The following is a 72,089-nucleotide window of genomic DNA, read 5'->3' on the forward strand; positions in this document are numbered from 1 at the left end:
ATGGGAGGATTATATTTAAACCACTTCTCCTTAGGGAGATCAACATGAGTAGCGAAGGATTCATAGAAAGAAGCTACTATCTCAGAGTCAAGTCCATATTTAGTGCTAAATTCATGGAAAGAATCGGTATCCATAAAAGATTTAACATAATCAAACTTAGGTGTTATACCTGACTCCTTACCTTCGTCGAGGTCCCAATCTTCATAGTTGCGTTTAATTCTTTTCAATAAATCCCATTTGAATTCAATAGTCTTCATCATAAAAGATCCGGTACAAGAAGTATCGAGCATGGAGCGATTACTAAGAGAAAGCCGAGCATAAATTTTTTGAATAATCATTTCTTTTGAGAGCTCATGATTGGGGCATGAATATAACATTGACTTAAGCCTCCCCCAAGCTTGAGCGATGCTTTCTCCTTTACGAGGCCAAAAATTATATATATATATAATTATGATCATGATGAACCAGATGCATAGTATAAAACTTCTGATGAAATTCCAATTTCAATTGTTGGTAGTTCCATGATCCAATATCATCACATAGCCTAAACCATGTCAATGCATCTCCCTTCAAAGATAAAGGGAAGACCTTCTTCTTGATAACATCCTCGGGCATACCTGCAAGCTTAAATAATCCACAAACGTCATCCACATAGATTAGGTGCAAATCGGGATGTAATGTTCCATCACCTGTGAAAGGATTAGCTAGCAATTTCTCTATCATACTCGAAGGAATTTCAAATTAAACTTTTTCAGTAGGTTTAGTAGGTTGAGGAGCAACTCTTTGGTCTACTGGTCGGAGTGAAGATACCCCGGACAAGCCCCTCAAAGGATTATGTTCCATAGTAACAAGTGACAGTAAATTTCAGCACACTATATAAAATTTTCCTTACCAAATTCCACCTACCAAAGGCGCTTCACTCCTCGGCAACGGCGCTAGAAAAGAGTCTTGATCACAAATAAGTGGAGGAGATCTATCGTAGCCTTTTTGATGAGTAAGAGTGTCGAACCCAACGAGGAGCAGAAGGAAATGATAAGCGGTTTTCGTCAAGGTATTCTCTGCAAGCACTGAAATTATCGGTAACAGATAGTTTTGTAATAAGGTAATTTGTAATGGGTAACAAGTAATAAAAGTAAATAAGGTGCATCAATATGTCCCAATCCTTTTTGCAGCAAAGGACAATCCTGGACAAACTCATATATAAAGGAAAGCGCTCTCGAGGACACATGGGAATTATCGTCAAGCTAGTTTTCATCACGTTCATATGATTCACGTTCGGTACTTTGATAATTTGATATGTGGGTGGACAGGTGCTTGGGTACTGCCCTTACTTGGGCAAGCATCCCACTTATGATTAACCCCTATTGCAAGCATCCGCAACTACAATAGAAGTATTAAGGTAAACCTAACCATAGCATGAAACATATGGATCCAAACCAGCCCCTTACGAAGCAGCGCATAAACTAGGGTTTAAGCTTCTGTTACTCTAGCAACCCATAATCTACTTATTACTTCCCAATGCCTCCCTATAGGCCCAAACAATGGTTAAGTGTCATGTAGTTGACGTTCACATGACACCACTAGAGGGACAACATACATCTCATCAAAATATCGAACGAATACCAAATTCACATGACTACTTATAACAAGACTTCTCCCATGTCCTCAGGAACAAACGTAACTACCCACAAATCATATTCATGTTCATAATCAGAGGGGTATTAATATGCATAATGGATCTGAACATATGGTCTTCCACCAAGTAAACCAACTAGCATCAACTACAAGGAGTAATCTACACTACTAGCAACCCACAGGTACCAATCCGAGATTTGGATACAAAGATTGGATACAAGAGATGAACTAGGGTTTGAGATGAGATGGTGTTGGTGAAGATGTCGATGGAGATTGACCCCCTCCAGATGAGAGGATCATTGGTGATGACGATGGTGATGATTTCCCCCTCCCGGACAGAAGTTTCCCCAGCAGAACAGCTCTGCCGGAGCCCTAGATTGGTTGCACCAAGGTTCCGCTTCGTGGCGGCGGAGTTTCGTCCTGTGAGCTTGCCTATGTTTTTTCCTCGATGAAAGACTCCATCTAGCCAAAGATGGGCATGAGAGGGCCACCAAAGGCCCCACGAGGCAGGGGGCGCACCCAGGGGGTAGGGTGCGCCCCCACCCTCGTGGACGGTGGGTGGCCCCCTCTGGTACTTCTTCCACCCAATATTGTTTATATATTCTGAAAATAATTCCCGTGGAGTTTCAGGACTTTTGATATGTGCAGAATAGGTCTCTAATATTTGCTCCTTTTCTAGCCCAGAATTCCGGCTGCCGGCATTCCCCCTCTTCATGTAAACCTTGTAAAATAAGATAGAATAGGCATAAGTATTGTGACATAATGTGTAATAACAACCCATAATGCAATATATATATATATATATATATATATATATATAAAAGCATGATGCAAAATGGACGTACAAATGTCTTATCGTAGTCAACTCCTTGAACTTGTTGAAAACCTTTTGCAACAAGTCGAGCTTTGTAGACAGTAATATTACCGTCAGCATCAGTCTTCTTCTTGAAGATCAATTTATTCTCTATGGCTTGCCGATCATCGGGCAAGTCAACCAAAGTCCACACTTTGTTCTCATACATGGATCCCATCTCAGATTTCATGGCCTCAAGCCATTTTGCGGAATCTGGGCTCATCATTGCTTCCTCATAGTTCGTAGGTTCGTCATGGCCAAGTAACATGACTTCTAGAACAGGATTACCGTACCACTCTGGTGCGGATCTTACTCTAGTTGACCTACGAGGTTTGGTAGTAACTTGATCAGAAGTTTCATGATCATCATCATTAGCTTCCTCACGTACTGGTGTAGGAATCACTCGAACTGATTGTTGTGATAAACTACTTTCCAATAAGGGAGCAGGTGCAGTTACCTCATCAAGTTCTACTTTCGTCCCACTCACTTCTTTCGAGAGAAACTCCTTCTCTAGAAAGGATCCATTCTTAGCAACAAATATCTTGCCTTCGGATCTGTTATAGAAGGTGTACCCAACAGTCTCTTTTGGGTATCCTATGAAGACACATTTCTCCGATTTGGGTTCGAGCTTATCAGGTTGAAGCTTTTTCACATAAGCATCACAGCCCCAAACTTTAAGAAACGACAACTTGGGTTTCTTGCCAAACCATAGTTCATAAGGTGTCGTCTCAACAGATTTTGATGGTGCCCTATTTAACGTGAATGTAGCCGTCTCTAAAGCATAACCCCAAAATGATAGCAGTAAATTAGTAAGAGACATCATAGATCGCACCATATCTAATAAACCGCGGCTACGACGTTCGGACACACCATTACGCTGTGGTGTTCCAGGTGGCATGAGTTGCGAAACTATTCCACATTGTTTCAAATGAGGACCAAACGTGTAACTCAAATATTCTCCTCCATGATCAGATCGTAGAAACTTAATTTTCTTGTTACGATGATTTTTCACTTCACTCTGAAATTCTTTGAACTTTTCAAATGTTTCAGACTTATGTTTCATCAAGTAGATATACCCATATCTGCTCAAATCATTTGTGAAGGTCAGAAAATAACGATACCCGCCACGAGCATCAATACTCATCGGACTGCATACATTAGTATGTATAATTTCCAATAAGTCTGTTGCTCGTTCCATTGTTCCGGAGAATGGAGTTTTAGTCATCTTGCCCATGAGGCATGGTTCGCAAGCATCAAGTGATTCATAATCAAGTGATTCCAAAATCCCATCAGAATGGAGTTTCTTCATGCGCTTTACACCAATATGACCTAAACGGTAGTGCCACAAATAAGTTGCACTATCATTATTAAACTTATATATTTTGGCTTCAATACTATGAATATGTGTATTACTACTATCAAGATTTAGTAAAAATAGACCACTCATCAAGGGGGCATGACCATAAAAGATATTACTCATATAAATAGAACAACCATTATTCTCCGATTTAAATGAATAATTGTCTCGCATCAAACAAGATCCAGCTATAATGTTCATGCTTAACGATGGCACCAAATAACAATTATTCAGGTCTAAAATGAATCCCGAAGGTAGATGTAGAGGCAGCATGCCGACGGCGATCACATCGACTTTGGAACCATTTCCCACGCGCATCGTCACCTCGTCCTTAGCCAATCTTCACTTAATCCGTAGCCCCTATTTCGAGTTGCAAATATTAGCAACAGAACCAGTATCAAATACCCAGGCGCTACTGCGAGCATTAGTAAGGTACACATCAATAACATGTATATCAAATATACCTTTCACTTTGCCATCCTTCTTATCCACCAAATACTTGGGGCAGTTCCGCTTCCAGTGACCAGTCCCTTTGCAATAGAAGCACTCAGTCTCAGGCTTAGGTCCAGACTTGGGCTTCTTCACTTGAGCAACAACCTGCTTGATGTTCTTCTTGAAGTTCCCCCTTCCCTTTGCCCTTCTTCTTCAAACTGGTGGTCTTGTTGACCATCAACACTTGATGCTCCTTCTTGATTTCTACCTCCGCAGCCTTTAACATTGCGAAGAGCTCGGGAATTGTCTTATCCATTCCTTGCATATTATAGTTCATCACAAAGCTATTGTAGCTTGGTGGCAGTGATTGAAGAACTCTGTCAATGACACTATCATCAGGAAGATTAACTCCCAGCTGAGTCAAGTGGTTGTGGTACCCAGACATTCCGAGTATATGTTCACTGACAGAACTATTCTCCTCCATTTTGTAGCTGTAGAACTTATTGGAGACTTCATATCTCTCAATCCGGGCATTTGCTTGAAATATTAACTTCAACTCCTGGAACATGTCATATGCTCCATGACATTCAAAACGTCGTTGAAGTCCCAGTTCTAAGCCGTAAAGCATGGCACACTGGACTATCGATTAGTCATCAGCTTTGCTCTGCCAGACGTTCTTAATGTTGTCAGCAGCATCTGCAGCAGGCTTGTCACCCAGCGGTGCTTCCATGACGTAATTCTTCTATGCAGCAATGAGGATAATCCTCAAGTTACGGACCCAGTCCGTGTAGTTGCTACCATCATCTTTCAACTTAGATTTCTCTAGGAACACAATAAAATTCAATGGAACAACATGACAGGCCTATTTATCTACAACAACATAGACATGCAAAATACTATCAGGTACTAAGTTCATGATAAATTAAAGTTCAATTAATCATATTACTTAAGAACTCCCACTTAGATAGACATCCCTCTAATCATCTAAGTGATCACGTGATCCATATCAACTAAACCATGTCCGATCATCACGTGAGATGGATTAGTTTTCAATTGTGAACATCACTATGTTGATCATATCTACTATATGATTCACGCTCGACCTTCCGGTCTTAGTGTTCCGAGGCCATATCTCATATGCTAGGCTCGTCAAGTTTAACCCAAGTATTCTGCGTGTGCAAAATTGGCTTCCACCTGTTGTATGTGAACGTAGAGCTTATCACACCCGATAATCACGTGGTGTCTCGGGACGAAGAACTGTAGCAACAGTGCATACTCAGGGAGAACACTTATACCTTGAAATTTAGTGAGAGATCATATTATAATGCTACCACCGTACTAAGCAAAATAAGATGCATAAAGGATAAACATCACATGCAATCAATATAAGTGATATGATATGGCCACCATCATCTTGTGCCTTTGATCTCCATCTCCAAAGCACCGTCATGATCACCATCGTCATCGGCTTGACACCTTGATCCCCATCGTAGCATCGTTGTCATCTCGCCAACTATTGCTTCTACGACTATCGCTACCGCTTAGTGATAAAGTAAAGCAATTACTTGGCGATTGCATTTCATACAGTAAAGCGACAACCATATGGCTCCTGCCAGTTGCCGATAACTGTGTTACAAAACATGATCATCTCATACAACAATTTATGTAATCACGTCTTGACCATATCACATCACAACATGCCCTGCAAAAACAAGTTAGACGTCCTCTAGTTTGTTGTTGCAAGTTTTACGTGGCTGCTACGGGCTTAGCAAGAACCGTTCTTACCTACGCATCAAAAACCACAACACAGTATAGTGATTGCTTTTTGATCTTCAGAAAGAACCCTGTTCATTGAATCCGATTCAACTAAAGTTGGAAAAACAGACACCCACTAGCCACCTGTGTGCAAAGCACGTCGGTAGAACCAGTCTCGCATAAGCGTACGCGTAATGTCGGTTTGAGACACTTCATCCAACAATACCGCTGAATCAAGAATCAACTAGTGACGGCAAGCAATATGTATATACCCACGCCCACAACTCCTTTGTGTTCTACTCATGCATATAACTTCTACGCATAGACCTGGCTCGGATGCCACTGTTGGGGAACGTAGTATTTAAAAAAATTTCCTATGATCACGCAAGATCTATCTACGAGATGCATAGCAACGAGAAGGGGAGAGTATGTCTACGTACCCTCATAGACGAAAGCGGAAGCATTATGAAATGCGGTTGATGTAGTCGAACGTCTTCGCGATCCAACCGATCAAGTACCGAATGCACGACACCTCCGTGATCTGCACACGTTCAGCTCGGTGTAGTCCCTCGTACTCTTGATCTAGCTGAGGCCGAGGGAGAGTTTCGTCAGCACGGCGGCATGATGACGGTGATGATGAAGTTACCAACGCAGGGCTTCACCTAAGCACTACAACAATATGACCGAAGTGAAATTCTGTGGAGGGGGGCACCACACACGGCTAAACAATCAACTTGTGTGTCTGTGGGGCGCCCCCCTCCCCCGTATATAAAGGAGTGGAGGAGGGGAGAGCCGGCCCTCATACGGCGCGCCCAGAGGGGGAGTGCTACTCCCAGTAGGAGTAGGTTTCCACCTTTCCTAGTAGGAGTAGGAGAAGAAGGAAGAGGGAGAGACAGGGAAGGAAAGGGGGGCCGGCCCCCACCCAATTCGGATTGGGCTTGGGGGGGGGGGCCCTCCTCCTGGCCGCCTGCTCCTCTCTCCCACTAAGGCCCATTGACTCCCGGGGGGTTCCGGTAACCCCCCCGGTACTCCCGTAAATGCCCGCACTCATCCGGAACCATCCCGATGTCCAAACATAGTCTTCTAATATACCGATATTTATGTCTCGACCATTTCGAGACTCCTCGTATGTACGTGATCACATCCGGGACTCCGAACTACCTTCGTTACATCAAAACACATAAACTCATAATACCGATCGTCATCGAACGTTAAGCGTGCAGACCCTACGGGTTCGAGAACTATGTAGACATGACCGAGACTCATCTCCGGTCAATAACCAATAGCAGAACCTAGATGCTCATATTGGTTCCTACATATTCTACGAAGATCTTTATCGGTCAAACCACATAACAACATACGTTGTTCCCTTTGTCATCGGTATGTTACTTGCCCGAGATTCGATCGTCGGTATCTCAATACGTAGTTCAATCTCATTACCAGCAAGTCTCTTTAATCGTTCTGTAATGCATCATCCCGCAACTAACTCATTAGTCATATTGCTTGCAAGGCTTATAGTGATGTACATTACCGAGAGGGCCCAGAGATACCTCTCCGATACAAGGAGTGACATATCCTAATCTTGATCTATGCCAACTCAACAAAACATTATCGGAGACACTTGTAGATCATCTTTATAGTAACCTAGTTACGTTGTGATGTTTGATAGCACACTAAGTGGTCCTCGGTATTCGGGGGTTGCATAATCTCATAGTCATAGGAACATGTATAAGTTATGGAGAAAGCAATAGCAATAAACTAAACGATCATAGTGCTAAGATAATGGATGGGTCAGGTCAATCACATCATTCTCTAATGATGTGATCCTGTTCATCAAATGACAACTCATGTCTATGGTTAGGAAACTTAACCATCTTTGATTAACGAGCTAGTCAAGTAGAGGCATACTAGTGACACTCTGTTTGTCTATGTATTCACACATGTACTAAGTTTTCGGTTAATACAATTCTAGCAAGAATAATAAACATTTATCATGGTATAAGGAAATATAAATAACAACTTTATTATGGCCTCTAGGGCATATTTCCTTCAGTTTACATGTTGCTCAACCATGTGTTTGTTTCAAGTGTTAGGCTTTATTTCCTATATGCTCACTTGCACTTGTTGTAAGTTTCTATTGATTTTGGGGGAGTTATGATCCTATTTTGTGCACTTTGTATACAAATACAAAAATTATTATTTGTGCACAAAACATGGGGAGCTTATCTAGTTTCTTTAGAACACTCCTTTGCCCATATCTTAATATTCTTTATTCATGTGGCTCATAGGATCTTTGGTCTAGTTGGTTCAATTGATATCCTCTGATTGCTTGCTTCAATCAGTATCTTTTGATTGCTTGATTACTTGTGTCTCTCTTTGTTATGTCAATCTTCATGCCTCAATATAGTTTGTTTTCCTCCAAGTATTTACCTTTGGATATGTGTATTGCATTCCACTCTCTTGTTGAGAAATGCACAATTTATGGAGGACCACAATTTATATTGGCCTTCTAAGCTTTTCGCCCATTTTGGTGATCGATGCCAATGGGGGAGAAGTTTCAGAGAGTTTTGTGGAGAAGTTTAGAGAGTTATTTCTTCTTGCTTTGATTTTGTCCCTAAGAATTTGCATATCATACGCATGCGTTATTGGTTGTTGCATGGTGATGCATAATTCCTTATATAAACTGTCTTGAAAGTGATTGTCATCAATTACCAAAACGGGGGGGGGGGGATTGAAAGGACATGCGGTGCCCCCATGTGTGGTTTTGGTAATTGATGACATTCTCTATGGACTAATGGTTGCATTGAGTTATATTTGAAGGATTTGTCCATAGGCATTTCTTGAAGTCCATGTGCTAGTTTCAAGGAGTTTATGAGTTGACCAAGGTGCTATTAAGGAATTATCCAAAGATTGATCTGTGAGTATTGAGCTTATTGCAAGCATGTCTTGAAGAAGAAGATTGTGTGATCATTAATGTTTCACTTCAAGACATCATCCAAATGAAGAGAGTTGGAAAGAGTCAAGGTTGATCAAGACTAACTACAGTGAGCGATTCAAGTTGATCATCACACAAAGAGTAGAAGATACACCGAGTGGGATCAAGTGATCTCAGGGTTTGGTAAGCATTGTCCATTGCACTTTGTGTACTAACCCAAGGTCTTTGTGAGAGTCCTATGTGGGGTTAGGTTTGCTTCCATGGGCTTGTGTCAAGAGGAAGATCACATACAACCCATGGAGGATGACATCAAATCAAGGTTGTGTTGTGCAAGTTCAAGTGGAGCATCACGAAGATATCATGCTTGTATCTTGCCGTCTATTGTGCTGATAATTGAAAGTGCGTTATATCGACTAGAGGGGGGTGAATAGGTGATTTTTGGAAATTCGTCACTAAGGAAATTCAACTTGAGGAATTTACTAAGCAACGAACTACAAGCAGCGGAATAAGTACTCAGGTGCATGCATAACGAAGAGTAGTATAGTCATGATGATGAAATGAAACATAGACAGAGCACAAGTAGCATGTAAATAGGATAAGTAGGCTGAAGACAAAGTGACTGAAGAATTAGGATTGAGGAAATTGAGAAAGTCTTCAGTAAAAGCCTTCAAACAGTAACGATCAATTTCATCAACACATGAATGAGGAAATGAAATGGTTGAGGAAATAGAACCAGTAGCTTGGTGAAGACGGTGATTTGGTAGACCAGTTCCAACCACTGTGATAGTCGTACGTCTGGTTGGAGCGGCTAGGTATTTAAACCCGAGGACACACAGTCCTCATCGTACTCTCCTTGAGCTAAGATCACACAGACCTCGCCTAATCACTCGTGGTAAGTCTTCAGGTGACTTCCAAACCTTCACAGACTTGGTCACTCGGTGATCCACAATTCCTCTTGGATGCTCTAGACCATGACGCCTAACCGACTGGAGGATGCACAGTCCTCAAAGGTAACAAGCGTCGGTTCCACACATGAACAATCTCTTCGGTGATGCTCAATCACTTTCGGTTTGTAGGTGTTTGGGTTTTTCCTCACTCATGATTTTCGCTCAAAATCCTTGGAGGATGGGATGATCTCAATGACAAGTGTCAGTTTCTCTCAGAGCAGCCAACCAGCCAGTGGTGGTAGGGGCGGCTATTTATAGCCTAGGGAGCAGCATGACATGATAAGACATAAATGCCCTTCAATGATATGACCGTTAGGTGGATAAGATATTTTGGGACAGCTGGAGCATAGCACAACAACGGTCGGAAATTTGAGCTCTCAAATTCCTCAGGGCAATCATGTTCCTCACTTGTAGGTAATCCGCACTAGTGAATTCCTAACTCCTCAGTCAGAACTAATTCCTCAAAGGCCAGAAGAAGTTCGTCTCTGTCACTGAAGAAATTGACCGAGCTGTATGAGATTCAAATGGCTTCACTCGAAAGGATTGGGTAGGTGTAGGATTTTGAGATGACCATCACTTGGAAAGTGTTTCCTTAGTTTTACCTCGACCCCCTTTAACAGTACGGTGTTTCCTACGACTCAAGAAAGAGAAAGTGAAACTACAAAAACAAAATTCTTCACGCTTCATAGTCCTCGCATCAATATTGAAGTCTTCAAGGTCACACCAATTTCCTCATTTTCAAAGTCTTAAAAAAACCAAAGTCTTCAACTGAAGACATTCATTTTTAGGGGTCGACTTTCATCATAAATATCAAACTCCTCATAGACTTATAGAACCTGTGTACACTCTCAAACACATTAGTCCCTTAACTTATAAGTCTTCAATACACCAAAATCACTAAAGGGCACTAGATGCACTTACAATCTCCCCCTTTTTGGTGATTGATGACAAATAGGTTAAGTTTTCAACGGGGATAAACATATGAAGTGTAAATACTGATGTTGAGGAATTTGATTGCAAGATATAGAAGAACTCCCCTGAAGATGTGCATATTTGAGGAATTTGCTTTGGATAGCAAATGCACATTGTACAGTAATATCATGGAGATCTCCCCCTATATCTTGTAATTCATACACGCATTTAACATATGATATGAAGATTTTGAAATGCATGATGAAATATGGTGTCTGACAAAATTCAGCATGCGTGCATTAAGGTACTTGAGGAAATAAGCATGCGAAAAGTAGTTCAAAAGTATCAGAGCACCATCGGACTTAAGTTTACAACTCATTAGAGCAAACACCTCAAAAGAGCAAGAGTTGTAAGTTAATGGAAAAAATGCCCATATATAAGACCCGCTTGAAGACTAACTCAAATTTCTCCCCCTTTGTCATTGAATGACCAAAAGGGACGAAAAATGAGGACCAACGCCCCTGAAGAATATCATCATGATGTCGATGGAGGAGCGCCAGCGTTGTTGGCGTCATCTGTTGAGGTAGGGCCTACCGCAGTGTCGTTCGAATCTACAACTTCATCCGTCTCGCGCGATGAAGAATATGAACTAGTGACGAGCTGAGGAACTTTGACCTTCTTGAATTTCTTCGAAGGTGGCTAAGACCAGTCAATGTCCTGTTGGAAGCCTATCTGCTTGAGATCTTCATCACCGTAGAGGTGAGACAATATGGCGCAAGTGCGATCCAAGACTTCATGCAAGTAGTAGTGATTCTTCTTCATAGTGTTTTGCGTGATAGTAATGGAATTGAGCCAAATTGACGCTTGAACCACATGTGATTGCGATCGACCTTCTGATGAAGACTTAAGAGAAGCTCTCAATCAGTCATCACTCATGGAGCAGTGGATTGAGGATTTTGCTTTGAAGCTTTTGCGGCAGAATCATGAGTTGCAGAGTCATCATTGGTGGAATAAGATGCAACTTTGCGAAACTGACCATCCAATGGACGAGTGCCTTCATCAATAACAGCAGTTTTGCCCTTCTCATCAGCTAAGGAAATAGTCCTTTTGAGGACTTCAATATGAGGCAAATTGCTGAGATGATTTTGATAATCTGCCTTGTAATGAATTGAAGACCTTGATATGATGAATTTCATGATCCAGTGAGCATAAGGCTTCAACTCAAAAGGTGACAGAGCAACATTATCCAAAGTCCTCATGAAGAAATCATGGTAGTTGATAGGAATGCCATGCATGATGTTGAACGACAGATTCTTCATGATGCATACAACCTCTTCTTCATCAGAGTTGTGGCCCTTGATTGGATCGAGGGTTTTGGTTAGAATGCGGTATACTGTCCTTGGCACATATAGCAATTCCTTCACTAGGAATGTGGTCCTTGGAGCTTGGCCAGCCTTCAAGGGTTTCATCGACACTTGCATCAGATGATTTGAAAGTTCAGGTTCCTCATATATGAGCCTTGCACCTTCAGCAGGAGGACTGACTAGACTGGCATGAAGTAATTCAGAGGCCGGGGCTTTGTAATGCGTATTCTCAGTCATCCAATTAAGCACCCATGAATTCACATCATCCACATTTCCAGTGAGGTGCAGTGTAGCATAGAATTGAAGAATGAGTTCTTCATTCCAGTCGCAGATGCCAGCACAGAATTTCAAAAGCCCAACATCATGAAGAACACTCAGGACAGGTTGGAAGCACGAGAGAGACTCCATATCCACATGAGGAATTCGACAGTGCTCAAACACCTTGTCCTTATCAAATAAGAGTGAAGAGTAGAAGTTCATTTGACTGCAGTACAGAACCGCTTGCCTCGAAGTCTTGCTGAGTCATAGGGATTGAAATCCGTGAACAAATGGTGCTCAGCAAAGAAATCATTAGCCTTGAATTTCTACTTCTTTCTATGAGGATTTAGTGGCTTTGGCTGAAGATTAACAGTTGAAGGCTTCACAGCCTCTTGGGGGACAACCTCTGGAGCCACAGACTGAGGAATTTCAGCAGCAGTTTTAGTAGCAGCAACCTTGGTTTCCATTTCTTCAGTTGCAGTAATTGGAACTTCTTCTGGAATGGAGAGAAGTGATGTCTGACGTCCTTCAGATCTCGTTTGAATTTCTTCAGTTTGAACAGGGGACTGAGGAATTTGATGCAGAGGAGTGGTAAATGGGAATTGGGATGAAGTCTTTCCCAATAGTCATCATTCAGAACTGGTGTTGTAGACCCAATGTCCACATCCTCATCTTCTTCCATTTCTTCAACGTTTGCCTCTTCAGCTGTGAACTGAGGCTTGGGCGATGATACCAGAGGGGTTGAAGGGATCTCATCCATTTCAATTTCTTCATCCAACTACTCTAAAGAAGCAGCAGAAGGATTCTCTTCATCTGTGTCATCTGGTATGACATATTCCTCACCAAAAGGAACAATTTCCTTTGACGACACAATAGATATAGGAACAACATCAATGGGGTTAGTGAAGGAACATTTCAAAGTCTTCACTTTCTTGTGAGATGAAGACTTCGCAGTCGTTGATGCTTTCCTTTTCTTCACAGCTGCCTTCTCCACAACTTTAGTTTTCTTCACTTCTGATGCAGAAGGAAGGTTGATATTCTTCATCTGTGATGACTTTGCAGGAGGAGCAGATGAAGTGGGTTCATTTTCTTCAGGCACAACTGATGTAGTTGCCTTGGCTGGTTTAGTTTCTTCAAGCGCAGCAGTAATGCCGGTTTCTTCAGGAGTTGGAATTTCTTCAGCAGCCCTGGTACTCTTAGTATCATCAACAGCCTGATTGTCATTAGCTGTGCTAGCATTTTTTTAGTAGGCTGAGCAGATGCTTCAGCCTGAGGAATTTCTTGTTGCAATGAAGTTGCAACATTGAGCTTGAGGGAGTTGGAGAGTTTGACGAATCTGACTTTGGCACCTAGCCAATCTGCATGGTATCTGTTAAATTCATCACTGAGATCTTTGATCTCCTTTTGCAGAGCCACAAGTTCTTCAGGAGACATGTTTACAACATTTTTCTTCAGAAAACGCTCCTTGTACTGAGCCTTCTTGACTTGTCTGGCCTTTTCAAATTTCCATTTTTCTTCATTTATGAAGGCCGTCAACATGTGACTTTGGCCAGGCGATAGGTTTAAGTCAGGTAGAGGAGTGTTGGGATCCTTGTGCCATAGATCAATGAAATCAAGGATCTTCTTTGGATCCAATAAGAGGGGCACAACACTGCCTTTGGCTCTAGTGGCCCTTTCTTGCCTGTCTCTGATGATCTCAGCAAGTTCTTCATCATCAGCTTCATCGTCATTAGATAGGACTTGAAAAGCAACTTGCTTCTTGTGAGGACTTGGCCTCGAGCCACGTCCAGCAGTGGCCTTTTTCTTCAACAGAGTTGGACCCGTTGAGGACTATGGTGCAACTGAGGAACTTGTAGAGGCTCCTGAAGCAATAGAGACTCCTGCAGTCCGTTGGCACGTGGCAAGATGCACAAGTGTTGAGGACTTAGCAGCAGCAGTTGAGGATTTCATGGCAACCGAGGGAATTGGAGCTGCCCTTGAAGAGGTTGTATGAGGAGTTAGCCGTGAGGGCTTTGTACATGTCCGTGAGGGCATTGCAGTTGAGGAACTCGGTTTCACAACTGATTTCTTCGGCAAAGCCTTCTTAGGCCTGCTAGCAGATGCCTCAACAGTAGCAACAACAGAATCTTCATTGAATTTCTTCACTACTTCCTTTGCTAATTTAGCCAACTTGGCTTGGCGCTTGACTCATTCCTTGGGAAATTCATCACATTGCCTAATGCTTGAGGGATCAGCCACTTGGCCTAGAGCCAATGGAGGTCTTGGACATGGAGGGTTAACTGCAAATTTCTTCATGTACTTGGGAGTAACATAACGATATTCTCTCCATTCCTTAGCCCATGTTCTTTCAATCCTCTCTATGCGCACTTTGCGCTGATTCTTGTTTTCCTTGCCATGTGTGGCTTCATCAGGTGTGCAATACTCAGCATAAATGTCATCAGGGATTTCAAAAGCAGTGTTTGTCTCTGGTCTCTTTCCTCCCATCTGAGGTCTTTAACCATCAGCCATTTTCTTCACTTGAGGATTTTGAACGATTGATGTTTCTAAAGAAGTATGCAATTTATCTTCGAGGAACGCTGCAAATGAGTTAAGTTGATGAGAACCTAGTGATTCAATTCAACAACAGACATTTTGTACCTGTGAATAGAGTATAGGTGCGAAGAATTTGGAGAGGTCATATGCGTTCTCATAATTTTCTCAAAAGAAACAAGTTTAAGGAATTTGACCATGGGTGTCTTGAGGAATTTCACTAAGCTTTCTTGACTTAGGTTCCGAAGTTGTATAGATTTGAAAATCTACACAATTGAGGAATCTTGAAGAAAACATAGCTTAGAGAAACAAATCAAGAACAGATGTAACTGGGTGTTTAAGGATACAAAAGTTGAAGAATAAACACCTTTTGAAGATTTTGTGAAAATCATCAGAATCAAAGTAGGGCAATAAAAACGGATTTTTATTACCCTGGACGAAGAACACGATGAACTAGGAGTGGAGTTGGAGAAGTTCGTTAGTTCAGATCTCCCACGCCCTAACTTGGCAGCGGGAGACAACTACGGCGGCGGCGGAGTGAAGATTTCTGCGGCTGGCGTGAGTACGACGACGACGAGGTCGAGGCAGTGAAGCTCTTCCTCACCAGCGACGATGGAGTGTAGCGGTGGCGCTAGGTCTGAGATCTCAAGCGAGGAGAGGTCGAGCAGAGTAAATGAGGTCTGAGGAAGGGAGGGGGTATTTATAGCCACAGTGAAAAATTGCCCATCCGAAGAAATTGGATGAATGTGCCCCCGACCCTTGCCATCCTAGCGACATGTGTCACCCACGTACAGAGAGGTGGAGATCATGGGTGAGTAGTTTAATCTTATCGTGGGATGCGGAATGGATTGAGCGGCAAAAGCCGAAAATTCAGATATGAAAATTTTAACGTTTTGTTCGCAAATTCTTCCACTGACAAGGACACACTGAAGATTTAGAACGGGTTTCAAATAGAACGCACATGAAGAATTTGTGAACAGACTTGGTTGAGTTTAGCATAGAGGGGGAACAGGTCCAATCACATTCACTTAGAAGAGAACCAACTTGAAGAATTAGCAATAAGTGAATGCTGTCGAGGACATGAAAACTCAAACATATATATAGACAATGAAGAACACCAGTCGAAAAAGTTGAAGAAATAGCAAAGTTGAAGAATTTGAAGATTTGAAAAATAACTCAAATCGAAGATTTTCAACTTTTGTTGGTGGCGTAACCCACCGTATAAGAATGATGATTTCAGACGCCGCATACAATTGTCGTTGGGCTCTGAGAATCAAATTCTTCATTAATTTCTTCACACTTCGAGGGTTATTCTTCATTGATTGAAGAAAAATGTTACTTCATGTGTTGCAAATCTAAGTCATCAATTTTGCATAAGTGTTAGGATGTGTGTCATTTGCAAAGAACATTTGAAGATTCTAAGATATTTAGCTCACACCACAACTTGCTAAATCTCTTCTCATCCAAAGGCTTTGTGAAGACATCCGCTAGCTGTTCTTCAGTCTTCACATGTTTGATGGAGATATCACCCTTCAACACATGATCTCGAAGAAAATGATGACGAATCTGGATGTGTTTAGTCTTCGATTGCTGAACTAGGTTATGAGCAATCTTGGTGGCACTCTCGTTGTCGCAGTAGAGTGGCACATTCTTCATGTTGATGCCATAGTACTTGAGGGTTTGCTTCATTGAAAGTGCGTTATATCGACTAGTGGGGGGGGGGAATAGGCGATTTTTATGAAATTCTTCACTGAGGAATTTGCCGGTGAGGAAATTCCTTAGCGAAGAACTACTAGCAGTGGAATGAGTACTCAAAAGTAAACATAACAGAATACAAGCATAGTCATCATGATGAAATGAAGATAGGCACAGAGTACAGAAGCATAAGCACAGGATAACACAGGATGAAGACAAACAGACTGAAGAAATTGAACTGGGGAAATTGAGAAAGTCTTCAGTCAAAGTCTTCAAACACAGATATGAACAGGCACACAACACAGTTATGAGGAAATGGAAGAGTTGAGGAAATAGAACCAGTAAGCTTGGTGAAGACAATGATTTGGTAGACCAGTTCCAACTGCTGTCTCAGTTGTACGTCTGGTTGGAGCGGCTGAGTATTTAAACTCGATGACACACAGTCCCGGACACCCAGTCCTGAACATGCAACTCAGGACACCCAGTCCTCACCGTATTCTCCTTGAACTAAGGTCAAACAGACCTCATCCAATCACTCGTGGTAAGTCTTCAAGCGACTTCCAAACCTTCACAAACTTGGTCACTCGGCGATCCATAATTCCTCTTGGATGCTCTAGACCATGACGCGTAACCATCTGGAAGAAGCACAGTCTTCAAAGGTAACAAGCATCAGATCCACACAGGATCAATCTCTTCAGTGATGCTCAATCACTTGGGGTTTCTAGGTGTTTGCGTTTTGGGTTTTTCCTCACTTGATGATTTTCGCTCAAAGTCCTCAGAGGATGGGTTGCTCTCAAATGACAAGTGTCAGTTTCTCTCGGAGCAGCCAACCAACTAGTGGTTGTAGGGGGCGGCTATTTATAGCCTAGGGAGCAGCCCAACATGATAAGACATAAATGCCCTTCAATGATATGACCGTTAGGTGGATAGATATTTTGGGACAGCTGGCGCATAGCACAGCAACGGTCGGAATTTTGAGTAGCAAAATCCTCAGGGCTATCATGTTCCTCACTGTGTAGGCAATCCGCACTGGCGAATTCCTAACTCCTCAGTCAGGACAAATTCCTCAGAGACCAGAAGAACTTCGTCTCTGTCACTGAAGAAATTGACTGAATTGTATGATATTTCCAATGGCTTCACTCGAAGGGATAGGTAGGTGTAGGATTTTGAGTTGAGCATCACTTGGATATTTTTCCTTAGTATTTCCTCAACCCCCTTTAACAGTACGGTGTTTCCTATGACTCAAAAAAGAGGAAATGAAACTACGAAAACAAAAGTATTCACGCTTCATGTTCCTCGAACGAATACCAAGTCTTCAAGGTCACACCAATTTCTTCACTTTCAAAGTCTTCAGAAAGTCTTCAGTGATCCAAAGTCTTCAGTCGAAGAACTTCATTTTTAGGGGTCGACTTTCTCTGTAAATATCAAGCTCCTCATAGACTTATAGACCTGTGTACACTCACAAACACATTAGTCCCTTAAACTATAAGTCTTCAATACACCAAAATCACTAAGGGGCACTAGATGCACTTACAATCTCCCCCTTTTTGGTGATTGATGACAATATAGGTTAAGTTTTCAATGGGGATAAACATATGAAGTGTAACTACTGATATTGAGGAATTTGATTGCAAGATATAGAAGAACTCCCCCTAAAAATGTGCATAGTGAGGAATTTGCTTTTGAAGCAATGCACACTTGAAGAGTTGAATCATGGAGATCTCCCCCTATATCTTGTAATTCATACACACATTTGACATATAACAGAGAAGAATTTGAAATGCATGATGAAATATGGTGACTGATGTAATTCAGCATGCGTGCATTAGCATATATGAGGAATAAGCATGCAGCAAAACATATCAAAAGTATCAGAGCACCATCGAGTTTAAGTTTACAACTCGATCCAATAAAGTCTCAGAAGAACAAGAGTTGTAACTTAACAAAAAATGCCCATATAGAAAGACCTGCTTGAAGACCAACTCAAAATTCTCCCCCTTTGTCATCAAATGACCAAAAGGATCGAATATGAGGACTAACACCCCTGAAGAATATCAAGTTGATGAAGGAGCATCAACGTTGTTGGGGTCGTTTGTCGTAGTAGGGCCTGCCGCAGTGTCGTCTAAGTCTTCATTTTCATCAGTGTCGCGCGATGAAGAATATGAGCTGGCCACTAGAGAAGGAACCTTGACCTTCTTGAATTTCTTTGATGGAGGTGCAGACCAGTCAAAATCTTCTTTGAGACGCATTTTCTTCAGATCTTCTTCACCATACAGATGTGACAGGATTGCCCAGGTGCGACCGAAGACTTGATGGAGGTAGTAGTGGTTTTTCTTCACTGCATTGTGTGTGGCAGTCATGTTGTGAAGAAGTGAACCAAACTGACGCTTAACCCATTTGTGATTTCGATCCACCTTCTGGTGAAGACTAAGCAGAACTTCACGGTCAGTGATCACGCGCGGAGCAGTGGCTTGAGGAGTGGACTTGGGTGCATTGGCAGAGTCATGTGTGGCAGAGTCATCATTGGTGGAATAAGATGCAGCTTTGCGAAACTAACCATCCAATGGACGAATGCCTTCATCTATTACAGCTGGTGCCTTGCCCTTTCCATCAACTGAGGAATATGTTTGCTTGAGGACTTCAATTGGGGGCAAGTAGTTGAGGTGATTCTGGAAATCAGCTTTGTAGTTGAGTGAATACCTTGTCCTGAGGAATCTCATAATCCAAGGTGCATAAGGCTTTAGCTCAAACGGAGACAGTGCAACATTTGCCATAGTCCTCATGAAGAAATTGTGATAATTGATAGGAATGCCATGAACGATGTTGAATACCAGATACTTCATGATGCCAACAATTTCCTCATCAGATGAGTCATGGCCTTTGATAGGACCGATCGTCCTCGTAAGAATACGATAGACAGTTCTGGGCACGTACAGCAATTCCTTCACGAGGAATTTGGTTCTTGGTGCTTGACCTGGCTTCAAAGGTTTCATCAGCACCTGCATGTAATGATGTGTGAGCTCAGGTTCACTGTAGATGCAGCAAGCTTCTTCAAGGGGAGGACTGAGTGGTAGAGCACGAAGCAATTCAGAGGCTGGTGCAGTGTGGTGAGTGTTTTCAGAAGCTGGTCCAGCTCACATGAATTCACATCTTCAGCATCTCCGGTGATGTGCAGCGTTGCATAGAATTGAAGAATCAGTTCTTCATTCCAATCGCAGATGTTAGAGCAAAGGTTTAGCAATCCAGCGTCGTGAAGAACACTGAGGACTGGTGCGAAGCACGGCAGAGATTCCATATCCACGTGAGGAATATGCTCATGGTAGAAGATCTTCTCCTTGTTGAACAACACTGAGGAATAGAAATTGGCTTGACTAGCAGTCCAGAAACGCCTCTTCCTAATGCGAGCAGAGTTATAGGGGTTGTAGTCTTCGAAGAACGTCGAAGAAATCATTAGCCTTGAACTTTTGCTTGCGTGAGAATGGATCCTTTGGCTTCGGCAGAGGAGTGTCAGTGAGTTGCATCACAACCTCAGGAATCTCAATTGCAGGTTCCTCAGGCTGAGGAATTTTTGGTTCCTCTTCAGTGGAAGTCTGTGTCTTTAGTGGTTCAGCAGCAACAATTTCGTCAGCGCTAGTGGCTGGAATTTCCTCATGGACAGATGCAGCGGGATGAGTTTCTTCAGAGCCCATTCGTACAGTTTGTGTGGGGGACTAATGAATTTGCTGTAGAGGGGTGAACATTGGAGAGTTTGGATGCTAACTTTCCCAGAATTCATCACTGATTACAGGTGTGGAGCAGCCAACATCCACATCTTCATCTTCCATTTCTTCAACGCCAGCCTCTTCAGCTGTGAACTGAGGCATAGGCGAGGAGATGATAGGTGTTGGGATCGCATCCACTTCAATTTCTTCATCCAACGGTTCAGACGAAGCAGCAGAAGGAGTTTATTCATCAGATCCGCTGGGGATAACATGTTATTCATCAAAAGGAACAAGGTCCTTTGATGGCCTGGTTGAGATGGGAACAACATCAATCGGACTTGCAAATGAACTTGTCATAGGCTTCATTTTCTTCGGAGCTGAAGAATCTGAAGCAACTGATGCTTTCCTTTTCTTCACTGCAGCACGCTCTGCAGCCTTGGTCTTCTTGACATCTGATGCAGATGGAAGGATTGGAGTTGAAGTTGGTGCAGGAGCAGCTGAGGAATCTGGTTGATGTTCTTCAGGCACAACTGATGCAGTTGCCCTGAGTTCTTCAGTTCTTCAGGCGCACCACTAGTGGGTGCCCTGGCAATTTCTTCAGTGGCTGGAATGCAGTCATTAGCCCTGGAACTCACATTTTCTTTAGCAGCCTGATTGTTATCAGTGGTGCTGGCATTTCCTTCAGTAGGCTAAGCAGATGCTTCAGCCTGAGGAATTTCCTGTTGCGTTGGGGCTGCAACATTGGAAGTGAAGTTATCCGCAAGTTTCACAAAACGAACCTTGGCTCCAAGCCAATCAGCGCAATATGCGTCAAAGTCATCACTGAGTTTCTTGATCTCAGTGTGAATAGTGACAAGTTCTTCATTTGTCATAGAGACAACATTTCTCTTTAGATAGCGCTCTTTCTTGTACTGTGCTTTCTTGATCTGCCTGGCCTTCTCAAATTTCCACTTTTCTTCTTGAATGAAGTGGGTTAGCATGTGACTTTGGCCAGGAGTCAGCTTGAAGTCAGGCATGGGAGTGTTGGGGTCCTTGTGCCAGACATCAATGTAGTCGAGGATCAACTTGGGATCCAAAAGCAGTGGCACCTCTGATCCTTTGGCTTTAGCGGCCCTGACTTGCCTGTCTTTGATGATTTCTGCAAGTTCATCATCATCAGCTTCGTCTTCTTCAGACGGTACTTGGAAAGCGACTTGTTTCTTTTGAGGACTTGGGCGAGGACCTCGTCCAGCAGTGGCCTTTGTGTTCAGCAGTGAGGGCCAGCTGAGGAACTTGGTGCAGCTGAGGAACTAGCTGAGACACCTGAGGCAATGGAGATGCCTACAGTCCTTTGGCATGAGGCGAGATGCACATGTGCTGAGGATTTAGTCGGAACAACTGAGGGCTTAGGCGGAGGAGATGAGGACTTTGGAGGAAGAGGAGGAGCATGAGGAATTGGTCGTGAGGGCTTTGAGGATTCTGGCCTTGAGGGCATTGCTGAGGAACTTGGCCTTGAGGGCATTGTTGGTGAAGCACTTGGCTTGTGCGTAGGCTTCTTTGACATAGCCTTCTTTGGCTTGACAGCAAAGGCCTCAGCAGAGGCAGCAGCAGCAGGAGAGTCTTCATTGAATTTCCTCACTGCTTCTTTGGCTTGCTTAGCCAACTTGGCTTGGCGCTTGGCCCATTCATCAGGATAGTCCTCACCGTGCTTGAGGCTGGTGGGATCAACGATTTGGCTAGGTGTCAATGGAGCTCTTGGGCATGGAGGATTGAGTGCGAATTTCTTCATATACTTAGGAGTGACATATCTGTACTCCCTCCATTCTCTTTCCCATCTCCTCTCTATCTTTTGAATGCGCACTTTGCGCTCATTCTTGGTTTCCTCGGTAGGTGTGCAGTACCCAGCATATATTTCATCAGGGATCTCAAACGCTGTATTTACCTCAGGCCTCTTTCCTCCCTTCTGTGGCTTCTTACCATCAGCCATTTTCTTCAGTTGAGGAATTTGAACAATTCTCTGAAGAAGTATGCAACTTTTCTTCGAGGAACGCTGCAAATGAGTTAAGTTGATGAGAACCTAGTGATTCAGCAGCTGACATGTGTACCTGTGAACAGAGTATAGTTGCGAGGAATTTGGAGAGGTCATATGCGTTCTCAGAGGCTTTTTCAAAAGAACAAGTTGAAGAATTTGACCAGATGAGTCTTGAAGAATTTCACTAAGCGTTCTTTGTCTTAGGTTCCAGAGTTGTATAGATCGAAGATCCACACAATTGAGGAATCTTGAAGAAAAATGATGCTTAGAGAAACGGATCAAGAACAGATGACTTGTGAGGTGTTTAGTGTGTGAAACTATAAAAAAACACGTTTGAAGATTTTGAAGATAATCATTCGAATCAACGAGGGCAGTAAAAGTAACTTTTAATTACCCTGGACAAAGAACATGACGAACTGGAGTGAGGAGATGTGAAGTTCGTCTGTGCAGATCTTCCACGCCCTAACTTGGCGGAGGAAGACGGCTACGGCGGCGGCGGAGTGAAGATTTCTGCGGTCGGCGCGAGTACGTCGGCGACGAGGTCGAGGCAGTGAAGCTCTTCCTTACCGGCGGTGATGAAGTAGCGGCGGCGCTAGGGTTTGAGAAGCTCGAGCTGGAGAGAGAGGTCGAGCGGAGTAAAAGAAGTGAGGAAGTGGCGGAGGGGTATTTTATAGCCACGGTGAAAAACTGCTGGCCTGAAGAAATTGGATGAACGTGCCTCTGACCCTTCTCATTCGCTTGACATGTGTCACCCACGTACTGAGAGGTGGAGATCGTGTGCGATCGTGGGTGAGTGGATAAGTATAACGTGGGATGCGGAATGGTTTGAGCGGCAAAGCCGAAAATTTTGATAGGATAGGTTTTAAAGTTTCGTTCTCAATTTCCTCAGCTGACAAGGACACACTGAAGATTTTGAACGAGTTTCAAATAGAACGCACATGAAGAATTTGTGAATAGATTGGGTTGAGTATAGCATAGAGGGGGAAGGGTCCGATCACATTCACTTAGCAGAAAAACTAACTTGAAGAATTAGCAATAAGTGAATGCTGTAGAGGACATAAACTTATATATATATATATATATATATATATATATATATAGTCAATGAAGAAAAACGACGGAAGTAGTGAAGACGATGCAAAGTTGAAGAATATGAATAATTGAGGAATTTCAACTTTTGGTGGTGGCGTGACCCACCGTATAAGAATGATGATTTCAGACACCGCGTACAATTATGCGTGACCCACCGTATGAGAATCAAATTCTTCACTAATTTCTTCACACTAAGAGTGTTGTTCTTCATTGAATTGAAGAAAAACGTTTCTTCATGTGTTGCACATCTAAGTCATCAATTTTGCATAAGTGTTAGGATGAGTGTCCTTTTCAAAGAACATTTGAAGATTCTGGGATATTTAGCTCACACCGCAACTTGCTAAATCTCTTCTCATCCAAGGGCTTTGTGAAGATATCGGCTAGCTGTTCTTCAGTCATCACATGCTCAATAGAAATGTCGCCCTTCAACACATGATCACGAAGAAAATGATGACGAATCTGATTGTGCTTTGTCTTCGAGTGCTGAACTGGGTTGTGAGCAATCTTGATGGCACTCTCATTGTCACAGAAGAGAGGCACATTCTTCATGTTGACGCCGTAGTCCTTGAGAGTTTGCTTCATCCATAGCAATTGGGCATAGTAAGAACCAGTGTCAATGTACTCAGCTTCAGCAGTAGATAGTGATACGCAGTTCTGTTTCTTCGAGGACCAACAGACCAAAGATCGTCCGAGGAAATGGCATGTACTAGATGTTGACTTGCGGTCCACACGATCACCAGCATAGTCAGAGTTAGAATATCCAATGAGATCAAAAGCCGAGCCCTTGGGGTACCATAATCCAAGTGTTGGTGTGTGAGCTAGATATCGAAGAATATGCTTCATAGCCTTATGGTGTGATTCCTTCGGTGTAGCTTGAAATCGGGCACACATGCAAACACTAAGCATTATATCTGGCCTAGATGCACATAAGTACAATAAAGAACCAATCATGGAGCGGTATACCTTATGATCAAAGTCAATACCATTTTCATCAGTGCACAGATGGCCATTTGTGGGCATAGGAATTTTGACGCCTTTGCAATCTTGCATGCCGAATTTCCTCAGTACATCCTTGAGGTATTTCTCCTGAGATATGAATATGCCATTGCGTTGTTGACGAATTTGAAGTCCTAAGAAGAATTTCAACTCTCCCATCATAGACATTTGATATTCTTCACTCATCATATAGGCAAATTCATCACTATAACGTTGGTCAGTATAGCCAAAGATAATATCATCAACATATATTTGGCACACAAACAATTCACCATCATAAGATTTAGTGAAAAGAGAAGGGTCGAGTGAACCGGGTTTGAAGCCTTTCGTCATGAGGAATTCCTTCAAAGTATCATACCATGCCCGTGGGGCCTGCTTGAGGCCATAGAGGGCTTTGTTGAGTCTGAAGACTTTGTCAGGATTCTTTGGATCTTCAAAAGCTAGGGGTTGAGCAACATATACTTCTTCGTCAAGCTTACCATTAAGGAATGCACTTTTCACATCCATTTGATATAAAGTGATATCATGATGATTAGCATAAGCAAGTAATATGCGAATAGCCTCAAGTCTAGTAACAGGTGCAAAAGTTTCATCGAAATCAATTCCTTCAACCTGTGTGTAGCCTTGAGCTACAAGCAGTGCCTTATTCCTCACCACAAGGCCATTTTCATCTTGCTTGTTGTGGTAGATCCACTTTGTGCCAATGATATTGTGCTTGTGAGGATCTTGTCATTTGACCAGTTCCCAGACATTGTTGAGCTCGAACTGATGTAATTCTTCTTACATGGCCTGAATCCACTTAGGCTCCAAAAATGCTTCATCTACCTTAGTGGGCTCTGTAATAGAGACAAAAGCATATTGCCCACAAAAGTTAGACAAATGTGAAGCTTTTGAGCGTGTGAGAGGACCTGGCGCTTTGATGTCATTGACGATCTTTTCAACTTGCACTTCTTTTGCAATGCGAGGATGAGCTGGTTGCCGTTGAAGAATTTGATCAACGTTTTCTTTAGCACCATTTTCTTCAGCATTTTCTTCAGGTGCATTAGCTCGACATTCTTCATGTTCTGGAATGAATTCTTCAGCAGATTCTTCAATGGGAATGACATCCTCAGTAGCCTTGAACTTGATAGTTTCCTCAGGTGCTGGTTCATCTATCATAGTAGGTAGGTGCTCTCTTTGCGAGCCATTAGTTTCATCGAACTGCACATCTGCAGTTTCAAAAACCTTGTGAAGAACGTTGTTGAAGACTCTGTAGGTGTGCGAGTCCTTTCCGTAACCAAGCATAAAACCTTCATGTGCTTTCGGTGCAAATTTTGAGTTGTGATGAGGATCTCTAATCCAACATTTAGCACCGAAGACTTTGAAATAACATACATTGGGTTTCATATCAGTGAGGAGTTCATAGGCAGTTTTCTTGAAGAATTTGTGAAGATATATGACATCAATTCATCAGATCAGTTCATCAGATCAATTTCATCAAGGAAAAGAACAGATAAAGCAATATGAGGACGTGAGAAATGAAAGTTCATTTCTTCATGATTAGCCTGCGTCCTATCAGGCATGCTCAGGTCTCCAGCAAATTCTTCAGACGATTACGTACGTCTGGAGACCTGACCCTGCAGAAGAGATTAGTTCTTTTTCTTCACCACCCACATCTGAAGGGGTGGCAAAGAGTTCATCATTCTGCGAGCTCCATACGAGAAGGATGGCATATAAGCCAGTCCATTTTGTTTCACATAAGAGGGGTTAGAATAAGCATAAGAGTAAGCAGAGAAATTCCTCGAGGACTTATGGACATAATAATTTGAAGAATAATGCACATATCCATAATCCTTAGATCTTTCCTGCGAAACAGACGGGTTAGCACAATGATGTTCATTTGAGGACTTTGATCCTTTTGAGGAATATGATCTATGTGAGGAGTTTTTTCCGTATGAGGACTTGGATCCATATGAAGAATTTGGTCCATATGAAGCATTTGATCTGGGGTTCCTATTCTTCACAGGTGGCGTCATGATGACATTCACCTGAAGATTTTCAAGGCATCTTTTGGGAACCCAGATTTTCTTCATAGGGGGACCGTTCCTGTAGTTAGTGCCAACATATCTAGCAAATACTTCACCATTCTGATTTTTGAATAGTTTGTAGTTGGAGTCAAATGACTCATCATCAGAATGAGGAGATTCACATGCATATCTAGATAGGTTATATGGATCAACTGGAGGTCCCTTTGCAGCAACCCATGTAGTTTTGGGGTACTGCTCAGGCTTCCAATATGTACCATCAGCATTGAGTTTCCTCTGAAAGGCAATACCCTCTTTCCTAGGGTTCCTGTTGAGGATCTGCTTTTTAAGCACATCACAAAGAGTCTGATGCCCTTTGAGGCTTTTGTACATGCCTGTCATGTACAATTCCTTCAACCCTGCATCATCAGTGATACTAGCAATGTCCTCAGATGAGGAATTAGTGATAGCAGAGGTATGTGAAGAATTTGAAACATTAGCAACATTTGAACATTCACGTGAAGAATTAGCAGATTCACGTTCAATGCACTTCAAGCATGGAGGAACAAATTCTTCCTGAGAAGCGCTGATATGTTGAGCAAGTAATGAATCGCGCTCCTTCTGAAGATCTTCATAACTCACTCTTAGCTTTTCAAGATCTTGCTTTCTTTGAAGAAATTCAAGTCTGGCGATCTTGATTCACGCGCTGTTGAAGCATTGGATGTATTTCTGCAGGGTTTCTCCTGGTTGTTGCTTGATTCGTTGCAGGTCACCCGCGACCGGGGGGCGGTCACGAGTGCCCTGGAAGTTGGCGATGAAGCGACCGCGCATCTTGTTCGAGGAGGAAATCGAGCTAGGAGGCTGGTTCAGGAGCCATGAGCGGGCGCCGTCCTTGAGAGCCATGGGGAACCAGTTAGCCATGACCTTTTCGTCGACGTTGGCCGCTTCGATGCTGAGCTCGTAGAGCTGTAGAAACTCTATAGGGTCGGGGGTGCCATCATAGCGAGGAGGCAGATCTGGCTTGAACTTGCCCGGCTAGACGACGCAACGCAACTCCGGAGTGAAGGCACGACAGCCTGCCGTGGCCACCGCGGGTCGTCGTGGAGGCAGAGCTTGGTCGTGGTGCCCCCGTGTCGCTGCGGCATGCGGCGCATGGCCCTGCCTCAGCAAGCAATCCTGGCGTAGCGGAGGTGGGAGTGGTGGAGCGTTTCCTTGTGGACGGGGAATCTGTTGGCAGCTTCTTTCTTCATGCGCGGGCATGTGGCGCGGTGGGTCGCGCCACTGGGCCGCGCATCTTGGAGTGAGGACCCCGTCTTGACACGGGGGAAGCTTAGGTGGGGACCCCCTAACTAGGCAGGAACTCCCTGAGGAGCAAAATGAGGCACGCTGCATAGTGCGGCGATCTAAAGCCTACAGGGTCCACGAGGGAGAGCTGTATAAAAAAATCACTACGGGAGTCCTTCAAAGGCGCATCCCCGAAGAGGAAGGGCGGAAGCTTTTGGCAGAAATTCACACCGGACTCAGCGACCACCACGCCGCAGCCCGGGCCCTCGTAAGCAAGGCCTTCCGTACAGGGTTTTATTGGCCGACGGCCCGGGCAGATGCACAGGACTTGGTCCAACGCTGCGCCAGTTGCCAGCTTTTTGCAAACCAAAGCCACATGCCACCCACCGCCCTCCAAACAATCCCCATCACCTGGCCCTTCGCGGTCTGGGGGCTTGACATGGTCGGACCCCTTAAGGGGGGAACCCATAAGAAAAAATACTTACTGGTCATGGTGGATAAATTCACCAAATGGATAGAAGCCAAACCGGTTAAAACAGCCGAATCCGGACCAGTGATAGACTTCATATCCGGGGTTGTACACCATTATGGCGTCCCCCACAGCATCATCACTGACAATTGCACGAACTTCACGGCCGACGAGGTAAAACTCTGGTGCAGCAACATGGTCATCAAGCTCGATTATGCTTCCGTCTATCACCCACAAACCAACGGCCAAGTTGAGCGAGCAAATGGTCTTATCATGAGCGGCATTAAACCCAGATTAGTGCGGTCCTTAATGGAGTCTAGCACGCACTGGGTAGAGGAGCTCGACTCCGTACTCTGGGGGCTGCGGACCACGCTGAATCGTAGTACTGGATATACACCCTTCTTTATGGTGTACGGCGTAGAGGTAGTTCTGCCCTGCGACATAATTCATGACTCACCTCGAGTGCGCTTGTACGAAGAAAGAGAAGCCGAGCTCGATCGGCAGGACAGTTTGGACACCCTGGAGGAGGAGCGCGATGTGGCAAAAGCCCGTTCCGCATTCTATCAGCAACAGGCTCACAGATACCAAAGCAGAGAAGTATGGGCCAAAACTTATAACGTTGGTGAGTTAGTTCTACGCCTGCCGGAGAAGAAAAAGACCAAGCTCGAGCCCAAATGGGAAGGTCCCTTCATTATTGACCAAGTTCCGACTAGTGGAGCGTACCGTCTGCGGGATGCATCGAATAATCGACTTGAGCCGAACCCATGGAACGCAGCAAGGCTCCGAAGATTCTACGCCTAGCGCCGGACTCTATGTTCGTCTCCTTCCTCTGTCCATCTTTTGAATATATATTATTTGTCTTTTTTCTCTTTCTTTCTTTTATTCTTTCTCAAGGCCTTCAAGGGCCAACTTTGTGCCTCGCTTGCACACTATAGATGCGCTAACCGCGCTCATTTTACTTGGGGGCTTCTTACATAGAAGCTTAATTATCTATCTGGGCTTCATGCCCAGCACATGTGTTATTCTTCCGCATGTACCTTTTCTTCGCCATTATATGCATCGATATGACTTAAGTTTTGACCAAGCTGGGTTGCCTGGCTCTTGTATTTATGTCCTACGTTCCCGTTAATTCGGCTAGGGCATAAGGGGAGCACCTCTGTGATTGTTACTGCCGGGTCAGCCGGATGTGTACCTCAGACTGGGTGAAGCCGAAAGCTAGCATTCTTAAGAGAATATTCGGTCGATGAACAAAAGATGCTTTTTATTTATTTTCCATATGTGCCCCCAGATGTTTTTTCCCGCGTTTCCTCTCGCAGTCCGGACATGCACTTTAGGGCATGCGTACCCAGGGAAAGGAACCCTTAATGGAACTATTCTCCCTGGAAGATGTTTCTTACTACCCATGTAATATAAGATAACTAGTTGGGCACTTGTCTGTTCAAGTACTAATGACCCCTACGCCTGGTCTCCACGCATACCCTGGTTCTTATATAACTGAGCGGGTATTCGGATACACTCTGGACTATCGGATCCCGAGGTTGAAGCGAAAAGGTCCGCCATGACAAATGATCTACAATCCGGCTAGAAGGCATTATACATGTCACTTTAATTATGTAGTCACGTAGACTGACTAAATTCCTCTTCTATACCATCCAACAGGTGGTCTAGCCTACAATCCTGTTGGGAATACTTTGCGGCTAATTCTACCTACCCATAGACTAAGCTAACGGGGATCTCTTTCCCGTCGGGCCCCACAGGTCCGACCTCGGCCATGTGATTTGGGCCAGCCTTGGTATACCGCATATTCACCATGGCCCAGGCTTCCCTGGCACCTTGACGGCAGGCAGATACCTTCCATAATCGGAAGCTCCGCCGTGCTCCCTTGAGCTTCTCCACAAGCTCTCCAGCGCCTTCTGGCAGGGAGACGGATGGCCACAAGGCCTGGGCAATACCTTGCATCACCTGCCGAACTTGTTCGTGCAGTTGTGAGAGCTCGGATAGAAGATCACCCGCAGACCCAGGCATCTCCTCTGTGGAACGACCCGTCAGCAGACCTGCAGAAATAACTCTGTTAGCCGGCTTCTCCGTCGTCCCCTTTATTAAGGGTTCGGTCAAGCACTTACTGAATATGCCGCGTCAAGGCCGCTTATTCTCCTTCTTGGAGTCCGCAAGCTGGGCTCGAACATCTTTTAGTTCCATGCTCAGCTTGGTATTGGCGTCTTGGAGATTGTTTTTCTCCCGCCTGACCTCAGTCAGCATGCGTTCGCCAGCCTTTAGCTGTCGTACGGCGTGCTGCTCCTCCGGATTCTATCCGGATTCATCTACAACATCTATTTTAGATCTGCAGCCATGCCGCACGCTATATGGTACCTATCATTCTTTGAAAGAAATGTTACCAGCTGGGGACTTTTTAGGTTCCTTCAATGCGGCAACAGCGGCCCGAAGTTGGGTCTTGCATTCCTCCAGCTCCTGTGACAGTCGACTATTCTTCTCTGTAAGAACCTGCACAATAAGATGATCCTTAAATCAGTTCTGCTAACTGTTTCAAGTCTCAGGGGCTACTGATACATATAATCGTCAGATTTGCTTACCCGTACATCCTTTACATACTGGTTCGTGGCTCTGGCTAGACCATTCTGAGCAGCACGGAGGTACGCCTCTCCAGAATTGAAGGCATCAAATGCCTCTGGTGAGAAGCAAGCGTCGCGGAGTACGGCCCGACGACGCTTATGATTCATGGCGCTCTCCACTTCTGAATTTGTAGCGGATAGCCTATCCGCATCCTCTGTAGGGGGAGTATCCGGCGACTGCCCCATGTCGGCTTCCGCCTCTATGTCTGGTCCTGGAGCCCGACTGGTGGAAGCATGATCGGCAGCCTCACCAGACCTATTCCGGCGAGCGTTTTTGCTGTTAAAGAAACATGGACGTCATTACATTTCAAGAAAGACGACAACCATGGAGCGGGGTTTCTGTCATACCTCTACGCCGGTGTCTCCGTCCTGACCGCCTTCCTTTTTGGCCTGCCCGGCCTCGGTGCCTCTTGTTGGCGAGTTGCTGCGGGTTCGGCATGGCGTCCCGAATGCCTTCCCTGTAAAAACACCTTATGTATATGGTAGGTGAAGTGTCTAAAAGGAGATCCTAGTTTTTGGAGTTGGGATTTTTGGTTTTTCTTACGTGCGATGCAGGAAGCAGTCCGGGATAGTCGGCCGTAATGGCCACTATGGCGTCATCACAGCTTAATTGATAGAACTGCCGGTCTATCAGCTCCATGAATATGTCTGGATCTTCTTCGAGTCCGGGACCGAGGGCCCAGTCAGGGTCCTCTGGTTGTGGAGATGGGCTGCTGACCTCCCTTATGGCTTTTCACAGTTCCTGCCGCAAAATGGCAAGGTGAGTACCTACGACAAAGAATGTGGGAAGAATGGGAGTAAGGAGATATAACTCACCCAGCTTGGAGGGTTGTACATGGAGAATCCATCCCATGGCTTGATGCGGATGAACTCCTCTTCCTCCCCCTTGAACAATTCGGACAATTTTTTTGCTAAAGCGGTAGCGTTGTCCGGACCCTTATGCCCGCAATGGGTGGCGTCATCTTCCCCGTTAAAACACCACAGGGGGTGCCCTCGATATTGAAGTGGTTACACTCCCCACATTATGCATATTGACATAACCTCGATTACTGTCAATCCTGATTGAGCCAGCGCTTTAATCCGGTTCATCAGGTAAAGGACTTCTCCGTTGTCTTCCTCCTGGGGGCTCCGTGGGCGCCAACTTCGGCATTTCTTCAGAGGAGCATTGTTGAACTCAGGAAGACCCCGCCGAACAGGGTCCGTAAGGGGGACCTCCTCCATATAAAACCATTCCGAAGGCCAGTCTTCGGACGTCTTCTTTGGAGTATCGGACAGGTATCCGGTTTCGGCGATGCGCCATATTTTGGCTCCGCCCACTTGATAAAGTGACCCCTTCTGTGTGCGAGGGACGAGGAAAAATAACCTTTTCCACAGCTCGAAATGAGCCTCGCAGCCCAGGAATAACTCGTAGAGGGCAACATAGCCGGCGATGTGTAAAATGGAAGTAGGGGTGAAATTATGCAGTTGGAGGCCGTAAAACTCCAGGAGCCCGCGGAGGAACGGATGAATTGGAAATCCGAGTCCCCTTAATAAGTAAGGAACAAGGCATACCCGCTCCCCCGTCGAGGGGCTGGGGAAGCTCTCCGCTTGCTCCCCGCCATTGTAGGTGGCGAGCCCGGCTCGGACGGGAACCATATACGCTGGAGGGAGAAATCCCTTTGTCTGCAGCTCGACTAATCGACTGTGTGGGACGGAACACCTCCCCCAATCAACGGGCTTAGGGCTACGGGGGCGGGAGGAGGAGCTACGGAGGTCGGCCATGCTGGAGTGGATCTTTTCGAAGCGCGCTCCGATGAATTCTCGCTGGGGGATGATGGTATGGATTGGATCTAAGAATCCACATCCCTTTAATAGACAATTTATTTATCTGGCTAGGGGGGTGAATGTAAAAATGCCCTGGCCCCTCATATTCACTCAACGCGTGGAAGATAGCCCTTATTGGGCGCGGAAGCCAAGAAGCCCAACATTTATGGTACCGGACACTACTTGACAAACGTTCGAAATTTGGAGAGGAACCCACCTTGCAATGCCGAAGACAACACTGCGCGCTGGACTCATCGTCATTGAAGCCTAGTTCAGGGGCTACTGAGGGAGTCCTAGATTAGGGGGTCTCCGGACAGCCGGACTATATCCTTTGGCCAGACTGTTGGACTATGAAGACACAAGATTGAAGACTTCGTCCCGTGTCTGGATGGGACTCTACTTGGCGTGGAAGGAAAGCTAGGCAATACAGATATGTATATCTCCTCCTTTGTAACCGACCTTGTGTAACCCTAGCCCCCTCCGGTGTCTATATAAACCGAAGGGTTTTAGTCCGTAGGACAACATACAATCATACCATAGGCTAGCTTCTAGGGTTTAGTCTCTCCGATCTCGTGGTAGATCAACTCTTGTACTACTCATATTATCAAGAATAATCAAGCAGGATGTAGGGTTTTACCTCCATCAAGAGGGCCTGAACCTGGGTAAAACATCGTGTCCTCTGCCTCCTGTTACCATCCGCCTTAGACTCATAGTTCGGGACCCCCTACCCAAGATCCGCCGGTTTTGACACCGACATGCTCCCTGAGCCGCACGCCTCAGTGCAAGGGTGCCATCTTGTTGCGGAGGAGGCGGAGGAGCTCCATGAGCCACGTCGCCCATGGCTAGGGGCGGGCGAGGCAGCGAGAGGGACGGTGCAGGAGAGCCTCCCGCAGCGCTGACGAGCTCGGTGATGCAGTCCAGCCAGTCCTCGTAGAGGTCGTCGACTGGACAGTGGCGCAGGAGCTCGCGTGCCATGAGCAGTGCGGCCTGCGCATCCGTGGGTGCGCGGCGAGCTTGAGATGACGAGCCTGCTGGAGTCAGCGACGGGGTGGCGGTGTGGCCGTCATGGCGCATGGAGGGATGCGGCGAACAGGCTTGCTGCTTGTTTGCCGCCGGACCGGTTACAGCGTTGGCGGCGGGTGATGGAGAACGACGAGGAGGCCCGCCTACTGGGGCCGTCTGAGCGACACGGGCGGCGAGAGCGGCCCGACACTCCGCGCGAGCCCGGCGAGCGTTGGCCATGAGCTTGCTGGAGTGACTAAGCATGGGTCGACGAAGAAGAAGGCTTCGACGCACCCCTACCTGGCACACCAAATGTTAGATTTCGGGTTCCGGCAAAACCCTAGAGGTTCGAACACTGGGGTGCGCACGAAGATCTCCCCCTCTCTTGCTCGCACACTCAACGATCTGACGGCCTAGCTCGACGAGCCCAAAGAAGACGAGACACAAGATTTATACTGGTACGGGCCACCGTTGTGGTGTAATACCCTACTACAGTGTGGTGTGGTGGATTGCCTCTTGGGCTATGGATGAATAGTTACAAGGGAAGAATAGCCTCCCGAGGAGAGGTGTTCTTGTGCTTGGTGAGCTTGTGTGAGGCTAAGGATGGAATGGCTCCGATCCAAGATCCGATCGATCGATCCCTCTAAGACCGGATCGATCCCTGCTATGGTGGTGGCTAGTCCTATTTATAGAGGCTCTGGTCCTATTCCCAAAATATTGAGCGGGAAGGGATCCCACAACGGCCAAATTCGAAGGGAGACAACTAGTACAAGTTATCCTGACAAAAGTAGTCTTCGCCTGCCAAAGGCTCTGGTGGTGACGCCATCTTGGGCTCCACGGTGACCTCCGTCCTGCCGTCCTACTGGTCTTGGTCTTGTTGCACCGATATGGAAACCTTTGCCTGATGCCTTGGGACTCCTTGCCTGTGCTTGCCTCCTTAACACCAAAGAGGAAACGAGGACACTGTGTGTGCTGGCGCCCGACTGGTCTTGATCGTCACGGCTTGCATCATTGGAACCTCGTGAGGTTCGCCTTGCCTTGATCTCTACGCCCCTCGCGAGCCAGCCTGGTGAAGCCGCCCCTGAAGAGGTCTTGAGTCGTCCTCCTCACAAGGCTTGGCCCCTCGCGAGGGTCTTGGGTGTCTGCTGGTGAAGATGGGCCATACAGGGCCGCTTGAGGAGCCACGCCGTGGGCCGCAGACAGGCAAGTCTGGGGACCCCCGTTCCCAGAACACCGACAAGCCTCAATGTTTCTATGCAATTGCGGCTCAAAACCAATTTGGATTGCTCTTGCAAAAGTGGACCTGACACTCTTTAACCCAAAAGGCATGCGCACAAAGCAGTACATACCACATGGGGTGATGCATGAGATCTTCTCTTCATCTTCCTTGGACATGAAGATCTGATGGTACCCAGAGTATGCATCTAGAAAAGAGAGCAAATCACAACCTGAAGTGGAGTCCATGATCTGGTCGATGCGCGGCAAGGGAAATGGGTCCTTCGGGCAAGCTTTGTTGAGATCTGTGAAATCTATGCAATGCCTCCATTTTCAGTTGGCCTTGCATACGACCACTGGGTTTGCTAACCATGTTGGATGCAGTACTCCTATGACCAGACCAACTGCCTCAAGCTTCTTAATCTCTTTGGCAATGAACTGCTGCCTCTCTAAGGCCTGCTTCTGAACCTTCTTCTTGATGGGTCGGGCATGTGGGCAAACAACAAGGTGGTGCTCGATTACCTCCGTGGGAACACTGGGGATATCAGATGGTTGCCAGGCAAACACATCGATATTCGCCCACAGGAAGGCAACGAGCGTGCTTTCCTATTTGTCATCAAGGGTGGCACTGATGGTGAAGGTACCATCAACGCCAGCCAGCCCTGCCGGGACCTTTTTTCACATGTGGTGCATCATCCTTGGATCTCTTGCTATTGGAACTCTCCGGCAAATCATCAACAGGCGCAACACCCTCCGAAGAGAAACGCTTCCCGGATTCCTTGCTGGTGTCCCTGCTATCCTTCTTTCCTTTGTTCTCCTTGACGAGAACTGCCGCTCCTACAGCCTCTGCCGCGACTACGTCCCGGTACATCTTATCCATGCAAATGATTGCGTCTTTCTCATCTAACGGAATGGAAATTACTCCCACTGGCCCTAGCATCTTTAGAGTGTTGTAGGCATAGTGGGATGCTGCCATGAATTTTGCCAAGGCTGGGCGTCCAAGGATCCCATTGTACGGTAGGGGAGGTCGACCACATCAAACACAACCTTCTTAGTCCGGTAGTTCAATTTTCCCCCAAATGCCATTGGCAACGTGATCTTTCCCTTAGGACGACTCCTGCCGGGATTGATTCCTTGAAATGTGCCTGTGACCTTTAGTTGTTCCTCTGCTATTTGAAGCTTGCTGATAACCTTTGGGGAAATCAGGTTCAACCTGGCCCCTCCGTCAACCAACATCTTCGGGACTTTGAGCTTGTGAATTGTTGGAGAGACCAACAACGGCAAACACCCTACCGTGATGGTGCGGTCAGGATGGTCCTCTTCGTCGAAGATGATGGGCGTGCGTGACTATTTGAGCGGCTTCTGAGACTCTGCCGCTGGCTCCACGACATTGACCTCACGTGCCCACTATTTAAGTTGGCGGTGAGAGGAGTGCAAAGATGCACCCCCGTCAATGCATAGGGCGTTAGTGGCCTTCTGGAATTCCTGCTCGCTGGTTTCCTCTTTATCACCTCCATCACTCTCATCATTGCAAACTTCCTTCTCGCAGCCCCTGGCGGGCTTCCCTTGGTTCCGAAAAGCCTTGCCGGGGCGATTTGCTTCACCTCCTTGGCCCTTCCCGCCAGCACCATTCTAACCTTTTTCCTTGTCACGCTTCTCATATTCATCCCTGTGCTTCTAGACGAGTTGATCCACCTGATGACACTCTTGGAGATCATGGCCTTTGGTCCGATGAATCTTGCAATACGCCCCCTCGCCTTTCCCGGCCTTCTCGGCAGCCGTAGCCTCCCGGTAGTCAGTGCATACGGCAACTTCCTTGTCGGGGGCTTCAGCCTTAGCCTTCTTGCTCTTCTTCTTTTGACTGGTAGATTCATCATCATCCTATGAGTCGATGTCGATGCAATCCTCCTCTCCAGGAAGTTTCCGCCCTTCTTCCACTTGAGCACACTTGTCCACCAGGGTGTAAAGCTCCTTCGCCGTCTTGGGCAATCGCATGTTCATCTTAGAATGTATCATGCGGTTGCGCACACTGGATTGGAAGGCAGCTATCACAGCTGTCGGGTGGATACCTGGGATATTTCTATGGACTCTGCTGAATCTCTGCAAATACTTCCGTACAATCTCTCCTTCTTTTTGCTGGAGAAGCTCGCTGGGCTGTCCTGGTTCTTCATGGCCGCCCATGAAGGCGCCAATGAAGTCATGGCATAGGTCAGCCCATGAAGAAATGGACTTCTCCGGCAGGTGCATCACCCAAGACCTCACATTGGACTTGAGTGCCAAAAGGAAGTAGTTGGCGAACACCTTCTCATCTCTTCCCCCGGCAGCTTGAACATCGATGGTGTAGATGCTCAAGAACTCTACCGGGTTCAGCCTCTCGTCGTACTTCTCAGGTATCTCTGGCTTGAACATGCGAGCGGATGGCTAGCGGACTTGCCATAGCTCACGAGTAAAGGCAGGGCACCCAACCTTGACAGGAAGGCACCCACCATCCTCGAGCACAGGCTCCTCGACGTCGGGGCCATCGCACCCACCGGTCCGACGGTGGTCGTCGGGGCGTCGCTCAATGACGATGCATGCGCCTCCCCTCCGCCGGTCCTCCGGGGCTCGCCGTTGGCCTGGACATGCTCGAGGGTTGGAAGAGGCCATTGAGACATCGTCAAGTTCTTGATTCCGCAGCTCCTGCACTGGTTGTGTAACACCCCGGATGTAACTTTCCCAATTTGTACTCCAACTCTTGCCGTTTCCGGTGATAAGTTATATTTATTTCTCGGGTTCGGGTCTTTGTCTCCATGTGTTGTTGTCTTTGTCATGCATCTCATATCATGTCATCATGTGCATTGCATTCGCATAAGTGATCATGAACGAGGCTCTCAATTCTCTCCTCTCCATTCACCCTGGGAGCACGAAGATGTATCAGGACCTTAAGCAAGCTTATTGGTGGACTCGAATGAAGCGCAAGATCGCTCAATTCGTGAATGAATGTGATGTCTGCAGAAGAGTGAAGGCAGGACACCAAAGGCCAGCAGGTCTCCTCCAACCTCTTGCCATTCCAGAATGGAAGTTTGACCACATTGAGATGGACTTCGTAACTGGGTTTCCAAAGTCCAAGCGTGGCAATGATGCTATATTTGTTGTCATCGACAAACTCACCAAAGTGGCTCACTTTCTGCCTATCAAAGAGTCGATGGCGGAACTCTATACCTCTTGAATTGTCTCTCTGCACGGTATTCCTCAAGTGATCTCTTCAGACCATGGCAGCATCTTTACCTCGAAGTTTTGGGATTCTTTTCAGAAGGCCATGGGCACTAACATCCGCTTCAGCACAGCTTTTCATCCTCAAACAAGCGGTCAAGTCGAGCGTGTCAACCAGATTCTTGAAGATATGCTCAGGGCTTGTGTGATCTTCTTCGGCATGAAATGGGAGGATTGTCTTCCTTATGCTGAATTCTCATACAACAACAGTTTTCAAGCAAGTTCGGGCAAGGCCCCATTTGAAATTCTGTATGGCAGGAAGTGTCGTACCCCTCTCAACTGGTCTGAAACCGATGAACGTCAGCTGCTGCGTAATGACTTAATCACAGAGGCAGAAGAAATGTGCAAAGTCATTCATGATAACCTCAAAGCAGCCCAATCCCGCCAGAAGAGCTACTATGATAGTAAGCACCGTGATTTGGCTTTCGAGATCGAAGATCATGTTTACCTCCATGTCTCTCCTATGAAAGGTACTCGTCGCTTCGGTATCAAAGGGAAGCTTGCCCCTAGATACGTGGGACCTTTCAAGATTGGCAGCAAGAGAGGCGACCTCGCCTATCAACTCGAGCTTCCTTCAAACTTCGCAAATGTTCATGACGTGTTCCATGTCTCTCAGCTTCGAAAGTGCTTCAAGATTCCTGACCGCACCGTCAACTTCAAGGACATTGAGCTCCAAGAAGATCTCTCTTATCGTGAGCACCCAGTAGCTATTCTTGAAGAGACTGAATGCAAGACTCGCAACAAGTCAATCAAATTTCTCAAAGTCAAGTGGTCACACCATTCCTACCGTGAAGCTACCTGGGAACGCGAGGATCACCTCCGTTCTGAGTACCCGTCGTTCTTTCAGTCCTAGACCTTGGGACGAGATCTTTTCGTAGTGGTGGAGTGTTGTAACACCCCGGATGTAACTTTCCCAATTTGTACTCCAACTCTTGCCATTTCCGGCGTTAAGTTATATTTATTTCTCGGGTTCGGGTCTTTGTCTCCGTGTGTTGTTGTCTTTGTCATGCATCTCATATCATGTCATCATGTGCATTGCATTCGCATACGTGTTCATCTCATGCATTCGAGCATTTTATCCGTTGTCCGTTTTGCATTCCGGCGCTTGGTTCTCCTCCGGTGGCCATTTCTAGCTTTCTTTCGTGTGTGGGAATTAAACATTTCCGGATTGGACCGAGACTTGCCAAGCGTCCTTGGTTTACTACTGGTAGATCGCCTGTCAAGTTTCGTACCATTTGGACTTCGTTTGATACTCCAACGGTTAACCGAGGGACCGAAAAGGCCTCATGTGTGTTGCAGCCCAACACCCCTCCAATTTGGCGCAAAGCCCACCAAACCCTGCTCCATGTCCTAGAGCGTTCGATCACGATCGCGTGGCCGAAAACCGCACCTCATTTGGACTCTCCTAGCTCCCTCTACCTATATATATGTGATCCCCTCCGAAACATTCGCGGTACAAACCCTAGTCCTCTTCCACCTCGCGCCCGGACGTTTCTTCCACCGACGGACACGTCCGCCCTCCACCTCGCTCCGGCCAGTGGCGTCGCGCCACGTCATCCCCGCCGCCGCTCCAAGCCAATAGGCGCCCGCCACCTCACCCGGCAGCTCTTTCTCTCTCCGCATGGCCCGCGGGGCCCAGATCCGGCCTGCGCGGGCCCGGTCGCCACCGCCGCCCCGCTCCCGCCTCCCCGCGCCTGCTCCCCCGCGCCGCCGCCTGGGCGCCCGAGCCGCCTCCCCGCCGGCGCGCCACCGCCCTACCGCTGCCGCTTCGCCGCCGCCCGCCGTAGCTCGCTGCGCCGCCCGCCGTTGCCGCCCGCCGCGCCGGTAGCCCGCCGCCTCGCCGGCGCCGCGGCCGACGCCCGCCACCACCGGCCGGCCGGCTCCGCCGCCCTCTCCACCGATCTCGCCGCCCCGGTCATCCTCTCCCCCTTCGGCGTCGTCCTCCTTCCCGGTGAACAGGAACTCCGGCGAGACTCCGGCGAGTACATCGGGAACCGCGCTGGATCTGGATCTGAAAATATCTCGGTTGACTTTTTCCCTCTGAACCCTAATTTTTATGCAAACTTTGACCTGTCGTATCTCCGCATCCGTAGCTCCGATTTGGACATATAGTATATCAAAATGTTCGCCTCGACGAGTACATCATTTCTTTCCATTGCATCATTTGCATTTGAGTTCATCTTGATTCCCTAAATTCTGTTAGAAGGAGGCTTCGTGAGTTAATTGTCAGATCTGCTAGTTCATCTTAGACTTGTCATTTTTGCCATGATTGTTGTGTGCATGATATGCCTGTCAGTCCTTCATATGTTTTGTTAAGGCTTTTGTCTTCTTTCCAGAGGTGCAACCCATACATTTTTAGGATGTGTGTGGTGACTTGTGCAAGCTTGCAAAGTGAGGCACCCGGTAAATCTGTTTTCAGGGACTTCGTAGTTTTCACTAAGTCTGGGATTATTTAGTTCATGATGCCATATGTTCAGCTTGTTTCCTAGTGATCCGTGCCTCTTTTGAGGATGATCAGTAAAGGAGTTTTGTTAATCTTGTTATGCTCTATCCATCATGTCTTTGTTTGCAATTATGGAGCACCCTGGATTGAGTCAATCGAGCTCTACTTTTGCTTCATGGTGAATCTGGGCAGATCGTCAACTCGTTTGCGATTTTGCCGCTGCTATTGTAGTTAATCCGTGCATGATATGCCATTGTTCTTGCCATGTCTAGCTTGTATGTTGTGCCTTCTTAGTGGATGTATGCTTGCCTTGCCATGACATGCACCGTAGTGAGTGCATCGAGCTCGTTTACATGCCTTCGTGAGTTATATTTCAGCATGTCTCAGTTTTCACTAAGTCTGAAAACTGATTGTGTTTTAGCTATGTTCGTGTGCTTATTAGTATATTTTGTGATCCCTTTTGGCCCCAGGTCACTTAGGGACTTTTGTTAAGCTTGTTGAGTAGCTCCATGCCATGTTCTTACTTGTCTTAATCATGTCATGTATCATGTTGTTTTGCTGCTCCGAAGAGGGCTTCGTGATCTGAAATTTCAGACAAGTGTTAATTTCACTAAGTCTGGAATCTGTTTTGCATTTGCGTTTTTGCCATGCTTGTTTGAACCTCATAATGGATGAATTGGCCGTGGCTCAGTGCTAGTCTTTTGTTAAGCATCTTGTGTGCATCCCTGTAGCATGTTCGTTTCGTTGCCTTTAGATGCCTACTTGCTGTAAATCGCAGACCGGAGTCAATTTTGAAACGCTTGCCATTTCCAAACCGTAACTCCGTTTCCAATGATCTTTATATCATTTTCAAGCAATTTCATCCCCTATTTCCAGTGGCACCCTTGGAATTCCAAGTTGAGGCCAGGTTCATGCATTTCCTGTCATATCTTGCATTTTGCATCCTGCATCGCATCCCGCATAGCATATCATCATTGCATCATAACGCTTGATCCTTGCACGTGGTTGATTGTGTCCTTGTTGCTTGTTTGTCTTGTTTGGGTAGAGCCGGGAGACGAGTTCACTACCGAGGAGCCTGTTGAGTTTGCTTGTGAGGATCCAGTCAACTCTGACAACTGTGCAGGCAAGATGATCATACCCTCGAAATCACTACTATCTTTGCTATGCTTGGTTGCTCGCTCTTTTCTATGCCAATGCTATGATGCCTACCATTTGCTTGTCAGCCTCCCAATTGCCATGTCAAACCTCTAACCCACCTTGTCCTAGCAAACCGTTCATTGGCTATGTTACCGCTTTGCTCAGCCCCTCTTATAGCGTTGCTAGTTGCAGCTGAAGATTGGAGCCGTTCCTTGTTGGAACATTTATTTACTTGTTGGGATATCATTTTATTGCCATGTTATCTTAATGCATCTATATACTTGGTAAAGGGTGGAAGGCTCGGCCTCTCGCCTAGTGTTTTGGTCCACTCTTGTCGCCCTAGTTTCCGTCATATCGGTGTTATGTTCCTGGATTCTTGCGTTCCTTACGCGGTTGGGTTATAATGGGAACCCCTTGATATTTCGCCTTGTTTAAAGCTTGTCCAGCAATGCCCAACATTGGTCTTACCATTTGCCACCTAGCCTTTTCTTTCCCTTGGGTTTTGCAGACTCAAGGGTCATCTTATTTTAAACCCCCCCCTCCCCCCCGGGCCAGTGCTCCCTCTGAGTGTTGGTCCGAACTGAGCTGCCTGCGGGGCCACCTCGGGGAAACTTGAGGGTTGGTTTTACTCGTAGCTAGTCTCATCTGAGTGTGCCCTGAGAACGAGATATGTGCAGCTCCTATCGGGATTTGTCGGCACATTCGGGCGGTGTTGCTGGTCTTGTTTTAACCTGTCGAAGTGTCTTGAGTTACCGAGATACCGAGTCTGATCGGAATGTCTTGGGAGGAGGTCTATTCCTTCGTTGACCGTGAGAGCTTGTCATGGGCTAAGTTGGGACTCCCCTGCAGGGATTGAACTTTCGAAAGCCGTGCGCGCGGTTATGGGCAGATGGGAATTTGTTAATGTCCGGTTGTAGATAACTTGAACCTTAATTAATTAAAATGAATCAACTGAGTGTGTTACCGTGATGACCTCTTCTCGGCGGAGTCCGGGAAGTGGACACGGTGTTGGAGTAATGTTTGCGCAGGTTGCTCTCTAGTTTCTCGCTCGCGCTTTGCCTCCTCTTCTCGCTCTCTTTTGCGAATAAGTTAGCCACCATATATGCTAGTCGCTTGCTGCAGCTCCACATATATTTGCCTTACCCCTTCCTATAAGCTTAAATAGTCTTGATCGCGAGGGTGCGAGATTGCTGAGTCCCTGTGGCTCACAGATTACTATAACTCCAGATGCAGGTCCAGGTGATTCCGCTCCAGGTGACGAGTACGAGCTCAAGTGGGAGTTCGACGAGGACTCTCAGCGATACTACGTTTCCTTTCCCGATGATCAGTAGTGGTGTCCAGTTGGGGGTGATTGGGACCGTTGTCGCATGTTGGGTTTTCTTCTATTTTGGCGCCGTAGTCGGGCCATGAGTGTTTTGGTTGATGTAATGTTATTTATGTACTTGATTGACGTGGCGAGTGTAAGCCAACTATGTTATCTCCCCTTTATTATTCATATTACATGGGATGTTGTGAAGATTGCCTAACTTGCGACATATGCCTTCAATGCGATTATGTCTCTAAGTCGTGCCTCGACACGTGGGAGCTATAGTCGCATCGAGGGTGTTACAGGTTGCCATGGAGGGAACTGCATAGTGGGGGTGCCCCCTTCCGTACGGCCAGCAACGCGAGCCGTTCTCGTCGCTTGGGGAGACCGTAGCGGGCCAACTCGCTGCGAGCCCCTGGCCTTGGTGAAGCCAATCAGAGTTCGAATGGTGGCTCTCCATTCATCCATTTGATCGGCCACCGGCGGGAACCTCAATAGCAGCTGGGCCCGCGCCATGACCTCCGTAGCGGTGCTTGGCATCCGTGATTATGATGTAGACCATATCGTTGCCCGGCTCCTGACGGTGTCGCTGGCGACTACAACGCGCCCTCGCTGTTGCGAACCAGCCGCTTGGATGGCATGGTGATGCTGTGGAGGTGCTTGAGGGCCAGTGGCTCCATTGGGCATAGTGGCAGAGTCAACCCACTCCGGGGAGGCGCACGCCCCGCGGTCGCGCCCATGACGGGGCAGTCGGAGGGTGGCGATTCGCCCCAGACCGAGTGCCACCGCTGTGGCTGTGCCCTTCGGCGAGGAGAAGAGGTACGGACGGAATAACCCCTTTATTAATACCTTGTGGAGCATGACAACTGGGATGTTGCTGATGCTGCTCTCCTCCGGTGCCTCGCGCTAATGCTTCGGCCATGGGGGAGGTGGTGACAACGCCGCCTGCGCCGACCACGTCTCCCGAAGTGCCCACATCCTCGTGTGCCCCCGCCTTCTCCGCGGCATCAGCGGCCGCGGGCGGTGGAGCCTTCGAGGTGGATGGGTGTGCTGCGGCACCGGGCTTCTTCTTGGGCGTCATAGTAGATGGAGCTACCGACGATGAAGATGACGCGCTGCTCATGCTTTCAGGTTCGCGCAAGTGATCCCCCTACCTGGTGCGGCAAAGATGTCGCAGAAAATCACGACCACCTATGGGAGCAAGAGTCCCTTTTTGGTTCGGCGAGGGGATGGAACGTTGCACAAAGAGCGGAAGAGCATGGAACAACACGACAGGGATCACACGAGCAATCATTACCTAGGTTCGGGTTGTCGTGAGGCGTAAAACCCTACTCCTACTTTGGTGGATTGATGGTGAAAAAATGGTGGTGAGCGCAGCCCGCTTTCCCGGCAGGGTTGCCTCGGGGTGAGAGGGGCAACGCACGTATGAGTGTGAGGAGGTCCGAATCCTTTCTACGGTTTCCATGGGCATCCTTTTATAGATAAATGGGTCACCACATTGGCAAATCAGTTATTATGCATTGATTAGATAGCGAACGGTGCTATCATACCCAACTCTGCAGGCTGACAGAGCGCGTTAAATGCGTCACTCAACGTCACATCATAGCTCGCCCAACAGGCTCTGCCGGGCTGTTTCGGCAGCTTCGCGCCTGCTTGCTTGACACGTTGTAGGACGGGTGTTGCTTGGAGGCATTTTTTGTAGAAAGTGGCTGCCATGTGGCTAATAACAGGTACTTAGTCATCTTGGAGCTTGACACCGCACTGATTGACGACTTGGGTCGTGATGAGGTGGTGCGGTGGGGTGGTTCTGCCTCCGTAAGCCCCGACAGGCCTGTAGGGATGACCCGAAGGCTTGCTTCCGGGAGAAACCCCGTCCTTGCCAGGCTCGCCTTCCCGGCAAGGGACACTTTTCCCTTAGCAACGTCTTGCTTCTATGGCTCTTCTTGGTATTCCCGATCTGTACTTGGATCCTACAAAGGACTGGTCCCTTGTGATCCAATATGATCTTGATGTTGTGATCTTATTCTCGTGCCTCTACATAGTCTGGGCAACAAACCCAGGGTTTGTTGCACCGACACTTACCATTGAGGAATGAACTTTTCACATCCATTTGATATAAGATTATATTATGATGGTTAGCATAAGCAAGCAATATGCGAATAGCCTCAAGTCTAGCAACAGGTGCAAAAGTTTCATCGACATCAATTCCTTCAACCTATGTGTAGCCTTGAGCTACAAGACGAGCCTTATTCCTCACCACAAGGCCATTTTCATCTTTCTTGTTGTGGTAGATCCATTTTGTGCCGATGATATTGTGCTTGCATGGGTCTGGTCGCTTGACAAGTTCCCATACATTGTTGAGCTTAAATTGATGCAATTCATCTTGCATTGCTTGAATCCACTCAGGCTCCAGAAATGCCTCATCAACTTTGGTGGGCTCTGTGATAGAGACAAAATCAAAGTGCTCACAAAAGTTAGACAAATGTGAAGCTCTTGAGCGTGTGAGAGGACTTGGTGCGTTGATGTCGTTGATGATTTTCTCAATTTGCACTTCATTTGCAATGCGAGGATGAGCAGGTTGATGACATTGATCGGGCTCAACATTTTCTTTAGAGCCATTTTCCTCAGATGCACTAGCATGATTTTCTTCACATTCTGGAATGACTTCTTCAGCAGATTCCTCAGTGGGTATGACATCCTCAGTAGCCTTGAACTTGATGGATTCCTTTGGTGACATTTCATCTAGCACATGAGGTAGGTGCTCTCATTGCGAGGCGTTAGTTTCATCGAACCACACATCTATAGTTTCAACAATCTTGTGGTGAAAGGTGTTGAAGACTCTGTAGGTGTGCGAGTCCTTTCCGTAACCAAGCATAAAACTTCGATGCAAATTTAGAATTGTGACAATGATCTCTAATCCAACATTTAGCACCGAAGACTTTGAAATAACTCACATTGGGTTTCTTGTCAGTGAGGGGTTCATATGAGGTCTTTTTGAAGAATTTGTGAAGATATACCCAGTTGATGATGTGGCACGCAATATCAATAGCCTCAGGCCAGAAGCGAGGAGCCGTCTTGTATTCATCAAGCATAGTGCAAGCCATCTCAACAGGAGTCCTATTCTTGCGCTACACGACGCCATTCTACGGAGGAGTATAGGGGGCAGATAACTCGTGAGTAATACCAAGTTCATCAAGATAGCCATCATGACTAGTATTCTTGAACTCGGTCCCATTGCCAGTCTGTATGTGCTTAATCTTCACACGGAAGTTCGTAGAGGCCCTTGAGGAGAATCATTTGAAGACTTCCTGCACTTCAGTTTTGTAAGCGATGATATGCACCCATGTGTAACGAGAATAGTCATCAACAATAACAAAGCCATATAGAGATGTTGCATTTGTTAGTGTGGCATAATGAGTAGGGCCAAAGAGGTCCATGTGAAGCAATTCAAATGAATGAGTGGTAGTCATGATAATCTTCGAGGGATGCTTGGACTTGGTCATCTTTCCAGCCTCACAAGCCCCACAAAGGTGATCTTTGAGGAATTTGACACCCTCGATGCCAATGACGTGCTTCTTCTTCGTGAGTATGTGTAAGTTCCTCATGCCAGCATGACCTAGTCGTCGATGCCATAACCAGCCTTCTAAAGCGTTTGCAAGTAGACATGTGGCAGACTATGGTCCTGTAGAGAAATCAACAATATACAAGTCTCCTCTCCTAAATCCTTCGAAGACTTTGGAATTGTCAGATTCCATGAGCACAATCACTACAAAAAAAGACACATCCATGACATTTTGGGCCGAACGAATTTTTTCTGTCATGCTTATGACACTTCTGTGACGATAATTATGACAAAACCCGGTATCATCATAGATGTGGTGGGCTCCTTGTCGGTGCAACAAACCCTGGGTCTGTTGCCTGGACTGTGCACAGACACGGGAGCAAGTTTACAACACCAAGGACTGGCTGAAGTAGAAGGCCAACATGTAGATCAAGAGGAACATGACCAAGCGAGAGGAGTAAGAAACCACCAAGAGGAAAGCCTCCTTCACTGGGCAGGCGAGCCTGGCAAGGATGGGGTTACCCCTAGAAGAATACCTCCAAGACGCCCCGGTAGGGCCTGCCAGGCTCACAGAGACACATCCACCTCATTAAAACCACCTCACCAAGACGCATGTCATCGATGAGTGCGGTGTCAAGCCGCAAGATGACTAAGTGGTAGCCATCTGCCACATGGCGACCTATTTGTACAGGGAATATCCATAGATGACACCCGTCCTACAACGTGTCAAGCGAGCAGGCGCAAAGCTAGCAAAACCGCCCGCCAAGGCTTGTCGGGCAAGCGACGATGTGACGTCGAGCGACGCATTTAATGCGCTCTGTCAGCCTGCAGAGTTAGGTATGATAGCACTGTTTGCTATCTTATCAGTGGATAATGACTGGTTTGCCACTGTGGTGACCCCTTAACCTATAAAAGGAGGCCTGAGGCAACCCTAGAAAGGGTTGGACACTGGATTAGCAAATCCACACCCGCATATTTCATACGCATGTAACCGTTTAGCCCTGGGGCAACCCTGTCGGGCAAGCGGGCTATGACTACCACCACTTTTCCACCATCAATCCACCAAAGCAGGAGTAGGGTTTTACGCCTCACTGCTACCTCTTGAGCATGCGTTGGTTTTCCCTTGAAGACTACACACAAGTTGCCTAGTACCTGCACACACAAACAAGAACCTCGCAACCAACGTGATAAAGGGGTTGTCAATCCCTTCACGGTCACTTACGAAAGTGAGATCTAATAGAGATAATAATATAAATATTTTTGGTATTTTTGTTCTATAGATTGAAAAGTAAAGATTGCAAAATAAACGGTGACAGAAATAGCTAGTTGACGGGAAAATAATATGATGTAAAGTAGACCAGGGGCCCATAGGTTTCACTAGTGGCTTCTCTCAAGATATCATATATTACGGTGGGTGAACAAATTACCGCCGAGCAATTGATAGAAAAGTGCATAGTTATGATGATATCTAGGCATGATCATGAACATAGGCATCACGTCCGTGTCAAGTAGACCTAAACGATTCTGCATCTACTACTATTACTCCACACATTGACCGCTATCCAGCATGCATATAGAGTATTAAGTTCATAAGAACAGAGTAACGCGTTAGGCAAGATGACATGATGTAGAGGGATAAACTCTAGCAATATGATATAAACCCCATCTTTTTATTCTCGATGGCAACAATACAATACGTGCCTTGCTACCCCTGCTGCCACTGGGAAAGGACACCGCAAGATTGAACCCAAAGCTAAGCACTTCTCCCATTGCAAGAAAGATCAATCTAGTAGGCCAATCCAAACTGATAATTCGAAGAGATGTAATAGCCTGGATTTTTGCCCTTTTCTTTTTTCTTTGATTTTCTTGGATTTCCGGTTTTGTTTTGCTTTTCCGTGGCTATATGGGTCTGAAACTTGGGAAGATCATGTCTTACGAGGTTTTATAGTGGCTTGTCACCCTCTTCATCATCCTAAGATCATGTCATTTCCATCCTTGACCTAACCCAAATTTCTTTTGTTGGGAATATTCCTTTTCTCATAAAGGAATAACCCTTAAAACCCTAGGTTGTGAAGCAACCTATATTTCTGTCACTCCTAAAGTTCCCAAATAATTCTGATAAATTGTTTGGGTCCTATCTTGCTCATGTATGGCAAAATATTTCATTGCTATGTTCAAAAATAATCTTCCAATAATTTGTTTTCCTATTTTGTGCTAAATGGCACTTTGCAAAGGAAGTGCTATTTGTATTTTCTTGATTGACCCCAAACTTCTTGGACATCTTTTCCTATCCATAGCATTGGCTCATGCCAAAATTCAACTCAATTTTCCTAGTAAATATTCCTGAGCAATTTTTCAAAGTTCTTGTCCGAGGGAAGTGATTGTGAAGGAAGTACAATCTAGACATATCCAAATGAGTTGTAATTTTGGAAGGTCCTTTACATGATTAAATCATGATTCTCCACCAAATAGGAGCTCCTGTAACTCATCTATGTGAGCCCAGCCCCAAATCTTAGTTTCTGGTCAGATTTTCAATTTGTGAAGCAACTATATTTTATATTGCTTCAATTGAGCTGAAGCTTTACCAGGACATGCTTCTACCTATATCAACTCATTCCACCAAGTTTTACCTCAATTGGTTAATCCAATTGCCTTGGGTAATTTTTTCCAAATTTCTGCCTAGAATGAAGCTTTGTGAAGCAAGTGTCACTTTAGTATTTCCAAATGGCATGAAATTTTTTACAGAAGCTTCATATCATCATATAACCCCTCTCTGCCAAATTTCAGCTCACAGAGATCAAGTATGTGAGTGCATCATCCAAATCCCCAATTCTGGCCAGTTTTGCACTTTCTACTGCAACCACCACCTAACCTCCTCCTCTTAGTCTGATTTTTGGTGATCAGCATCACCTTAGTATGGGATCATCATCAGACAAACTCTTTACCACGTTACCTAGCTGGTTTAACCACAACAAGTTACAAGAACCTTCTTACTGATTTACTTTTGGAACTAAGTGCAAATCACTTCTTTGCCCCTGGACCGAATTATTTCCTCATTTTGATAAGGACACGACGGTCCATCCACTAGACATTGTTGGCCACGCCAAAGAGCGCCGCTTGCGCCACTGCACGTGGTGATCACCCTGGCGTCATGGCTGCTGGCATGCTCTGGGTTGTTCCGGCCACTATGCTCGTCTCCTCCCTCCTCGTGTCGACCTCCATTCATGTCCTGGAGCTCGCCCGTGCTCGACTGCATCGCCCTGCGTAGCTTCCTCGTCGTGGTTCACCATTAATGCGCCGCTAGAACAGTGCCCGTGCCGTGCGCAGCCCCTTACCTCCATTAGTGCACTGCTCAAGCTCGCTTGTGAGCTCCAGAGCCTTCCCCGCGGCTATTTAAGCGTGCCCCGAGTCCCTCCCCACCTCACTAGCCTCTCCCCAAGCCTCCTCGCCCACCAGAGCCCTCGGCCCTCTCTTCTTTTCGCCGGAGATCGCCATGGCCGCCTCGGACACGGCTTGGTTCCGACCAACCTGAGCCCCTCTCCTCCTCCTACCTTGTCCACGAGGTTCCCCTCGTCACCACGGTCCTCCCCACCCCATTCGTTCGACCCCGGAGTGCCTTTGGCCTCGCCTCCCAGCGCTTGGCCGTCGCTGTTGCTCTCGACCACCACCCCGACCGAGTCTATCCGAGCCTCCTCTCTCCCTCCCGACTCCACCACCGACCTCCCCGTGCTCCGCTGAATCGTCCCACCCCCTTGCCCCTCACCAGAGTAGCCGCAGCGCCGAGCCCCTCCACCACCGGCCGCCTCTGTCTCCCCTCGGTCCTCCTCCGCCCCCGCGTCCTCCTCTCCTCCCCGGGGCTGGCCGACCCCCTGAACGGACGCGCCACGCCAGGCCACACCCTCCGGTGGCCTCGCCCTGGCCGGGGACGGCCGGAGCCGGCCAGGCCGCCGCCGCTCCCTCCCCTGCTCCTCTCCTCTGCTCACGTGAGAACATGAGCGAGAGGAGGAAGACGACGTGCGCCCGCGCCTCCCTCCCCTGCCCCTGGGTCCGGCCCGTCAGTGGCCCAGGCGCCCCGGCTGACGTGTCAAGTGGACACGTATTCCAATCAGTACGTTTCTTACTTCGAAAGCGTATTTTCCTTCCTTTTACTCAGAATACGTTTAACACTCCGGAAAGCGTATTCCGGTCTACTGCAGCCTAAAGTACGCTTTCACTATTCTGAAAACGTATTTCCTTTAATACGCTTCTGCCTTATCCACTCAGGGACCCGTTGGTGATAAATGTTTTACAGATTGGTCCTTCTTCTTCTACACCTCATAACTCCGCAACTATTACTCCGATTGAGGTGAAACCAACGCTCACTTATTCGTATCGTTGAGCTCTATCTTTTGGTAACATTTTCACTAGGTGTTATCATAGTGAAAATGACCATTTTGCCCTTGCCTCTAATCAGCCCCCTTCGAGAATGTATTGTCTGACGTTTCGTTCCGCGGCTTCATCGCACTTCTTCCTGGAGTCTCCGTCACCCCAGGCAAGCCACAATACCCACTTGCATGATAGTCATGCAGTAGCCATGGTTTTCAACTTGAATATTTATTAAATGTTTGCTTGCTTAAAATATGGTTATAGTTGTTTCGATAATGCTTATGGATTCGTGCTTACTTTCTTGCTATGTTGTTATGCACCTAGTTGTCATGCCCTGCTAGTTGCTAGCATTCTTTTCATACGCTTATGCTTGCTAGTAGTATATGTTGATGTTGGTAATGGTCTTCGGTGCATGACTGCCGTCTGTCCCGGGTACCGTTGTTATGCATGTTCCATTGCATCCAGTTGGTTAAATGCTTGCATGATGGCATAGTAGATATGTTCTTGCATGATATTTATTGTTGATGCTAGTGGTCATGCTATGTTTTGGAGATGTACTTTTGATGTTCATGCCAGTCAGTATGCTATGCATAGTTGGAAATGATTCATTGTTGATATGGTGGATAGTTATGTGGTCCTCTCATGATTATGTTGATATCATGCTCATGCATTGTAATTGCATCATGTTATTTTATCATGCCTCAACATTTTTGCATTCAAGTTTAACCGGATTAAATTGAACTTGAACAACTATTGGCTGAGTCATGGTGCCACCATATCGAACTGACCAGTGCAACCACGCTTACCTTTATGGGAAGGTCCTAACTGGGTCTATTATCGTGCCTCTCACCGGTGCCTCCAACTAGGGAAGGTTATGGGCGTGCGTACCCTGGCCCGGTAAGCAGACATAACCTTGTGTGCCCGTAGTTGGATGATAAGCGCTTTTTTCTCTGTTTGGGACGGACCACGACGGTGGTCGTTGTGTCTTTGGTAGACATGGGGCCACCCAGGACTTAGCCCAAAGGGGAGTTGGTCGGAGTGGCCGGGAGAGTGTCATGGCAGTAGATCGGTTTTGTCGGAATGTCCTTGGTCCACCCGAATGGGAGTGCGAGGCCATGGGTTCCATGGTGTGGGTACAGTGCGCTACCTCTGCAGAGTGTATATTAAATCTATCGATAGCCGCGCCCGCGGATAAGGGCCCAGTTCATAGTTGGTCACACTATGAGTCAACAGTAATAATAATAATAATGTGCTCGATGAGGAGATAAGTTGGTTGTGATCGCCGGAAGGATCACTGTTTGCGATAAGTTGGTTGTGATCGCCGGAAAGAGCACTGTTTGAGATAAGTTGGTTGTGATCACTGGAAGGATCATGGTTTGAGACCAAGTGTTGGTCATGGTTGTGATCGCCGGAATGATCGCCGTGGTATCAAGGATACTGAGTTGTTGGATATTCGTGATGTTGTGCGAGAATCGTGGGTAAAGATCAAGCTCCTTGTGATCATTTGATGATTACTACGGTATTGATTATACCAAGCTTGATTTGATCCTGAGATGATCGTGTAATGTCTGAGGTTGGTAAGTGATGCATGTGATGGTTACGAGGTAACCTGAGGAGAATAATTGGTGCATATAGTGTTATCATGTTGCATGCTAGTATCATCAGATTTATATGTTCTTGCCATGATCATATTGTTCTAACAGTATTATGTTCATGTTGTTCATGCCATGATATTCTGATGATCTCATGTTAATTCCTGCTTAACCTGTAATTGCCATGCTGTTGTTTGTCTTGAATGCTTCTGGTTATTGTGAGCTTGCAAGTACATTCAATGTACTGACCTGGCGTGTCACGCCAGTTTGCAGGTCATGCCTGGATTGCTTGCTTGTTTGGTGTTATTCCTGTGTTCGCGAGCTAGGACAAACGTTCCACCCAGAGTCCCCGCGGATTGGAGTCCATCATCGCCGTTCGTTGTTCTGCTGCCAGTAGTTGTTCCGCTGCTTAGAGTTGTTATGCTGCTTTGTATAGAGCAATCGTGGTTGGCGTAGTGTCGCCATGCCGATGTTATTCATTGTAATATCGGAACCCTTGTATTCATACTCATGTTGTAATAGGGAGCTGGTTTGTTCTATACTAAGCAGTGCCGTATTCCAGAAGACTTCTCCTTGATCTCTGGGCTGGAATACGGGGCGTTCCAGTTTTCTCTGAGCCGGGGTGCCACAAGGCTTGGTATCAGAGCAGGTCTGGCTGTAGAGCGTTCTAGTCTGCTGGAACATTAGAAAACGGTAGTATAGGGTCTGGTTGTTGCCCTTGCTTGATGCATTTGGTTGTTGCATTTGTTTGCTACATATAGTTTTATTTCGGTTACCATTAACTCCTGTTTCATGCATAGATGGCGGTCAAATTCCATGAGTTCAGTGCTCTTCCCTTAGCTCCCGGTGCTGTTCCTATTGAGTTCAGTCCCACTCCTGCACCACTCAGCTTTGCCACCCTCCTTGGCGACATGTGGCGTAGCATTTACCCCCTCCGAGATCCACCTCATTATCAAGTATTCCAGTCTTCTGCTGGAGGAAGAATTCAGGAATATGTTGCTCATGTTCATCTGTCAGCCCCGATTCATGTCGGTAAGCGCACCTACAGTTCCCATGGTGGTTACAGCGCTACTCCTGAGCGCGCCGTTCAGCTTGCCGCAATGGCAGGTGTCGGTGTCAAAACCGGCGGATCTCGGGTAAGGGGTCCCGAACTGTGCGTCTAAGGCGGATGGTAACATGAGGTAGGGGACACGATGTTTTACCCAGGTTCGGGCCCTCCTACCCGAGATCCGCCGGTTTTGACACCGACATTGGTGCTTTCATTGAGAGTTCCTCTGTGTCGTCACCGTTAGGCTTGATGGCTCCTTCAATCATCGATAGCGATGCAGTCCAGGGTGAGACTTTTCTCCCCGGACAGATCTTTGTATTCGGCGGCTTTGCACTGTGGGCCAACTCGCTTAGCCATCTGGAGCACATCGAGAGTTACGCCCCTGGCCACCAGGTCGGGTTTGGAAGCTTAAACTACACAGCCGACATCCGCGGAGACTTGATCTTCAACGGATTCGAGCCCCTGCCGAGTGCGCCGTATGGTCACGATGAGCATGATTTAGCTCTACCATCGGACAGTGTTTAGGAGACCGCACCGGCGACCGCTCCGACCCTCAATTTGGAGCCAATTGCGCCATCCATGGACGGGTGGATAGACCCCGCTTCGGACGTCGTATCCTCAGCAGCGATCGAGCCGAATATTGACCTTACCCTTTACGGGAGCCGTGATGCCGAACTGCTGGATTCTTCCCCGGCCACGGACTCCGAACCGCCTGCGCCCGTGCCAATCGAATCTGACTGGGCGCCGATCATGGAGTTCACCTCCGCGGATATCTTTCAGCACTCGCCCTTTGGCGACATACTGAACTCATTAAGGTCTCTCTCCCTGTCAGGAAAGTCCTGGCCGAACTATGTTCGGCAGGATTGGGATGCGGATGATGAAGAAATTTGCCGCCCACCCACCACCCACTTAGTAGCCACTGTCGACAATTTGACCGACATGCTCAACTTCGACTCCGAAGACATTGACGGTATGGACGGCGATGCGGGAGACGAAGAGGAACCACTGCCCACAGGGCACTAGACATCCACCTCATCATATGATATATACATGGTGGACACAACCAAAGAAGGCAATGGCGACGAGACAGGGGAGGATGACCCCTCCAAGAAACAACCCAAGCGCCGACGTCAGCGGCGTTGCTCTAAGTCTCGCCAAAGCAACCGGCACAGGAGATAATAGCACTCCGGACAGTGCCAAAGATGACAACAATCCCCTCCAATAAGATTTAGAGCAGGAGGATGGAGAAGCCAGCCCTCCCGAGAGAGCGGCAGATGAAGAGGCGGAGGATGATAATTACATGCCTCCCTCTGAAGACGAGGCAAGCCTCGATGATGACGAATTTGTCATGCCCGAGGATCCCGTTGAGCAAGAGCGCTTCAAGCGCTGACTTATAGCCACGGCAAATAGCCTTAAGAAAAAGCAGCAGCAGCTTCAAGCTGATCAAGATTTGCTAGCTGACAGATGGACTGATGTCCTTGCGGCCGAGGAATATGAACTCGAACGCCCCTCCAAGAGTTACCCAAAGCACAGGTTGCTACCCCGGCTGGAGGAGGAAGCATTAAAACCTACATCTCCAGCGTATGACGCGGCTGATCGGCCACCTCGTGGCCGCGACAGAGAGGCATTTCAGCCAAAAGCTCATCCCGCACCCCAACGCTACTCAAATAAAAATGTCAAGGCATGGGGAAACATGCTAGTCCTGCGAGACGTATTGGAGGACAAAGCAAAACACGCAATTTCGATCTACGGATCACGAGGGCGCGCCACCACGCGGGACGATAACCGTCACGTAGGATACAGTAAATGTAAATCCGGCCAGGCCGAACACAGCGGACAACACTCATTTGAGCTACGTCGGGACATAGCCCAGTACAGAGGCGCCGCACACCCCCTATGCTTCAGAGACGAAGTAATGGATGACCAAATTCCAGAGGGTTTCAAACCCGTAAATATAGAATCATACAATGGCACAACAGATCCTGCGGTATGGATCGAGGACTTCCTCCTGCACATCCACATGGCCCACGGTGAAAATCTACACGCCATCAAATACCTCCCACTTAAACTCAAAGGACCAGCTCGGCATTGGCTCAACAGCCTGCTAGTAGAATCCATTGGCTGTTGCGAAGATCTGGAAGCCACATTCCTCGACAACTTCCAGGGCACTTATGTGCGACCACCAGATGCCGATGACTTGAGCCACATAATTCAGCAGCCAGAGGAATCGGCCAGGCAATTCTGGACATGGTTCCTGACAAAGAAAAATCAAATCGTTGACTGTTCGGATGCAGAGGCCCTAGCAGCTTTTAAGCACAACATCCGTGACGAGTGGCTTGCCCGACACCTTGGCCAGGAAAAGCCAAAATCCATGGCAGCCCTCACGACACTTATGACCCGCTTTTGCACGGGAGAAGACAACTGGCTGGCTCGCAGCAATAACATATCAAAGAACCACGATACTTCAGATACCAAGGATAGCAATGGCAGGTCACGTTGCAACAAACATAAGCGTCGCATCAATAGCGACAATATCGAGGATACGACAGTCAATGCCGGATTCAGAGGCTCTAAACCCGATCAGCGAAAAAAGCCATTCAAAAGAAGCACTCCGGGCCCGTCCAGTTTGGGCCGTATACTTGATCGCTCGTGCCAAAAAGATGGCACCCCTGACAAGCCAGCCAACCACACCAACAGGGAATGTTGGGTGTTCAAGCAGGCCGGCAAGTTAAGCGCCGAAGACAAAGATAAGGGGCTACATAGCAATGACGAGGAGGAGCCCCGGCAGCCGAACACCGGAGGGCAGAAGAGGTTCCCCCCACAAGTGCGGACGGTGAACATGATATACGCAACCCACATCCCCAAGAGGGAGCGGAAGCGTGCGTCAAGGGATGTATACGCGTTGGAGCCAGTCGCCCCAAAGTTCAACCCATGGTCCTCCTGTCCGATCACCTTCGATCGCAGGGACCATCCCACTAGTATCCGTCATGGCGGATTCGCCGCACTGGTCCTAGACCCAATCATCGACGGATTTCACCTCACTCGAGTCCTTATGGACGGTGGCAGCAGCCTGAACCTGCTTTATCAGGACACAATGCGCAAAATGGGTATAGACCCCTCAAGGATCAAACCCACAAAAACAACCTTTAAAGGCGTCATACCAGGTGTAGAGGCCCATTGCACAGGCTTAGTCACACTGGAAGTGGTCTTCGGATCCCCGGATAACTTCCGAAGCGAGGAGTTAATCTTCGATATAGTCCCGTTCCGCAGTGGCTATCATGCACTGCTCGTGTGAACCACATTTGCGAGATTCAACGCGGTACCGCACTATGCACATCTCAAGCTCAAGATACCAGGACCTCGAGGGGTCATCACAGTCAATGAAACACATAGCGCTCTCTCCGCACAGAGGAGCACACTGCAGCCCTTGCAGCAGAAGCACAAAGCAGCCTCTTAAGGCAATCCACCAGTTCGGCGATTAAAGACCCGGACACCTTCAAGCGCGCCCGGAGTAATCAGCAACAAGACCGCCTGGCACGTTCCGAGCTCGCATAGCAATGCGGCCCCCACCCCAGCCCCAGCCAAACGGCGAAATCCATGCCATGCGTACATAATTATGCATTGGAAATACCATGGGCACAGTGGGGAGGGGGGCACAACTATGGCACACCCCAAGACGCGGCTCCGCCGCACTAGGGGCTTCCCGCTTTGTTACTTTTCTCTCTTTCAGGACTTTAATCTCTGGAAACCCCGTCCGGCAGTACGATTGTCGGACACAAGATGCAACAACCAAGGAGGCAAAAAGCCACGTCGCACCACGGAACTCCCAGGTGGTCTCCGATAACGAGTGAAATACTTGCTTTAAATACCATTCCTCAGCTTGCCCTTGGAGGGGACATGTCAAATAGTCCTACTTTTTGCTTATCGCACTACTTGTATCATTCTGCTTCGACGCACCTTTTTGAATAAACAATGCATAGCGCTAGACTATTACCGCATTCTCTATTCTTCTTTATATATATATATATATGTATATATATATATATATATATATATATGTATGTATATATATATATATATATATATGTTCATTCATGACATTCAGCACCCGTACACTCTGGTACGGCCAATACGCCAGGGGCTTAAGCATACCCCATAATACGGCGTGAGAAGTCCGAACACTTTCGACAGTGCTGCACCCCGAACTTATAGCATTATATGCATCAGCTCCGAATCATGTCTTGGGTCAATAGTTGGGTTTTCCCGGATCCCATGTTTTGGTACCTTACGTTCCGCTATATCGGCTAATGTAGCACTGGGAGAACTACTGCGATTGTGCCCCGGTTCAGCTGGGCTAAGCACCTCAGTAGAGAAAGCTAAAACTGACTGTCATGATAAGGCGAGAGCTGGTCGCTGTTCAAGAGGTCTCGAGTCCCTAAAGACTTATGCCGCTTAGAGCGAGAAGTCGGCTTTGTCCGGCTTAAGGCGTGTATAGCGCCCCGAACTCGGCCTTCCGAATACTAGGGGCTTCGCCAAAATTTAAAATTGTAGACTTCTATGGCTAAGTGAGAGTGATAAAGCATTTTAGTCTGGTTGCCTTGTTAGTTGTGCTGAGCACCTCCCTCGAAGGACCCAACAATGGGAAAAAGAGTGCTCAGGTTTATCCCGAACACCCCAGCACTCGTGGCATGGGGGCAGAAGCCGATGACTGGCCATCTCTCATATTTGATAAACAGCCGCACAAAAGGTAATATTTTAAATTCAAACAAGCGTTGCACAGCGCATATGAACAAGTTTTCATAATACAGGATCACCCAAGCAAGTTTATTCAAAAATTACATCCTTCGCACACTCGTCCGCCACAAGACGAGCACCCTTCAGGACACCCTCATAATACATCTCAGGGTGGCGATGCTCCTTGCCCTGCGGCGGCCCCTCCTACACCAGCTTCTCGGCGTCCATCTTGGCCCAGTGCACCTTCGCACGGGCAAAGGCCCGACGTGCACCTTCGACGCAGACGAACCACTTTATGGCCTCCAGCCATGGGCAGGCATCCACAAGCCACCTCACCAGGCCGAAGTAGCTGTTGGGAAGGGAGTCGCCAGGCCACATCCGGACTATAAGGCCCCTCATGGCCTGTTCGGCCGCCTTGTGCAGCTTGACCAGTTGTTTCTGCTAGTCTCTCATAGGCATCGGATGTTCGGTCCCAGTATACTGAGACCAGAACAGCTTCTTCGTCGAGCTTCCCTCCTCGGCATGGTAATATTTCGCGGCATCCAACACGCTACGGGGCAAATCTGCAAATGCTCCTGGAGAGCTCCGGAGTCGGGTAAGTAACAAGTAATTTACTTTCACATGCTTGCTTTGCATATTGAATGCCTTGCCCGCCGCTATCTTCCTCATCGCCTCAATTTCCTGGAGGGCCTTTTGGGCTTCAGCCTTGGCATGCTTTGTGCTCTCGAGGGCCGCGGCAAGCTCGGACTCTCGCGTCTTCGAGTCAAGCTCCAAAGCCTCATGCTTCTTCACGAGAGCCTGGAGCTCTTGCTGCACCTCGCCCACCCGTGCCTCTTGTTTTTCCCGCTCGGTGCGCTCCTTGGCCGCTTTGTTTTCGGCCTCGGACAGCGCTTGCTTCAGGGGTCGCCACTTCGGTCGTGGCCCCTGGCACATTCATGATGATCCTGTCAGTTCGCAACCACATTTTCTTTTTTATATAGACAAGGTATTACTTACCTTTGTTCTCCTCAAGCTGCCTCTTGTCAAGGCCGAGCTCCTTCTCGGACCGCTCGAGGTCCTGCTTCAGTGCGGCGACCTCCGCAGTCAGTGCAGCAGAGGTCAGCAGTGAAGCCTGCATACGCATACAGACATACTTATATTAGACTCCTGCAGATATTATTTGATCCTCTATTCGGCTTTTCTTTGTGAACACCAAACAGAGCATCAAGGGCTACTGTCTATGCGGTAATATTTTCCTATATTTTAAATACTTACCTCAAAGCCTGTTAGAAGGATGGTACAGACTTCAGTCAGTCCGCTCTTGGCGGACTGAACATTCTTGATCACTGCACTGATAATAGTGCGGTGCTCTTCGTCGATGGAAGCGCCACTAAGTGCTCCCAATAGTTCGTCCGGTGCCTATGGATGGACAGAGGTCACCGGCACGGACGACTTGCCCCTCTTGGAAGGGGGCCGCCTGCCCGAGTCCGGAACCACTGGAGCCCCTGGGAGCCTTGCTCCCTTTGCTCCTGGAGTCCAGAAGGTCGCCCTGAGGTGCCTCCGGGACTGTCTCCCCCCGGCTCGGTGCCCCTTGAGACAGTACCTCAGCATTGTCCGTAGGGCAAGGAGAGGTGGCGGTTGGAAGTGTATCACTATCCATGTCCGACGAGTCCAAGGAACCGTCCGACGATGATACATCGATACGGGCTTGGGGCGGACTGCATAATAATATTCGACGTTAGGAGAAGCACTGCAATAAAAGTATGCTATGAGTTACTCTGGTATCCGAATACTTACGACTTCGCCAGGGGCTTGGCCCTGAGCAGCCACTCGTCTTCGCTGTCGGCGGCGGTGGTGGAATAGTCCAGAAGGAGAGTCCTTCCCTTCTTGGACCCTTCGGCCTCCCCGGTTGGGGCGGCCTTCCTTTTCTTGTCTCCCCCAGCTAGAGGGGGAGAATCTTCATATTCCTTCTCCTCGTCTTCACGGGAGGAGTGCGTCTCGGAGTTATCGGACGATGAGTCCGATACCACCTGGCGTCGGGAACTCTTTCGGATTCCCTTGGCCTTCTTCTTGGTCTTCTCCGGCACCTCGTAAGGAGCCGGAGTCCTCATCTCCGTCAGGAGAGCGTCCGCATGGTCTTCGGGCAGTGGGGCCGGATAGTTAATCTGCTCCGATGCCTCCACCCAGTCCTGTCAAAGGCATGAGAGCTTAGACCCCGCACATGGTTAAGCTATGGGAAATAAATGCCCTACCAGATGTATAGAACTTACCGGATTTGCAGAGCGCTTCGCGCTTAGCCCGCGGTCCTCGGTAAGAGAAGGAGGGACCTCGATGCCCTTGAACAGCAACTTCCAGACGTCCTTATGCATCGTGTCGAAGAGCTCGCGTAGAGTCTGGTGCTGGGCCGGGTCGAACTCCCATGAGTTGAAAGCCCGTTGTTGACACGGGAGGATCCGGCGGAAGAGCATGACTTGGACTATGTTGACAAGCTTAAGTTTTTTGCTTGTCATATTTCGGATACACTTCTGGAGTCCATCCAGCTCCACCGATGAACCCCAGGACAGGCCCTTCTCCTTCCAGGAAGTGAGCCGCGTGGGGATTCCGGATCGAAACTCGGGGGCCGCCACCCAGTTGGTGTCGCGCAGCTCGGTGATGTAGAACCACCCTGATTGCCACCCTTTTACGGTTTCCATGAAGGAGCCCTCGAGCCATGTAACATTGGGCATTTTGCCCACCATGGCTCTGCCGCATTCCGCTTGTTGGCCGCCTACTACCTTCGGCTTGATGTTGAAGGTCTTTAGCCATAGGCCGAAGTGGGGCCAGATGCGGAGGAAATCCTCGCACATGACGATGAACACCGAGATGTTGAGGATGAAATTCGGGGCCAAATCATGAAAGTCCAGCCCGTAATAGAACATGAGGCCGCGGACGAATGGATGGAGGGGAAACCCCAACCCGCGAACGAAATGGGGGAGGAAAACCACCCTTTCGTGAGGTTCTGGGGTAGGGACGATCTGCCCCGCGACTGGCAGCCGGTGCGCGATATCTGCGGCTAAGTATCCGGCTCCATGTAGCTTTTTGATGTGTCCCTCCGTGACGGAGGAGGCCATCCACTTGCCTCCCGCTCCGGACATGTTTGGAGAGAGTTGAGGAGAAGGATGCGGACTTGGGCGCTAGAGCTCGAGTGCGCGAGAATGGATGAGCAAGGAGGAAGAAGGCGTGGGTAGAAAAAGGTGAGATCTTATCCCTTTATAAGGGCGGACTAAACTGTGTGCCCCCACTAGCCTGGTAAAACTCGCTTATCCCCCAAGCGCCGTAATTGATGGCGCGGTTGGGTTAGCCACTCCCGTATTGATGAGAATCCCGTAATAAGGGGAACACGATCTCTGCTTTGACAAGACATGTCAAGAAACCGCCTCGCGTTATGTGCGGGGCTGGTTAAAGAAAAACGGTTCATATAATTACCGGGCCGTGGCGTGATGTCATGCTACCGAAAATGTGTCAGCAGATTAGATTTGTGGTAATATTATTCTCTCTACGGTGGTATGTGGAACTTATTTTGCAGGGTCGAACACTATCCTTGTATTCAGATTCTTCCGTGGTGTATTCGAGGGAGGAACCCTCCTTGCAATGCCGAAGACAACACCGCGCGCTGGACTCATCGTCATTGAAGCCTGGTTCAGGGGATACTGAGGGAGTCCTGGATTAGGGGGTATCCGGACGGCCGGATTATATCCTTTGGCCAGACTGTTGGACTATGAAGATACAAGATTGAAGACTTCGTCCCTTGTCCGGATGGGACTCTACTTGGCGTGGAAGGCAAGCTAGGAAATACAGATATGTATATCTCCTCCTTTGTAACCTACCTTGTGTAACCCTAACCCCCTCCGGTGTCTATATAAACCGGAGGGTTTTAGTCCGTAGGACAACAGACAATCATACCATATGCTAGCTTCTAGGGTTTAGCCTCTCCGATCTCGTGGTAGATCTACTCTTGTACTACTCATATTATCAAGAATAATCAAGCAGGATGTAGGGTTTTACCTCCATCAAGAGGGCCCGAACCTGGGTAAGACATCATGTCCCCTGCCTCCTGTCACCATCCGCCTTAGACGCACAGTTCGGGACTCCCTACCCGAGATCCGCCGGTTTTGACACCGACAGCAGGAGTCACCGGTCTTCGTCATCAAGAGAGCATGGTGCAAGAGAACCGTGCTTATCAATATTATCCCACCATCGTCGAGAATCCTAGGCGAATCCAATTTCCCTCTGTCAACCCTCAATATGACCCGGCTATCCTTGCCATGTCTTGTTACATGACGGCCGAGTGTCTTCTTATTTGTGAGTTAATCCGAGACGCCATTCGAGCCAGGAGATTGCTTGGTGTCGCTTTACCTCAGTCTCCGCCAGCTTCTCAAACTCCTCCGCCTCGTCCATCCGGAGTTTAAGTGTTAGCGGTTCCACTCGCTACTCCCTTAGCTTCCTCATCAGTTCGCAAGCGTTTGCTCAAGCGTAGGATGTAGTCCTTCGCGTAGCGCTTGTGCATTTGTTGTAGCATCATGCTTGTGTGTGCCTGTGTGAAGTAGCTTTGTAGCTTGTTTGATGTGTGCTTTGTTGCAATAAATCATTTTCTCGTGCTTCTTTGTCTTAAATCCTTGGTGTTACCCCCTTATGGAAATTATTCCTCGACCGACACCGGATCAGAAGAAGCCGTAAGCAGTACAGATATATACCAAGGAATTCAGTTAAAATAAATGAGGTTTTCAGCCGACAACATTGTATTCCAGACATCCGTCCGAATACAAATTGTATTGGACTTTCAGCAACAAGTACCTATCAGAGATACACTTCATCGCAGCAAAGATTAAATTAGCAAGAGAAAAAAATTGGATCAACAGTGCATTTCAAGTCAAAGGTATGGGCTATGCACAATGATTGAATGTGCCATAAGTCAAAATTTAAAACATTGCGACACCTAGAAGTCAGTCCAATTGCACGGTGAATTCAGTAAGAACAGTCAGATAATTCTTGTCATATCAATAATCAGCTGCCGGACTGACAAATATATATATATATATATATACGTCATTCCAATCACCAAGAAAATCAGTCCCATCCTCCTCCACAATGTATTGACGAAGTGTACAAAGATAAAGTTTCCAGTCTGCATCGGTAGGGAATGAATGGATTCCCATGCAAGATATTCAGTCTTCCCGATAAAATACTACAAAAGCTTCTGTCATAAGGTACCGAGTCTTCCCTAGCAAAGTCTTTAAGGGGGAAAACTTATGGAGTACGGTACCCCGTTAAGATATCCACCGAAGGCTTCGGGCACAAGACATCCAGTCTTCCTCAGCACGGTGTCCCGATGGCTTCCAACGCACGCTGCCCAATCTTCTTCAGTACGACACTAATACAACGCATTAAATTATGAATTGTCAGCATATGACAGTGTTTTCCAAATGGCAAATTTGCAACAATTCGGTCTAAAACAAAAAATTTGTCAGAACAAAGGTATGCCTCGAGAATCAGATATTAGTTCATTCAGTATGCTGCCAAGTCCATGCAAGTCTCTCGCATAAGGAAGAATTCACGGTACGCATCCGACAACCTCACCGGTTATTCAAGAAACAAAAACCAGTGGGTGAGGCCATAATCAACAAGTCTTGAAGGAAAGACAACGTTGAGACAATAATCTTGGCAGTGATTATCAAGATCAGTCCTGCACATCCAACAAAATGATGTTATTAACCATGTCACTGTCCGGCATAATCAACAACAATATTGAGATCTGTATAACCACACGTGAGCCGGATAAATATACCAAGGCTCAAAACATGAACCAGACCAAGGTATGATTGCCAGATATTGTATGTAACGGTATTCAGGGCCGCGAAAATAATCAAGGATATATATATATATAAGGCCCCGCTCTTTCAGTTGAGGATCCAGCTGAAGAAAGTAATAATGAAAGAGCAAGACCAACAATATAGGTATGCTGATTATTATGTGAAAAATGTGGATGCCCAAGACCGTCTTATTCCACGGCAAACCCAAGGGGTATACTCCATTGTGGTAAGGACCTCATAGCGAGGCAACCGACTCAATCCATAGTGTGCTCAGAACTGTCAGCATTGAATACCCGAGTCTGTCCAGTCAGACTCATGGACAGCTCAATATATTGACCTCAACTCCCGCGATGGAGCATCGCACAAACTGTTATTCCCAGGGAGATACTGGCAAAAATGGAGAATTAGTGTGAAAACACCGACTTTGAGGATTGTTATCTCTCGCATAGGGGAAGCAACTAAAAGAATAGCCTATGTGGATAGGATTCTTTGACAAGATCACCGCCAGTCAAGTCTGCAAATCTTATCATCAGGAGATGGTACATTTTTCTATCAGTCACGACAAGCGACAGTCAAACCTTTGGTACAACTTGTATACTCAAGACTGTGAAGCCAGTCAAGATAAGTCAGAAACTCCTGCAAGATGTCAGCATCCGTTAGCAAAACAGATATAATCTGCATCACTGTTTTGGAACCAGAAGGCATGCCTATATTCGAGGAATCCGATGTCTGGATAGAAGAGATTCTTTGTTCCACGGGAAGATATGTTCCCCAACTCCGGGAAATATTCTCGGTACTCGATACTAGAATAACATTTCCAGCAAGGATCAATATCAAGAAGGACAAGTATGTCAGTACAAATCATATTTCAAATGCCAGCTCAGCCAACAAATATGAAAGAAAATTTGAGTCAGTATAAACATGAACATATGAGGTACGCCCTGTCAGTATGTCAAATCCAGTGAAGCAAACCACCCCAGATCAAGACTGTGAGTCAGATCTAATTCAGTGGAAATATTATGAATAAAAGAAACCTGAGTTGGAAACGGTTTCTTCAAGTCAGGAAAATTATTTAACCCTGAACAACCAAATCTCGAGGACGAGATTTCTTTAAGGGGGGAAGGTTTGTAACAGCCTGGATTTTTGCCCTTTTCTTTTTCCTTTGATTTTCTTGGATTTTCGGTTTTGTTTTGCTTTTCCGTGGCTATATGGGTCTGAAACTTGGGAAGATCATGTCTTCCTAGGTTTTATAGTGGCTTGTAACCCTCTTCATCATCCTAAGATCATGTCATTTCCATCCTTGACCTAACCCAAAATTCTTTTGTTGGAAATATTCCTTTTCTGATAAAGGAATAACCCTTAAAACCCTAGGTTGTGAAGCAACCTATATTTCTGTCACTCCTAAAATTCCCAAGTAATTCTCATAAATTGTTTGGGTCCTATCTTGCTCAAGTATGGAAAAATATTTCATTGACATGTTCAAAAATAATCCTCCAATAATTCTTTTCCTATTCTGTACTAAATGGCACTTTGCAAAGGAAGTGCTATTTATATTTGCTTGATTGACCCCAAACTTCTTGGACATGTTTTCCTGTCCATATCATTGGCTCATGCCAAAATTCAACTCAATTTTCCTATTAAATATTCCTGAGCAATTTTTCAAAGTTCCTGTCCGAGGGAAGTGATTGTGAAGGAAGTACAATCTAGACATATCCAAATGAGTTGTAATTTTGCAAGGTCCTTTACATAATCAAATCATAATCCTCCACCAAATATGAGCTCATGTAACTCATCTATGTGATCCCAGCCCCAAATCTTAGTTTCTGGTCAGATTTTCAGTTTGTGAAGCAACTATATTTTATATTGCTTCAATTGAGCTGAAACTTTACCAGGACATGCTTCTACCTATATAAACTCCTTCCACCAATTTCTACCTCAATTGGTTAATCCAATTACCCTGGGTAATTTTCCAAATTTCTGCCCACAATGAAGCTTTGTGAAGCAAGTGTCACTTTGGTATTTCCAAATGGCATGAAATTTTTACAGCAGCTTCATATCATCATATAACCCATCTCTGCCAAATTTCAGCTCACAGAAATCATGTATGTGAGTGCATCATCCAAATCCCCAATTCTGGCCAGTTTTGCACTTTCTACTGCAACCACCATCTAACCTCCTCCTCTTAGTCTGGTTTTTGGTGATCAGCATCACCTTAGTATGTGATCATCATCAGACAAACTCTTTATCATGTTACCTAGTTGTTTAACCACAACAAGTTACAAGCACCTTCTTACTGATTTACTTTTGGAACTAAGTGCAAATCACTTCTTTGCCCTTGGACCGACTTATTTCCTCATTTTGACTAAGGACACAACGGTCCATCCACTGGACATGGTTGGCCACGCCAAAGAGCGCCGCTTGCGCCAGTGCGCGTGGTGATCACGCTGGCGTCATGGCTGCAGGCGTGCTCTCGCTTGTTCCGACCACTATGCTCATCTCCTCCCTCCTCGTCTCGACCTCCATACATGTCCTGGAGCTCGCCCGTGCTCGACTGCATCGCCCTGCGTCTCTGCCTCGTCGTGGTTTGCCATTAATGCGCCGCTAGAACAGTGCTCGTGCCGTGCTCAACCCCTGACCTCCATTAGTGCACTGCTCAAGCTCGCTTGTGAGCTCGAGAGCCTTCCCCGCGGCTATTTAAGCATGCCCCGAGTCCCTCCGCACCTCACTAGCCTCTCCCCAAGCCTCCTCGCCCACTAGAGCCCTCGTCCCTCTCTTCTTTTCGCTGGAGATCGCCATGGCCGCCTCGGCCTCGGCTTGGTTCCGACCAACCTGAGCCCCCTCTCCTCGTCCTACCTTGTCCACAAGGTTCCCCTGGTCACCACGGTCCTCCCCACCCCACTCGTTCGACCCTGGAATGCCTTTGGCCGCGCCTGCCGGTGCTTGGCCGTTGCTGTTGCTCTCGGCCACCACCCCGACTGAGTCCATCCAAGCCTCCACTCTCCCTCCCGACTCCACCACCGTCCTCCTCGTGCTCCGCTGAGTCGTCCCACCCCCTTGCCCCCTCACCGGAGTGGCCGCAGCGCAGAGCCCCTCCACCACCGGCCGCCTCTGTCTCCACTCGGTCCTCCTCCACCCCTGCGTCCACCTCTCCCCCCCAGGGCCGGCCGACCCCCTGAACGGACGCGCCATGCCGGGCCTGAGCCGGCCAGGCCGCCGCCGCTCCCTCCCCTGCTCCTCTCCTCTGCTCACGTGAGAACAGGAGCGAGAGGAGGAAGACGATGTGCGCCCGCGCCTCCCTCCCCTGCCCCTGGGCCCGGCCCGTCAGTGGCCCAGGCGCCCCCGCTGACATGTCAAGTGGACACGTATTCCGGTCAGTATGTTTTCTTCCTTCGAAAGAGTATTTTTCCTTCCTTTTACTCAAAATACGTTTTCCCCTTTGGAAAGCGTATTCCGTTCTACTACAGCCTAAAGTACGCTTTCACTATTCTGAAAACGTATTTCTCTCAATACGCTTTTGCCTTATCCACTCAGGGACCTGTTGGTGATAAAATTTTCATAGATTGGCCCTTCTTCTTCTACACCTCATAACTCCGCAACTGTAACTCTGATTGAGGTGAAACCAACGCTCACTTCTTCGTATCGTCGAGCTCTATCTTTTGGTAACATTTTCACTAGGTGTTATCATAGTGAAAATGACCATTTTGCACTTGCCTCTAATCAGCCCCCTCCGAGAACATACCGTCCGACGTTTCGTTCCGCGGCTTCATCGCACTTCTTCCTGTAGTCTCCATCACCCCAGGCAAGCCACAATACCCACTTGCATGATAGTTATGAAGTAGCCATGGTTTTCAACTTGAATATTTATTAAATGTTTGCTTGCTTAAAATATGGTTATAGTTGTATCGATAATGCTTATGGATTCATGCTTACTTTCTTGCTATGTTGTTATGCACCTAGTTGTCATGCCCTGCTAGTTGCTAGTATTATGTTTATATGCTTATGCTTGCTAGTAGTATATGTTGATGTTGGTAATGGTCTTCGGTGCATGACTGCCGTCTGTCCCGGGTATCGTTGTTATGCATGTTCCATTGCATCTAGTTGGTTAAATTCTTGCATGATGGCATTGTTGATATGTTCTTGCATGATATTTATTGTTGATGCTAGTGGTCATGCTATGTTTCGGAGAAGTATGTACTTATGATGTTCATGCCAATCAGTACGCCATGCTTAGTTGGATATGATTCATTGTTGATATGGTGGATAGTTATGTGGTCCTCTCATGATTATGTTGATATCATGCTCATGCATTGTAATTGCATCATGTTATTTATCATGGCTCAACATTTTTGCATTCAAGTTTAAACGGATTAAACTGAACTTGAACAACTGTTGGCTGAGTCATGGTGCCACCATATCGAACTGACCAGTGCAACCACGCTTACCTTTATGGGAAGGTCCTAACTGGGTCTATTGTCGTGCCTCTCACCGGTGCCTCCAACTAGGGAAGGTTATGGGTGTGCGTACCCTGGCCCGGTAAGCAGGCATAACCTTGTGTGCCCGTAGTTGGATGATAAGCGCTTTTGTCCCTGTTTGGGATGGACCACGACGGTGGTCGTTGTGTCTTTGGTAGACACGGGGCCACCCAGGACTTAGCCCAAAGGTGAGTTGGTCGGAGTGGCCGGGAGAGTGTCATGGCAGTATATCGGTTTTGTCGGAATGCCGTTGGTCCACCTGAATGGGAGTGCGAGGCCATGGGTTCCGTGGTGTGGGTACAGTGTGCTACCTTTGCAGAGTGTATATTAAATCTATCGATAGCCATGCCCACGGATAAGGGCCCAGTTCGTAGTTGGTCACACTATGAGTCAACAGTAATAATAATAATAATAATAATAATAATAATAATAATAATAATAATAATGTGCTCAATGAGGAGTAAGTTGGTTGTGATCGTCGGAAGGATCACGGTTTGAGATAAGTTGGTTGTGATCGCCGGAAGGATCACTGTTTGAGATAAGTTGGTTGTGATCGCCGGAAGGATCATGGTTTGAGACCAAGTGTTGGTCATGGTTGTGATCGCCAGAATGATCATCGTGGTATCAAGGATACCGAGTTGTTGGATATTCGTGATGTTGTGCGAGAATCGTGTGTAAAGATCAAGCTCCTTGTGATCATTTGATGATTACTACGGTATTGATTATACCAAGCTTGATTTGATCCTGAGATGATCGTGTAATGTCCGAGGTGTGTAAGTGATGCATGTGATAGTTACGAGGTAATCCGAGCATAATAATTGGTGCATATAGTGTTATCATGTTGCATGCTAGTATCATCAGACTTATATGTTCTTGCCATGATCATATTGTTCTAACAGTATTATGTTCATGTTGTTCATGCCATGTTATTCTGATGATCTCATGTTAATTCCTGCTTAACCTGTAATTGCCATTTTGTTGTTTGTCTTGAATGCTTCTGGTTATTGTGATCTTGCAAGTACATTCAATGTACTGACCTGGCGTGTCATGCCAGTTTGCAGGTCGTGCCTTGATTGCTTGCTTGTTTGGTGTTATTCCTGTGTTCACGAGCTAGGATAAACATTCCAGCCAGAGTCCCTGCGGATTGGAGTCCATCATCGTTGTTCGTTGTTCTGCTTCTAGTAGTTGTTCCGCTGCTTCGAGTTGTTATGCTGCTTGTATAGAGCAACCGTGGTTGGCGTAGTGTCGCTGTGCCGATGTTATTCATTGTAATATCGGAACCCTTGTATTCATACTCATGTTGTAATAGAGAGCTGGTTTGTTCTATACTAAGCAGTGTCGTATTCCAGAAGACTTCTCCTCGATCTCTGGGCTAGAATACGGGGCGTTCCGGTTTTCTCTGAGCCGGGGTGCCACAAGAGACTTGCAAAGATATCAAATCATGCATATAAGAATTCAGAGAAGAATCAAGTGTTGTTCATAGATAATCTTAATCATAAACCCACAATTCATCGGATCTCGGCAAACACACCGCAAAAAGAATTACATCAAATAGATCTCCAAGAACATTGAGGAGAACTTTGTATTGAGATCCAAAGAGAGAGAAGAAGCCATCTAGCTAATAACTATGGACCCGAAGGTCTGTGGTAAACTACTCACACATCATCGGAGAGGCTATGGTGTTGATGTAGAAGCCCTCCGTGATTGAATCCCCCTCCGGCAGATCGCGAGAAAAGGTCCTCAGATGGGATCTCACGTGTACAGAAGGTTTGCGGTGGTGGAAAAGTGATTTCATGGCTCCCCTGGATGTTTTCAGGGTATAAGAGTATATATAGGCGAAAGAAGTAGGTCGGTGGAGCTGCGAGGGGCCCATGAGGGTGGGGGCGTGCCTGGCCCCCCTAGGCGTGCCGCCCTACCTCGTGGCCGCCTCGCTGCTTCCTTGACGTCCACTCCAAGTCTCCTGGATTGTGTTTGTTCCAAAAAAGATCCTTGTGGAGGTTTCATTCCGTTTGGATTCCGTTTGATATTCCTTTTCTGCGAAACACTGAAATAGGCAAAAAAAATAGCAATTTGCACTAGGCCTTCGGTTAATAGGTTAGTCCCAAAAATAATATAAAAGTGCATAATAAAGCCCATTAAACATCCAAACAGATAATATAATAGCATGGAACAATAAAAAATTATAGATACGTTGGAGACGTATCAAGCATCCCCAAGCTTAATTCCTGCTCGTCCTCGAGTAGGTAAATGATAAAAACAGAATTTTTGATGTGGAATGTTACCTAACATAATTTTCAATGTATTTCTCTTTATTGCGGCATGAATGTTTAGATCCAAAAGATTCTAGACAGAAGTTTAATATTGACATAAAAACTAATAATACTTCAAGCAATGCTAAGCAAGCAATCATGTCTTATCAAAATAACATACCCAAAGAAAGCTTATCCCAACAAAATCATATAGTTTGGCCATGCTTCATTTTCGTCACACAAAATGCTCCCATCATGCACAACCCGGATGACAAGCCAAGCTATTGTTTCATACTTTAGCCTTTTCAAACTCTTTCAACTTTCACGCAATATATGTGCACGAGCCATGGACATAGCACTATGGGTGGAATAGAATATGATGATGGAGGTTGTGTGAGGAGACAAAAAGGGAGAAAGTCTCACATTGACGTGGCTAATCGACGGGCTATGGAGATGCCCATCAATTGATGTCAATGCAAGGAGTAGGGGTTGCCATGCAACGGATGCACTAGAGCTATAAATATATGAAAGCTCAACAAAGAAACTAAGTGGGTGTGCATCGAACTTGCTTGCTCACGAAGACCTAGGGCATTTTGAGGAAGCCCATTATTGGAATATACAAGCCAAGTTCTATAATGAAAAATTCCCACTAGTATATGAAAGTGACAACATAAGAGACTCTCTATCATGAAGATCATGATGCTACTTTGAAGCACAAGTGTGGAAAAAGGATAGTAAAATTGCCCCTTCTCTCTTTTTCTCTCTCTTTTTCTTTGAGCCTCTCCATTTTTATGGCCTTTATCTCTTATTTTTTCGAATAACTTTCCTCACATGGGACAATGCTCTAATAATGATAATCATCACACTTTTATTTACTTACAACTCAAGAATTACAACTCGATACTTAGAACAAAATATGACTCTATGTGAATGCCTCCGGCGGTGTACCGGGATATGCAATGAATCAAGAGTGACATGTATGGAAGAATTATGAAGGTGGCTTTGCCACAAATACAATGTCAACTACATGATCATGCAAGGCAATATGACAATGATGGAGCGTGTCATAATAAACGGAATGGTGGAAAGTTGCATGGCAAGATATCTCGGAATGGCTATGGAAATGCCATAATAGGTAGGTACGGTGGCTGTTTTGCGGAAGATATAAGGAGGCTTATGTGTGATAGAGTGTATCATATCATGGGGTTTGGATGCACCGGCGA

This window comes from Triticum aestivum, chromosome 1A, assembly GCF_018294505.1.
Source record: "Triticum aestivum cultivar Chinese Spring chromosome 1A, IWGSC CS RefSeq v2.1, whole genome shotgun sequence".
NCBI classification, from domain to species: Eukaryota; Viridiplantae; Streptophyta; class Magnoliopsida; order Poales; family Poaceae; genus Triticum; species Triticum aestivum.